General features: G+C 39.6%; 2 protein-coding genes, 1 non-coding gene and 1 pseudogene across 3 annotated transcripts; 1 reads left to right on the plus strand and 3 right to left on the minus strand.

Annotated features, from left to right (window-relative positions):
* Window positions 1-4474: 4474 nt before the first annotated feature.
* Window positions 4475-5407, minus strand: LOC114384028 (probable F-box protein At4g22030). Its single transcript, XM_028343711.1, has one exon. The coding sequence runs from the start codon at window positions 5405-5407 to the stop codon at window positions 4475-4477; it is 933 nt and encodes a 310-aa protein (XP_028199512.1).
* A 6143-nt stretch (window positions 5408-11550) lies between these two features.
* Window positions 11551-47324, minus strand: LOC114384029 (annotated as a pseudogene).
* Window positions 36133-36239, minus strand: LOC114385538. The gene has a single exon (XR_003660908.1). It is a non-coding gene; the product is annotated as a small nucleolar RNA R71 (small nucleolar RNA).
* Window positions 47325-62492: 15168 nt separating the features above from the next.
* On the plus strand, window positions 62493-63119 carry LOC114384030 (uncharacterized protein Mb2253c-like). Its single transcript, XM_028343713.1, has one exon. It carries the CDS (start codon window positions 62493-62495, stop codon window positions 63117-63119), a length of 627 nt encoding a protein of 208 aa, XP_028199514.1.
* The last annotated feature ends 8970 nt before the right edge of the window (window positions 63120-72089 follow it).

Here is a 72089-nt window from a genome sequence, read left to right on the forward strand (position 1 = left end):
ATATAAGCTTGAGTCTTAGCATAACTGTCTCATGCGCTTGCTAATTGTTTATTATGAAATTGATGTGTTATTATGTCTTGATCAGAGCGTGTGATTCTTGTGTAATGTGATTGATAATTGAAAAGTGTGATTGATGGATGAAAAGTGAACTTTGAATGACAAAGTTGTGGAATTACGTGAATTACGTGTAAGTAAGTTTTATTTGGTTTATATGATATATATATCTAGTTGTCTTGTTTCTCTATTAGTTAGGAATGTGATAACTCACTCCCTGTGTATTGTTTGTGTTTGGATCCTATGTTGATCTTGAACTTTGTGTTCGGGGGAGCAGATGACTAGGTGAATTGTTTTAAGGAACCTTGTGTTGAAGGACGTCGAGACACAACACTCTGATAGGATGTGGCATTGGGGTATAGGGTTTTATATTAATTGTATGAAGACTTAGACGGCCTTGTTTGAACCGAGATGACTTTATTATTTATTTGGACAAGTTTGAATATGATGTAGAAGAAAGTGAATGTGAGTCTTTTATCCCTTTGAAAGGCTTGTATTTAAAAATGTAAAAAAATACTTTTAATTAATATTTGAATTTTTATTCCTTTGTTAGTATATATGTGAGGGGTAGAGGGTGTCACACAGTGGACCCAGAAAAGGCCAACAAGGCACTAGGTTTTCCTGCTTTAATTATAGGTCTCTGCCAGTTCTATGGAGTACTGGTCACACCAACAAAACACATCTGACCTCCAATTAACAGATCATTATTGACAAATATTGTATGCCAAGGTAGGTACAGCAACCAGAGCAGGTTCAACAACCTTGGCCAGCAGCAGATGCCCCATCACCACCTCCACAACAATCGCCATCATTCGAGTTCATCTCAGCACACTTGCAGAGGATGGAGCTCCAGATGCACACATACATGTGTCATTTGGCTGACCAGTAGGTAGCAAATCATAAGGGCGAAATGCAGTTGAATGATAACTTCTACCACTACACATTGCACCAGCATCGCCAAGACCCTAACCCTTACCCTTGACCTACTCCCGAGCAGTTTAGAGCCACTGTTGCGAGGCCTAGAGACAAGCCTATTTTTCAGGAGGAAGCAAGTCCTACAAATGCTCAAAGAGCTACCCAAGGAGATGGAGGACGAGTAGAGGAAGATGAAGACATGGCGGGTCTTGTTGATTATTTTATGGGAGGAAATGGATCTTCCTAGCCATGATCTTACAAAATTTGTGACTTGTCGTTATTTTCATTGATCGCTTTCACTACCTTAGTTACTATTTTGGATTTTTGTCTACAAACTTACGCTTCTTTATTTTGAATAATTTATGCATGGTTTGATATTCTGTTAGTATAGTTATAGATTATAACTCTTTTTGGGACTTAAGCAGAAAATTTTTCTTGAACATAACATGCTTTGGAAAGAATCAAACAACCAATATTTTTGAAACTTATTTTTTGGATTAGAACACAACAAACAAATTCTTTTGAAAACATTGAGAATGAAAAACAATGAAGGACTTTCCCAAAATCCAAATGAATTCAGATGTTTTTGCATGGACTTGATAAAAGAACAACTTTCAAAACACTGATTTAATTTGAATATGGAAATAGGCCTTAAGCTTTAGTAACTGTGTACAACCACAAATTTTACATTTAGTGTCCTTATTGATATGTTCTACAGTTGGTTTTGCATGAATTTCTAATTGTCATAACATATGATTCATGGATATGATCTAGGCATTCTTTCTTTCTTTAACTATCCTAATGTATATTATTTTACCATTTGCAAGCCCTTTGAGCCAAACACTTGATATTTTGTTGGAACACTAACCTAGGATAAAAGTTTCCTACCTTACCTTAGGTTAGGAGAGCAAGGGTGTTTTGATGGGGATTTTCTATCATTTGGCGACTAATGTTATGTAAATACTTTGTTTTTGTGGGTATTAAAGGACCTATTGATCCATGATGATTATGCACATTATCTTTGATTTGATGGGAAATGACTTGCAAAATTGATTTATGACATATCAGTGATCGGAATTGAGATGAAACACTTGTCTGTGTGAGAATTATTCACCTTTGAGAGGTTATCCTCTGCTCGAATGCATCCAGTGTTTCCTCTGATTTCTTTAGAAACAAAATGTGAATTGATCTTAATCTCATTTTTGGTTCTATGAATCCCAGCAGCCACACCAAGAAACTTGTTAGACTATTGGCAAGCGTACCAATTGTTGTTGCAGGTTACACGTTTATAAAAGAGTTCGTCTCCATAGAGACTTGAGTTACTTAATTCATTCTGATAAAGGTTATCAGTTCAATAGTTATGTACAGATTTAATCAAATGTCATTGGTTTTGGTTTAAATAACTAAAGATAACTGAAAGTAAAAGAATAGTGAAAATAACGGATTTACGAAAATAAAAAAAATTACGAGAATAATGGAAATACCGAAAATATGGCAATAACAGAAATAATGGAATTTAGTGCATCAGAAATACGTAAAATTACGGAAACAATAATAACAACTAAAATTAATTCAAGAAAATATAGGATTGGATTTCATTGTTCATACCCTTAGTATCCTAATAAGATTAACATATATGAATCATTTTCTAACATTACTGATGCACACATTAAATTATCCCAAGTCGATCCCTCGCACTTGGAACTTCTCTTGCATACTAGCCTTAGGGGGTTTCTTTTCTATTGTCTTCCCCTTATCATCTTTGGGCTTTGAAGGTGCAGCCCCCAAAAGTCCTTAGGCTTGGTTCTTCCATGGATAAGAGTGAAAGCCATAAGATTTTGAAGAAGGCTTTCTTTTAAGTTGCTACTCCACTCTTATACAAAGTTGGACTAGCTCATCTTGGTCCCTATATGGAAGGAGTTCAACCTTGTCCCTCACTTCCACATTAATCCCACTAAGGAACCTAGCTATGCTTGTTTTTTCCTCCTCCCTAAGTCCAGCTCTTAAAAGGAGTAGTTCCATTTGTTGTCTATATTCTTCAACACTCATACTCCCTTGTCTAAGCCTTTGGAGCTTGTCCATAAGCTATCTTTCATAGTAGGAGGGAATGTGCCTATTCCTAAGGGCACTCTTAAGATCATTCCAATACTCTACTGGAGGATCCCTATGAATCCTTCACTACTAAAAAAAAGGCTTTCTACATCGGTTATTGCAAAAACCGATGTTAACGAAAGCGCGGCGGCATTTTTGTAAATAAATGGAGTTACTTAACATCGGTTTTATAAAAACCGATGTTAACTACTTAATGTTAACATCGGTTATTTAAATAACCGATGTTAACATGAGGTTAAGATGAATATGTTAACATCGGTTTTGTAAAAACCGATGTTAACTTCATAGTGTTAACATCGGTTTTGACAAAACCGATGTTAAGGAGTTGAACTGAACATCGGTTTTTTGAGAAACCGATGTTACCTTGTTGAAGTTAACATCGATTTTTAGAAAACCGATGTTAACAGATTCATCCTAACATTTTTTATCCTTAAAAAACTGATGTTGATGTTGTTATGTTAATAAGTTAAAACGTGTTGAAATTTCACAACTCGCGCGCTCGAAAACCCTGCTGCACTCTCTCTTCTCTTTCTCCTCCCACCTGAAATCTGCCAGAAACTGCTCGGTCGACACCCACATTGCCCCACATTCATTTCGATACTGTTGGAAACTGCTGGCTGGAACCCACAGAACCTCCTATCAAAGAAAAGTCGAAGAAAACCCTACACTGCTGTTGGAACTGTGTGGGTCGAAAAAACCCTACACTGCTCTTGGAACAGTCATGGGTGCTCAAAGCTCAAAGCTTTCTACGCTGCCAGTTAACAAGGTATGAGCTCTACCTTAGTTTGTTGCTCTTCTTAGTAAGTTCTTAATCAGTGCGGTGGCATTGTCCGAAGGTTCTTATCAAATTATTGGGTCATTTTGTCCACTTGGCTAACCATATAAAAGTATCAATAAGAATGGTAATGTGGGGTTTCATTTTGTTGTGGCAGTTGATTGTGCTTTTTCTGGTTTTCAAGCTTGACGAGAGTTACACGCCGAGCAAAGTTTCCATCCGTGCCGGTGATGGTTTTCACAACTTGAAGGTAAATTTTTATTTTATTGGTTTGTGTTTGATTGGGATGATTATGCTTAATTATTTGGTGTTGACTTTGGGAACATTTTTAGGAGATTAAGACCGTGGAACTCGTGAAGGCAACTGGGTGGGCTTATCTATCCTTGTCTGGAGCTGATCCTAGATAACTACAGTGTTCTTTCTGTATCCAGTTTTTGTTGGTTTAAGTTTGTATCCAGTTTTTGTTGGTTTAAGTTTGTATCCAGTTTTTATTGTTTGGAGGCCTGGATTTTTGTTTTCAACGAAATTTTGTGTGCATGTTTTGGTAGATTTCTAGCATAGAGTAAAAATTAAAAGAATGGTAAGTAAGGAATTAAACAACAAAAACAAATATTGATCTTAGAAGAGTTTGCTGGCGAATTCATGTATCTCCCTCCCTTCAATACGACATGAAGCAGATTTTGTGGCAAGTTCTCTCAGCTGTGACACACTTCTTCCCAATTGCAAAGCCATCTTCATTTCAAATAGCTCTCCATTTTCTCTTTTGTCCAAGTCTTTCTCTTCAATTTCGGTTTCAATTGTCTCCTCCAACAGCTGAAAAAATCCACCACAGGTTCTGTACATTTCAAACACCATGCCAACTTGCCCTCCATGCTCAAAAGCATTAACCACCGTGGCCAACGCCCCAGCAAGGGCAGGAACTAATCCATCTCCTGAAAACACAGATCCTAGTGCAGCAATTCCTGTGAGCAAAGGTGCTGAAACAGCAAAACCCTTGTTTTTCTTCAGTGCAATATTCCCTAACCTCTCATAGTCTTCCATGTCTTTTCTCTTCAACACTTCAATAACCTCCCTCATTTCCTCTTCCAACTCCACATTCCATCCATTATTATTGTTGTTCTTAATCTCCATTATCTTGTCTTCGTCGTTGCTTGATAATCTACTTTCCGGCCACCATCTAGCTGCTTCAAACTTTGCTGGAAACTTTTCGAGCATTGCACCACCCAACAAGGGGAGTGGATAAGCCTTGTCTAGAGCCAAAACCTTCTCTATTGCATCCCTCACATCTCCTTCACTTGGATTTCCAATGGCGATTTCTGTTTGGATCTGTGTCTGAAGCTGCTTAAACAGTCTTGCAGTGTTTCTTTGTTCCTCAGCAAGTTGTGAGGGTTGGATTTTGTTGGTAGCAAGTAGCATCCCCGTGGCTGCAGAAAACAAAAGTGCTGATGATAGTTTAAGAGCCAAAACTGGTGCACCATCATAACTACCTGCAACACCAGCCATGGTTGAAGCCGCGAGTGTTAGCATGTTGATCGAGTTTAGTAGGAGCATTTCTCACCCCTGCCTATCTTCCAGCAGAATTGTTTAGAGACAACAGTCATACTATGGTCTTGATTAAGTGCCTTTAGGTCAGCCCACCAGGTTGAGAAATGCTGTTTGTGAGGCCCCTGATCCAATCCTCTCCACCCCTTATATTTAGAGATCAAAATCCTATTCCACAGCTGGTGTGGTTGGTGAAACATGAACCATTTCCACTTGATTAGTAGAGAATTATTTAAAATTCTCAAATCTTTGACCCCCAAGCCTCCTACATCTCTAGAAGCACAACATTGTGTCCAAGATACCCATGCAATCTTCTTCTCTTCTAGTTTACCTCCCCACAAAAATTGTCTTTGAATGGAAGATAACCTATTAATGACTGTTTTAGGGGCCTTGAAAAAAGATAAGTAAAACAAAGGTAGTGCTATTAAGACAGCCTTAATAAGAGTGAGTCTGCCAGCCATGGATATGTTTCTCTTATTCCACCTATTCAGCCTATCTTCAAATTTCCTAATTACAGGATCCCACACCACCCTTCCTTTGGGATTGACAGCAATCGGAATTCCTAAATAACAGAAAGGAAATTGAAGCAAAGCACAGTTAAGATAGTTTGCAGCATGAAGACACCACTCCTCAGATTGACCAACAGCTCCAAATTTGCTCTTAGCAAAATTAATTCTCAATCCAAAAACCAGCTCAAAAATCCTGAGAATAACCTTCATAGTTTTGACATTTGCCATAGATGCTTCTCCGAAAAATATCGTATCATCAGCATATTGGAGAACATCAACATGCACCTTATTGCTCCCCACCAAAATGCTTGTAAAGCATTGATTTGACACTACTTCCCTCATGAGACCTGTCAATCCTTCAACCACTAGATCAAATAAAAGAGGAGCCAAAGGATCCCCTTGTCTCAACCCTCTTTGAGGTTTGAATTCAGCAGTAGGACTGCCATTCACAAGGACAGACATAGAAGCTGAAGTGAGGAAACCCCTGATCCACCTAATCCACCTCTCATGAAATCCCATTCTTCTGAGCATATATAGAAGAAAATGCCAAGAAACAGAATTGTAGGCCTTCTCAAAGTCCACTTTGAAAATCATGCAGGGTCTCTTAGATCTCCTAGCCTCCTCAACCACTTCATTAGCCACCAAGACTCCATGTAGCAGCTGTCTCCCTTTAATAAATGCTGACTGCCTTTCATCAATAATCTGAGGCATGATCTTTCTCATCCTATTAGCCAGCAATTTAGTAATAACTTTATAAATGCAGCCTATGAGGGAAATAGGCCTGAAATCACTAATAACCTGGGGATCCTTTATCCTAGGTATCAGAGCAATAAAGGAAGAATTGCTTCCTCTAGGGAAAGAAGCATTAACATAAAACTATGATATAAACCTAAGAAATTCAGGTTTTAATTCCTCCCAAAAGTGTTTAATAAACCTGAAATTGAAGCCATCTAGCCCCAGGCTTTTGTCATTCCCACAACTCCACACAGCACATCACACCTCCTCTTCTTTAAAAGGTTCAACCAATGTATCCCTCTGAGTATGGGTTAAAACATTGAAAGAAACTCCATCCAAGGTATTTTGAGGGGGAACCAAGGTATGGATACAAAATGCATATGAATTTACATGTATAGATCTCATAACTATGCAATCCCCTACTGATACATAAAACTTTGTGGTAAATTGCTTGACCAGTGATTGAAATGCAATGTGAAATCCTTCTCAAAACTCCTAAGCCAAGACCATAGAAGGAACATGGCTTCTTCAAACAGCTTATTAGCATCAAAATTCGCATTAGAGAAGACCAGACTATTTCTAAGTTTCCAAATGGACCAGGTTAAAGCTAGCCACCAACATTGCCATCTATTATTTCTTACACCAGCAGGTTGAACACCCAAATGAAGAAGGAAGTGCTGCTTTGGGCTTAATGGAAAAACACCCTTAACTTGCATCCATGACATGGTTTCCCACCATATGGGTTGAACTTTGCTGCAGTGAAAGAAAAGATGGGATGCATCCTCTTGTTGGGTTCTGCAGAGAGGACAAAGTGAATCTGTGAGCTGTATCTATCTTCTCTGCAAGTTTTGTCTTGTCGGCAACCTATCTCTTAATAATCTCCATGCAAACACTAGAAACCTAGCTGGAACCTTTATCCTCCAAAGCTTCTCAAAACATTCTTCCTCACTGTTGTTTCTTGCTTCTTCTCCTATCAGATCATAGGCACTGCGAGTTGAATATTGTCCTTCTAGATCTGCAGACCACTCTCAAGTATTTGAACCCTGTTGCTGGATTTTATTTTCTGCAATATCTCTGAGAAAGTTAGCCGCTGAGGTGATCTCATTGTCAAACAAGGCTCTTCTCCAAGCAAAGTTCCATTCCCACCCCACGCCTTGATACACTCCCACGGATCTAATGAGTTGATGCTGCTGCAATAAGACTGAATAAAGTCTAGGGTACTTCTCTGCCATTGGCCAAGATTGAAATGGATGTAGAATTGAGGCACCCCTCAATCCATTTGATCCACTTAGAGCTGAAGCCTGTTCTTTGAAGCATATACTTAGAGCTGAAATGTCATATGGATCTGCCCTTCTTTGAGATAAGCTGATTCTTTCCTCTGAACATCTAATGCTATTGAAGTCCCCAAGAAAACATTGCAAAAACTGAAAAAAAACGTGATAACACCATGTCTTGTTGAAATTAGTGCTTCAACAAAGTTGCTCATTTAGGCACAGATGCACCTAACTAGACTTTCGGCAAAAGTTAATAACCTATCTTTAAATTCATGATTGCCAAAATTTGAAACTATTTGACATGCCCATAGTTTTTTACTCCATACTTTAGGATAAATTTCTTCCTAAATTCTTATTAAGAAAAGAAAATAAGAAGTTAAAATCAATTGAGGGTGTATTTGGATTATAATTCTGTTGAACATAATCAATGGTTTTTTATTTCAGTAGTGTTGTTCTTTTTTGGTTATGTGCTTTGGAAAGTGTGAACTAATGTTTGGAGCTTCAGAAATGATACAGTAAACGCAGTCGTTATAATCTGTTTGAGTGGTTGAGAAGGAGGGTTTAAGGGGGAAGGAATAAGGAAAAGAAAATTGGTGAATTCGAATTTCCATGGGCTTCATAAAAAAAAAACTTATAACCTGTTTGGTTCAGCATTTGAGGCAAAAGATCCCCGTCGATTGACAAGCTAAAAAGTCTAGCTTCTCTGCCTTTTGAAATTCTTGATGCAAAAATCATAGGATACACACGTCTTAGACGAGTAAACAAGCATACACTTATACACTTCAACTTTTAAAGAAATTAGATGAGAACACTTATATAAGCATAAGTCCTTAAGTTATTTCTTTATTTTCTTCTGTTAAGAATAAATTTATTCAAACAGGTCTAAATCTATAATAAAAAAATGTAGAATTTTTTAACCAGCTTTGTAGTAATCCAACATCCTCAGCACCAGATTTGTTTACATAAAACATTTTTAAAAAAATGGTTAAGATTAATAGATCCAAATTAAGAGAAGGGTACCATATTGTTTCCTCCAGTGTTCAAAATAGGGGAAGAGGGTTGTAGTGTAGTCATGTGCTAGAAACTGATCAGAATGGTTGGAGTTGCAAGTGGAAGCAGCTTTGGCCTAAGATTGAATTCTTTGCATATCAGGCAGATTCCCATGTAGAAAAGAAGGTGGAGGCCCTTTTATACCTTGCATTTGTAGCCTCTTCCTCACCCTTTGAGACTCATGCCACAAATTACCATACACAGAAAGAATCCAGCTTAGAATCCCCACAACAGCAACTGAAAAAACCAGTTTCATTGCCAGAAAAAACTCCTCCATATCTCTCCCTTCCTTTCTTCTGCCTCTTGCTTACACTCTTGTAATCTAAGTGCTACACAACACATAAAAACTATAACTAATGTGTCAGGGAGCAAAAAAGCTGATTATTTTAGTCACCAGCAGCCTGCACAGAAGGAACACAATCCCACTGAGTAGTCGAGTCCCCCCAAATGGCCTGACAAATGCTCTTATTAAAATTCTCCCTTTTGGTTTCTTGGATACAGACAAGGTCTACATTGACCACGTTAAATTCAGCTATAAGATTAGTGTCTGGATTACAAAGAGTGCTTCCCACTCTTTCAGCTGGGTGTCTGATGCAGTTGAAGTCCCCTACAAGGCACCAACACTGAACCTGGGACAAATTCTTCATTAAATATAGCCTCTGCCATAACTGTCTTTTGCTTTCTAGCTCACCAAAAGCATAGATATTAGCCACCACTACCCTCTGACTTTCTACCAGCCATACCCCCTCCAACATGATGAAACCCCTTCAAGCTATTTTAATATCAACCTGGAAGTTATTGTTATTCCAGACACAGAGAAGCCCCCCAGCTGTATTATCCGCAGGAAACCATTCCCAATCAAAGTCTGAGTGACCCCACAGAGCCTGACAAAGTGCCCTGTCAATGGAATCCCTCTTTGTTTCTTGCAAACAAAGAAGATCTATCTTATGCTTCCCAACCAAATTCCTGATAGAGGCCCACTTAATACCTCTACCCAATTGAGATTGAAGCTTCCTTGTACTCAAAGACTGCCATAGCTGTCTTTTACCTTCTAAATCACAAGGGGCATAAATATTAGCCACAAGCAAGAGTGAATATAGAAGAAATTAACATGACTAAGCATAATCACAAGCTCCCACAAATGCAAGAGTGAATATAGAAGAAAGTCAGCAAGTAATTTGAGTATAAGACTCCAAACTAGATAGAGGGAAGGAAATGGATGCAGGACAAAATCAAATATATTATTTATAATGTCATTTTGCCTTATTTTATTTAATTTGCTAAACACTAAATTCTGCTGCCATACTATTTTCAGATTCCATTAGGAGCGATTTTAGCCATTGTTGATCCTGTGGTCATTGCTGTTTGAAAATTCAAACTGGTCCTGCGGTCATTGCTAGAAAGTCAATTATGCTGAAGCCTCAAACTCAGGTATTTATATCTTTGATTCAAAAACTAATTTGAAATTGTTGTTGTATGCATTACTGGTATATTTGTAACTTATGCTATGCCTGTCTACATGACCTTTCTTTCATTGGACTGATATGTTCATGCCTGTCTACATGACCTTTCTTTCATTGGACTGATATCTTTGAAGTATTTACTGTGATTTTAACTCTCAGAACTTGTTCATTGTTAGTGTTGAATGTTTTTGTAATTTTATCTACTGCCCTTCTCTATATATATGTTGTGATTGCCACTGCCCTTCTCTCTCTCTTGTATTATCTATATATTTGTTTTTTTTATTGAACTTTTGGTAGAGAAGATCCCATTACATGCAGCTCCCCACACCCAAGTATCCTTAAACCTATAAAACATGGAAATCAGTGTTAGGGACTTATCAGCAGAAACTGAACTCTTGTTCTTCTTTACCGATTCAACAATAGCTCAGCAGTGGTAGTACCCATGAGCCTACAGAATTTGCACATAGCTACTGCAGAATCCTTTCCATTCAAGGCAGCAAGCAGAAGTTTCAACGAAAGTCTCCTCTCCCACATAGCTACTACCTTCTCAACACTATTGGAATCAACATCATCTGAATAATTCCCTTTTTTCTTTCTCTTTCTCTCACACACCTCCATGATGTCAAAAGTGGTTATTTTCTCTTTATTCCTATCATCAGTCCCGACCATGTCTTAATATTTCTTTCTATCTTTCTTCTTTTTTTAACCTTTTGGAAGATTTCGGTTTAACCTTCCCCTTCACGATTCTCTCTTTTCATTCCCTATTTTGCTTCGCGGCACAGTCATTAGAATAAGGAACACAATGGAAGACATTCACACACACACACACAGACAGCCACACACAAACACACACACAGAAACACACACACACACAGAAACACACACACACAGAAACAAACACACACACACACACACACAGAAACACACACACAGAAACAAACACACACACACAGAAACACACACACACACACACACACACACACACACACACACACACACACACAACCACACACAGAAAATACTAGTACTACAGAAACGTTAAGGCAGTTTCCCTTTAGCACAAGATTAACGAACAAGATATCTAAGCAGCAACTTTTCGCTTTCTTCCTTCCCTTCCCTACTTAATCTCCACTGCCTAATTCTCCTAATTAACTCAATAAACGACTAAGGGCCAAGGAAACTTTTACCATTCTCCCTGGCTAGTTCAGCTTCCATCACCAGCAGCTTTAAGGTAATTAAGTGTCTCACCACCATCACCAGAGTGGCCATTAGAGTTTCCTCCTCTGCCTTCACCAGAGATTCCAATATCTTGCTTGCCACTACCGATGCGTACAAAGTCCGGAAACCCTCCTCCGGCTCCTATGGTTGCATTGCCTCCAACATTAGTGGCTTCACTTTGCAGCATATGGAGGCCTTGACGTCCAATGGAGCTTATGCCAAGTTGGTTGTGCATGCCTGGCTGCTGTTGAAGCATTGAGAAAGGCTGTTGCAGTGATATCCCCAACAGTATGATGTACCTGACCAGCCAATGGAGATGGTTGTGGTTGAGAATCAGCTATTGCAGCTAGGTACATGAGATTTCTCTGCAGCCTTGATAGGTTCCTGAAATAAGGAGAAGAGGATCATTATGATGTTTTAGGACCACAACAAAAGGAACAGAAGGGGAGCCAGAATCCGATGCTAAGATGTTAAGGGCAAAATCCAATAATTGTGGAGGCTTTCTATCTCAAGGCAAGCAAGGAGAATTTTGATTTGTAGAAGAAACTTTTTCGGTTTATCTAATTAAGCAACACCTCCTTAATGAATTTTTCCAAGTTCATGAATGAACAACCACTGGGTGTTGTGGCTTCCCCTGCCTTCTTCTTCAACTCCATGATCTTTTGTCTCATATACACAACATTGGTACTCATGATACACACAGACCCTCATGATACACACACACACACACATATACCCAACTACAATAATAAAACATAAACACCCATGAAACCCAGCATTTAAAATTAGTTACATAAACAACTGCTGATGTCTATATTTGTCTATAATTGAATTTTACCTTTTGTATGTTCTTGTATGTGATCAGTGTAATTTGCTATATAAACAACTGTTGTTCATGGTGAGTGAACCTTAGATTCCCGTTTGAGACTGAATGCAATGACTCTTGCGGACAGTTTGCATTAGTCATTGTATTTAGTCTTGAATTGTCCATTTGGACAGTTTGGGGAGACTGGTATTTTTATGTTAGATTCATTCGTGAAGGTAATTATTATTTTCATTAATTTGATTAAATTTCGGTTCAATGCATTTCAAGTTGTTCTCCGAGTGCATACTTGATTATCGGGAAATTCATTTGACCGATGTCATGTCGTGTACTTGGAGACCAATGCGAAATGCTGCCGAAATTTAGTCAAATTTTTGTAAATAATGGTAACCCTGACGTTTGAAGCTAACATAAAAGACAATTTTCCTAAATGGGATAGGGCCACACCTATAAATAAAAAAGTGAGATTTTCATGCATGGAATTGCTTAGATGGATCGAAGTTGGATGAATGAAAGTCGCATGAGTCCAGAATATGAGGATGGTGTCGAACAGTTCTTGCAATTTGCTTCAGAAAGAGGTCAACCGAATGAAGAAGGAAAATATTATTGTCCTTGCATCAACTGTTTGAATGGAAGACGACAATTACTAGATGACATACGGGACCATCTATTGTGTGATGGGATTAAGAAGAATTACACGACGTGGATATGGCATGGTGAAGTCACAGACATGTAGAGTGGGTCCCAAACTAAACCGTTTGATGTAGAAATGGGAGATCGGTTAGAGGACATGATTCGTGACCTTGGACAAGAGTCTTTCCAGCAAGCACACGCCCCTGTGTATGAAGGATTGTAGAGTGATTCTAAGAAGCCTTTGTATGCAGGGTGTAAGAATTCCTTAACCCTGTTGTCTGCTGTGTTAAGTCTGGTTAATGTAAAGGCTAGGTATGGGTGGAGTGACAAAAGTTTCACCTCACTACTTGAGGTAGTGCACAATCTGCTTCCAGAGGACAACACATTGCCTAAAAGTTACTATATGGCGAAAAAGATATTGTGTCCGATGGGTATGGAGTATCAGAAGATTCATGCTTGCCCCAATGATTGCATACTGTACAGGCATGAATTCCAAGAAATGTCCAAATGCCCTATCTATGGGACTTCACGGTACAAAGTGAAGGATGAAGAAGAAAGTAGTTCTGATGACAACTCCAACAAGGGCCCCCCAGTGAAGGTTTTGTGGTATCTTCCAATCAGACCTTACATGGCATGCAAATGGAAGGATTTCTGATGGAATGGTCCGTCATCCGGCTGATTGCTCGTAGTGGAAGAAGATTGATGGTTTGTATCCGGATTTCGGGAGTGAGCCAAGAAATCTTAGACTTGGACTAGACAGTGATGGAATGAATCCATATGGCACCTTAAGCACTCAACACAGTTCATGGCCATTTCTGCTAGTAATTTACAATTTGCCTCCTTGGTTGTGCATGAAGCGAAAATACATGATGTTGTCTATGATGATATTGGGCCCAAGACAGCCAGGAAATGACATTGATGTTTATCTAAGTCCGTTGGTTGAAGATCTGAGAAAGTTGTGGGACGAGGGGGTTGTAGTATTTGATGCGTTTTGCAAGGAGACCTTTGAAATGCGTGCAATGCTTTTTTGTACCATTAATGACTTTCCAGCATATGGGAATCTCAGCGGTTACAGTGTTAAGGGTCATCATGCATGCCCCATTTGTGAAGAAAATACAAGTTACATACAACTTAAACATGGGAGAAAAACAGTCTACAGTAGGCATCGCCGCTTTCTAACACCCAATCATCCTTACAGACAACTGAAAAAAGCTTTTAATGGAAGTCAAGAGCACGATATTGCACCGATACCGTTGACTGGTGAGCGGGTATATCAGCGGGTTCAACACTTGAATACTGTATTTAGGAAGACCCAAAAGAAGGATAAAAGTCATAGTTGCATATGGAAGAAGATGTCCATTTTCTTTGATCTTCCGTACTGGTGTGATCTTGACGTTAGACATTATATTGATGTTATACATGAGGAGAAATATGTTTGTGACAGTGTGATTGGGACGCTCCTTAACATTCAAGGAAAGACGAAGGATGGCTTGAATTCCCGTCAAGATCTAGCTGATATGGGTATACGATCACAGTTGCATCCAAGGTCTGATGGGAAGAAAATTTACTTGCCCCCAGCCCGCCATACTTTTTCCAAGAAGGAGAAGATAAGTTTTTGTCAGTGTCTTCGTCAGGTGAAGGTCCCACAAGGACACTCTTCAAATATTAAGAGCCTTGTGCAGTTGAAGGAGCTTAAGCTTGTAGGGTTAAAGTCTCACGATTGTCACGTGCTCATGCAATAATTGTTAGTCGTGGCTATACGAGACATCTTGCCAAACAAAGTCAGGTTAGCGATAACTCGCCTGTGCTTTTTCTTCCATGCTATATGTAGCAAAGTCATTGATCCAGTCATGTTTGATGAGTTGGAAAATGAGGCCGCAATTATACTGTGCCAGTTGGAGATGTATTTTCCCCCTGCTTTCTTTGACAACATGATTCACTTGATTATGCATCTGGTCAGAGAAATCAAATGTTGTGGTCCTGTTTATCTACGGTGGATGTACCCGATTGAGCGATACATGAAGATCTTAAAAGGGTATACAAAGAATCTATATCGTCCAGAAGCATCTATTGTTGAGAGGTACATTGCAGAAGAAGCCATTGAATTTTGTTCAGAATACTTAGAGAAGGCTAAACCTGTTGGGCTTCCTGAGTCTCAGCATGATGACAAAGTGGGTGGTAAGGGTTCAAGAGGACTGCATGTGATCACTCCAAGTGCAGAAGATTTTTTACAAGCTCACTTGTATGTCTTGAGCAATAGTAATGAAGTTTTGCCATACATAGTTAAGCATGAAGCTTTAGTCAAACAGAATAATCCGAAAATGTCAAAGAATTGGGTGTTGAAAAAGCATAACAAGACTTTTTGTGATTGGTTTAAAGATACAATCTTTGCAGATGAGAATGATTCAGAAACATTAAGAAAGCTAGCAGATGGGCCTAAAAGAAATGTTATAACCTGGCAAGGATACGACATAAACAAGTATTCATTTTACACAAAAGCACAAGATGACAAAAGTACAATGCAGAACAGCGGGGTCACCCTAAGGCCTGAATCTCAACACTTTGCAAGTGTCAATGACGCCAATCCCTGTGTAGCTTCCATCCCTTACTTTGGGTTCATTGATGAAATTTGGGAGCTTAACTATGTGAAATTTACGGTATGTGTTTTCAAATGTAAAAGGGTTGACAGCAACACCGGTGTGCGCACCGATGATATAGGATTTATGTTGGTAGACCTAAAGATACTTGGTTACCACAATGACCCTTTCATCATGGCAGAACAAGCTAGACAAGTATTTTACGTGCAAGACCCTTGTGATGAAAGGTGGTGCGTGGTTCTACAGGGCAAAACAATTGGTGTTAATGCAGAAGATGATGATTCATACATGGACACTGTCGCAACCTACCCTTCGGCGGGAGGGTGACGCGTGACTCGCGGGATGCGTGTTCCACGAAAGGAATACGCGCGAAGTCGCCACCAACGTTTATTTGAGGAAAACGTCGGAAAAACCGGAAAAGACGCAATCTACGAACTTTTAAGTGAATGGCTCGGGAGTTGTATTTACGCGCGGGGAAGGTATTAGCACCCCACACGTCCGTCACAAGAGACGACAGCCTTTAATCGAATGTGCAAACATGACTTTGATTTTTATGTTCCCTTTTATGTCCTTATATCCTTTATACCCTTTTTATATTTTTTCTCTTTTTGTGGTCGACAAGGGTGTTTCCCTTTGCTCCTACGTATTCCTCAATTGGGATGAAAAAATCAGACCTACGTAGTTCTTTCTTATGCGTGAATCAAGTGATTCTTTTTACTTGAAAGGTGATCATTTTAAGGCGTTGGACCTTAAAAATGACTCATTTTACTTAATAAGAAATTGAAGTGATAAACTTTCAAAAACCAATTTTTGTGGACGAGCTTGACTAGGCGAGTTGATTTTAGCCTTAGTTTTACCTTAGTTATTAGTCAATTCAATCAAGAATGAGAAATCCCAAAGAGAAAACGTCCGATTGATTTTCCGCTTTATTTTACTAAAAGACATTTTTTTTATTATTATATTATTATTTTACCTCTTTTTTGATTTCCAACGTGGTTACGGCACGACCGAATGGTCGGAATTCATTTTAACCGAAGTTAACGGATAATACAATTCAAACGATCGGTGGAAATTTATTTTATTTTTAGGTTAAGCGAGAAATGACTTAAATAAAATGGCTTAAGCACGTCAAAAGGGGGTATAAAAAGTGAATGAAATGAGAATAAAAATACATGAAACCAAGTGTGGACCACCACGGGTACATAGAATGAATTGAAAAGCTTGGTTTGAGGTAGTTACCCGTTGAAGACCGAAGAACGATGAAGAACGAATGAAGAACGTCAAAGAACGGTCGAAAACCTTCGCGAAATCACTCACGGAAACGTTACGGAAGCGCCTCGGCTTGGATTTTCTTCACGGAAACAATTTTTCTAAGCAAATTTGAAAGAGAGAGAAGTGCCTAAGGGGCTGAACCCTTTTCTACTTCACTTCTCCCCCTATTTATAGAAAATTGGGGGAGAAGCTTGCCACCCAGCTCGCCCAGGCAAGCAGGGTTGCTTCCTCCAGAAGCAACAGCCTTCTGGAGGAATCTTCTGGAGGGCCCAATTGGGCCTGGTTTCTATTTGCACCCCCATTTTTGCTAAGTACACCCCTGCCTTTTTTTGGTGATTCTTTTTCGTAAAGTTACGGAAACTTACGAATTTCGTAACGATACTTGTTTTCTTTCCGTAATGTTACGGAACCTTGCGGATTACATAATCATCCCCTTTTTGACTTACGGAATGTTACGGAACCTCACTAATTGTGCAACGATGCTTCCATTTGATTTCCGGTGTGTCACGGAACCTTACGGATTGTGCATCAATATTTTCTTTTGATTTCCGGCACGTCACGGAATTTCACAAATTGCCTAATGATGGGTGCCAAGCACCTCAAAATGACCAAACACAAGTTGGGGTCCGCCGCCTTTGGATGACAAAAGGGCGCAGAATGACCATAATTTGTCTCCGCTCATCAATCACACTTGGGGTCACTGAATGACAAGGTGCGGATAACCGTAAGGCGTCTCCGCGGGCTACCAGCCTTTGGGTCATGGTAACAAAAAGCGGTGCGGTCGACAAAAGCGAGGCTCCTGCTCCTACGTATCCTCCAATGAGGAACTCAGACCTACGTAGTTCTAGAGCGCTTGTGAGACTTGAAAAAGTCTCGGTGTTTTCTCCACTAAAATGCAAACATGCTTTAGCAAAGAGACAAATATTCCAACTGATTAGAGCAGCATATGCTTTTTTGAGTGAAAAACAATGCGTCTACCAGGGAAGGAGAGTATGCTGATGAAATTTTCTCATAACCATAAATGAGATTTTGGATGTTTAGCATTTCGTTTCTAAATGACCATTTAGAGGAAACACTGGGTTCGACAAAAATAGAAGAAATCCACTCAAAGTGTATCAATCTCGCACAGGTAAGTGTTTGATCCTAATTCCGAACCATAGATATGTCATGACTTGATTTTACAAATCATTTCCTATCAAATCAAAGATTACATGCGTGATCATGGATCAATAGGACTTCCCTTGGAAACGGGTTCTTTTGGTGGGTTTTTCGGCTTTTGATTTTTTTTTGGCTTTTTTCCTTTTCTGTTTTTGTTTAGTGCGGGGCGAAAAAGTCGCTAGCGCACAAGATTTTGGTTGGCAATTAAAGGGAGAAGACCACTTTAGGTCGTGGTTTCCTTTCCTTCTTTTTGTTCATTTGGTGACAATTCTGTATTCTTCAGATATTGTCCGGTCCAAAGACCTTTCTGCACATTTCTTCTGTTTTCTTTCGATCCTTGATCAGGAGCTTTCTTTCCTTCTTCTTCTTTTTTTTTTCTTTTTTTTACTTTCTCCCACTCTTTGATTGGGAATTTCCTTCTTTTCTTTTTGCTTTCTCTTTGATTGGAAATTTTCCTTCTTTTCTTTTTTGCTTCCGAGGGTAAGGATTGGCATTCTCACCCTGGGTCAAGGTTTATGGTGAGTTAGGATTTTGGCTCAAGGCTTGTAGAATGACTAGACATGATACATGTCAGGGTTTGGTTTGGTTCAAGGATAAAAAGGGATGCCCCACATTATTTCCATGACACAAATACAAAAAAGATGATTTGGAAATTTTATGCAAAACTGGTCATGCATGCACCTATGCGGACACTCAAGTGTCAAATTTTTATGGTCATGTGATGCTAGGGCTCAGGATTCATTTCCTCTATTTTAGATCAACCCAATGATTCCAAAATATGTTCTTTTATCAATTTGTGCATTCATCCGAGTTCATTTTGGGCGTCGGGAAAATTTTCACAGCATTCACCCTTCAGGTGTATACACATTTTTTTTCCAAAAACTAGCTATGATCAACGAATTTTTCTTTAAAGAAAAGTTGGAAGTCATCTCTTTTCACAAGCATGTTGGTTTTTCAGCTAGACAACTTTTTTTTCTTTTTTTTCTTCCTTTTTTTTTTATCATTATCATTGGTTTATTTCTTTTTCTTGTTTGTTTTTTTTGTTTGTTTTTTTTTCATGAGGTATTTTGCTACCTAAACATGTGTATATTTTTGTGAGGTATTTTTGCTATATACACGCATATCCAAGGTATCTTGCTACCTAAACATACATATATATGTTTTGTAAGGTATTTTTGCTATATACATGCATATCCAAGGTATCTTTCTACCTAAACATACATATATATTTTGTGAAGTATTTTTTGTTTACATACATGCATATCTAAGGTATCTTTCTACCTAAACATACATATATATATTTTGTGAAGTGTTTTTTTGTTTACATACATGCATATATAAGGTATTTTCACTACCTAAACATACATATATATATTTTGTGAGGTATGACTACCTTCGGAGCTTGCGCTTGTTTTATTTAAATTCCCAGGATCATGAGCAACTAGGTGCGTCCTACTATAAAAAGTGATCAAATAACAAGCATAGATTCAAAAGGTACTAGGTTGCCTCCTAGTAGCGCTTCTTTAACGTCTTGAGCTGGACGCCTTATGACTTGTCGGTCACTGACCTAGTACTTTGCTTACCTTTGGCTTTGGACTTGGTCGCCTATTGGTCGGCCATGTGGTGTAGGCAATACTCAAACCTTTTTGTGGATGAGCAGAGGTGAACTCTAGAGGTGATGGCGGTGCGTCTGTTGCCCGCTGCCGGCCATCCCCAGGCTGCTGTGGTATTTCGCCCTGCGCTTGCCTGGAGACGCAGTACTTCTTGATGAAAGCTCGATTAGTAGGGGGCCTGATGCCCTTGCTGGAGGTGACAGGTACTCCGTAGAACTGACAGAGACCCGTAATTAGAGCTTGACAACTCCAAGACCTTGTTGGACTTCTTCGGGTCCACTGGGTTTCTTGCAGGTGCGATCCCTGCAAACAATAGATGAAATCAGAAATCAATTGAGCGATGTGCATACTTACCTATGATGACGTGACTTTGCCGGGGGGGTACGGGCACCCTTTAGGACTGATAGAGGCTCGTAACCAGAGCTGGAAACCCCAGGGCCCTGCTGGACTTTTCCGGGTCCACTGGGTGTCTTTGTGGGTGTGATCCCTGCAAATAATAGATGGCATCAGAAATCAATTGAACCATATGCATACTTACCTATGTCGGAACGACACAGACCAACTGATACTTCCACAGGGGGAGATCGGCATTGCGGTCGTTGGGCAGAATGTTGCTAAGTGGCAACGTCATCTATATCTATGTAAGAGTGGTCATGTTGGTGCGCATGATCCGCACTCGTCTCTTTGCAGCGGCACGGGTGAAATCTTTCCCCAATATGCATAGTAGCTGTGTGATAGCCTCCCTCTCTGGTTGTGCTCGCACAGTTGGCCCTCCTCCAATATCAGGGGGTGGCCCAGAAACTGATAAAAGGAATTTACTGGCCCCTTAACCGGGAGCGCGAGTCTCGGTTAAGCATTTAAGGGTAGAGGACCTTAAATTATCTTAAGGTGTGGACATGGAGCCCACTGAAAGTGAGGACGCGTAGCCCTCTAAAGGCGAGGGCGCGTAGCCCTCTGAAGTTCAGGACGTGTCGCCTTTTGAAGGCGAGGATGCGCAATCCTCTAAAGGTGAGGGCATGTCCTCTCAAGGTGAGGGCGTGCAGCCCTCTGTTGGCGAGGACGTGTAGTCCTCTAAAGGTGAGGGCGTGTAGCCCTACGAATGTGAGGACATGCAGTCCTCTGATGGCGAGGGCGTGTAGCCCTCTGAAGGTGAGGACATGCAGTCCTCTGATGGCGAGGGCGTGTAGCCCTCTGAAGGTGAGGACGTGTGGTCCTCTAAAGGTGAGGGCGTGTAGCCCTACGAAGGTGAGGACATGCAGTCCTCTGATGGCGAGGGCGTGTAGCCCTCTGAAGGTGAGGACATGCAGTCCTCTGATGGCGAGGGCATGTAGCCCTCTGAAGGTGAGGACGTGTGGTCCTCTAAAGGTGAGGGCGTGTAGCCCTCTGAAGGTGAGGACATGCAGTCCTCTGATGGCGAGGGCGTGTAGCCCTCTGAAGGTGAGGACATGCAGTCCTCTGATGGCGAGGGCGTGTAGTGTGAATGTATGTATACATGATTTTGATGATGTCAAAGAAGAATCTAACAAGGCTGCTTCAAATGATAAGCATTTGCTTCAAGAATAATTCAAGATTGCTTCAACAAACAAAGCCTTGTTTCAAGATTCACTAAAGACCAAGCCTTGCCTTAAAACAAAGTGCTTTCAAGACATGCAAGGCTCTGGTAATCGATTACCAGGAAGTATAATCGATTACCAGAAGACAGGGTTGAGAAATAGCTGTTGAAAAATGTTTTGAATTTGAATTTTCAACATGTAATCGATTACCATATGTCTGTAATCGATTACCAGCAACGAAACTTTGGAAATTCAAATTCAAAAGTCATAACCCTTCAAATTATAACTGTGTAATCGATTACACAAACATTGTAATCGATTACCAGTGGAAAGTTTTCAGAAAATCTGCCAACAGTCACATCTTTTCATTAGATTTGTGAATGGCCATCAAAGGCCTATAAATAGGTGACTTGGGCACGAATTTTAAGATGAGAGAGTTTTGTTGGTCCAAAATGTCTTATCCTCTCAAAAGAAAATGAGAGAGATTCCAAGAGAACTTCATTGTCAAATGCTCTCTCAAAGAACTCTTGGGCAAACACTTGCACATCCATTAAGAGTTCATCCATGGATCTTCATTGTAATATTCTTCTCTTGAAGAGAGAATTCTTCTTCCATTCTTCTTATTCAATGAGATTGGTTAAGAGACTGTGAGTCTCTTGTTGTAAAGGATTCCTGAACACAAGGGATGGGTTGTCCCTGTGTGGTTCAGACTTTGTAATGGATTTTACAAAGATAGTGGAAATCTCAAGTGGGTTGCTTGAGTACTGGACGTAGGCACGGGTTGTGGCCGAACCAGTATAAAACTGTGTTTGCATTCTCTCTTCCCTTATCTCATTTATGTTATTGCAATCAATTTTGCCTTGCATGTTTATAGAACATTATTAAATTGATTGTTGTTGCTTCTTCTGCATTCTAAGCCTATCCCTCTTAAGATTATTGAGGCCACAAGGTCTAACAAGTGGTATCAGAGCAGGATTCTTGTATAAAGTTTAAAAACTTCAAGAATAGATATGGCCTCAACCAAATTTCCATTTTCTGAGGAAAATTCTATCAATAGGCTCTTATGTTCAATGGTGAGGGTTATCATTATTGGAAAATCCGAATGCAGATCTTTATAGAAGCCATAGATCTAAAGATATGGGAAGCCATTGAATTTGATTCATTCATTCCTACAATGGTTGAGAGAAATGCAACTACATAAAAAAAAACTAGAGAAGAAAGAAGATGATGATGAAAGAAGAAAGAAGAAGGTTCCTCTTTAGCCCCAAAATGCTGAGTGCGATCAACTTGGGCACATGAGATTCAATTGTCCTGTGTTTAAAAGAAGAATGGAAAAATCCGACAAGATGAATTTCAAAGAGAAGAAAGAAAAGAAAGGATATATCACTTGGGAAGATAATGTCATAAATTATTCAAGTGATTCAGAGAAGAAAATCATAAGTCTGGGTATCATGATGAAAGACTATGAAAATGGAGAAGAGCAAAGTCGATACATTGATAGCAATTTCTCCAAACACATGGCATGCATCAAAGTTTATTCATATTTTTCTCCAAGATAAATGAATATGTGATTTATGAAGACAACAAACGAAGGCCACATTTCTCCCCAAGAAAAGTGAATATGCGATTTATGGAGACAACAAACAAAGGCCACTTGATCAACAACCCCAACAAGTAATATCAAATGATACCAACAGGTCACTTGTCTTTGATTGATTACTTTTGATGCTTGTTTTCTACTTGAGTTTAGACAGTTCTTGACGATTGTGATTGAATTTGTGTTTGATGATTGATTGATTGTATTTTTTATTGTGTGTTTGATTGTCTTTGATGTTTGTTCCTGATTGAGTTTTTTGATTGTTTTTAAAGAATCTATTAAACTTTTCAAATTAGTTTCATGTTTTAAGAAAACTATTTGAAATTTAGAAAAGGAAATTTTGAAATTGAAAATTGAAATTTGAAAAGTTAAATTTGAAAATTGAAAATTAAAATTTGAAATTTGAAATTAAAATTTGGAAGTTGGAAGTTGGAAGTAGTTATTGGAAGTTGAAAGTTAAAAATGGAAGTTGAAAGTTGGAAGTGGAAGTTACTGGAAGTTGGAAGTTGGAAATGAAAGTTATTGGAAGTTGAAAGTTGAAAATGGAGGTTGGAAGTTGGAAGGGGAAGTTACTAAAAGTTGAAATTGGAAATTGGAATTTAAAATTTAAAATTTAAATTTTAAAATTTGAAATTTGAAATTTGAAATTTGAAATTTGAAATTTGAAATTTGAATTTTTTTTAATAATAGAAATTATTGTGTATAGTTAGTTGATTGTTAATTTAATTAATTTGATTTGAAATATTTGATGATTGATTGTGTTTGATTGTGTTTGATTGATGTGTTATTGTACTTGTTTTTGCTTGATTAATATTGAATGATTGTTTTAATGCCTTTTGGTATCACTTGATTCTCATACATTGCAACAAGTGGTAACATCTTTCTCCTTTCTATTCATGATTTGTTTTTGATGTTGACAAAGGGGGAGAGAAAGATAAAAGATAAAATAGTAAGAAAAATTATCTATTGTTTTATGAGACAACTTTTTATATATGAAAAATATGAAATCTTCAATTGTCTCATATAAGCAATCATTGTAAAACCAAGGGGGAGTAAACTATATGCAAATAGATATTTTCTTTGTTGTTGCTCCTAACCTACAGGTGGTTGTCATCATCAAAAAGGGGGAGAATGTAAATCATGAAGATTTTGATGATATCAAGAAGAATTTTCTTGAGAAAGGGGGAGATGTAAATCATGCAAGCTTTGATGGTGTCAAGAAGAAATCACATGTTTGTCATCATCAAAAAGGGGGAGAATGTGAATGTATGTATACATGATTTTGATGATGTCAAAGAAGAATCTAACAAGGCTGCTTCAAATGATAAGCATTTGCTTCAAGAATAATTCAAGATTGCTTCAACAAACAAAGCCTTGTTTCAAGATTCACTAAAGACCAAGCCTTGCCTTAAAACAAAGTGCTTTCAAGACATGCAAGGCTCTGGTAATCGATTACCAGGAAGTATAATCGATTACCAGAAGACAGGGTTGAGAAATAGCTGTTGAAAAATGTTTTGAATTTGAATTTTCAACATGTAATCGATTACCATATGTCTGTAATCGATTACCAGCAACGAAACTTTGGAAATTCAAATTCAAAAGTCATAACCCTTCAAATTATAACTGTGTAATCGATTACACAAACATTGTAATCGATTACCAGTGGAAAGTTTTCAGAAAATCTGCCAACAGTCACATCTTTTCATTAGATTTGTGAATGGCCATCAAAGGCCTATAAATAGGTGACTTGGGCACGAATTTTAAGATGAGAGAGTTTTGTTGGTCCAAAATGTCTTATCCTCTCAAAAGAAAATGAGAGAGATTCCAAGAGAACTTCATTGTCAAATGCTCTCTCAAAGAACTCTTGGGCAAACACTTGCACATCCATTAAGAGTTCATCCATGGATCTTCATTGTAATATTCTTCTCTTGAAGAGAGAATTCTTCTTCCATTCTTCTTATTCAATGAGATTGGTTAAGAGACTGTGAGTCTCTTGTTGTAAAGGATTCCTGAACACAAGGGATGGGTTGTCCCTGTGTGGTTCAGACTTTGTAATGGATTTTACAAAGATAGTGGAAATCTCAAGTGGGTTGCTTGAGTACTGGACGTAGGCACGGGTTGTGGCCGAACCAGTATAAAACTGTGTTTGCATTCTCTCTTCCCTTATCTCATTTATGTTATTGCAATCAATTTTGCCTTGCATGTTTATAGAACATTATTAAATTGATTGTTGTTGCTTCTTCTGCATTCTAAGCCTATCCCTCTTAAGATTATTGAGGCCACAAGGTCTAACATGTAGCCCTCTGAAGGTGAGGACGTGTGGTCCTCTGAAGGTGAGGACGTGTAGTCCTCTAAAGGTGAGGACGTGAAGTCCTCTGAAGGAGAGGACGTGTAGTCCTCTGAAGGCGAGGACATGTAGTCCTCTAGAGGTGAGGGTACTAGTACCCAAGGGTTCACCCTTATGAGAAAGCAAGAGATCGACTCATCGAGAGGGTCGGTCATCCCAAATCCACACGACTGGATATTAGATGTAGGAAATCTATGCAGTTAACATGATTTTTAGGGATGCAGATGCATGCAACCTTTGTCTTGAAATGCGGTAAATGCAGACTTCATATGAAACAATGCAATGTAATGGAAAGTTGTACAACGTTCATGACATTCTTTCCCTATTTTGTGATTTTGATTTTGATTTAATTTTTTGGAAACACAGATTGACTATCCTTTTGAAAGAGGTGATAATTCATGCAATCTCATCCTATCCTTTTGCAAATCTCTCCGAGAACTCCCTCAGAGTGTATGTTCTTTTTGATTTAGTCACTTGACCATTTTGGAGTGACGGCAATTGAGCCATTTGATGTTTAACCAATCCATTGAAATTCCAGGGTTTGTCCCCCCTTTTTATTTTATTATTATTTTTTTTGTTTTTAAAAAAAACATCGATGGGTGAGAACTTTTGATTTGTCCCTAGGTTCACTTGAGGCTCATGCACGATGCCCCTCATTGCCCCAGTGTAAGGCTTTGAGGTACCAATTGTTATCTTTCGTCATGACCTTGTAGCAAGGGAGAATGAAAGAAGCAGTTGAGTTTTGCAAAAAGAATTTTCCAAGGACGAGAAATAGTTGAAGAATTTTTTTCAATTGATGGATTAAGTCAAATGACTCCTATGTAGAAGCAAGATGTTTTGATGTTTTGATGATGCCGAAGGATCAAGTGCTTCTAAGTTTTATTCGAGACAAGAATCCAAGAAAATCAAGATATATGATCAAGTTGATCTCTAGAATCTTAGGAAGAAGTTTCCAAATTGAAAAACAAAAGGTTTGACCAAAGAATTCTATCATTTCAAATTGAGATTTGCTCTCTGGTAATCGATTACCAGCAGCTGAAAATGTTTATAACAGTCACTAGAAATTTGAATTCAAAATTTATAATGTGTAATCGATTACACATGGATGGTAATTGATTACCAACAGTTTTTTGAACGTTTTAATTCAAATTTCAAAACTTGTAATCGTTTACACAAGTCTTGTAATCGATTACCAGAGGGGATTTTCGGAAAATAATTTCCAAGAGTCACATCTATTCAAATGGTTTATGAATGGCCATCAAAGGTGGCTTGGAAGCACGAATTTAAAGAGAGTTTTCATTGCCCACAAAGTTTATCCTCTCAAAAGATTAAGAGTTTTTCTGAACTGAACTGTCTTATCCTCTCAAAAAGATTCCTTGGTCAACCACTTGCATATTCAATAAGGAATTTCGATTGGTCTTCATTGTACAATCTATCCTTTTTTAAGAGAGATTTCTTCTTCTCTTCTTATTACTTCTGAAAAGGGATTAAGAGACTGAGAGTCTCTTATTGTAGAGGATTCTTGAACACAAGGGAAGGGTTGTCCCTGTGTGGTTCAGACTTTGTAAAAGGAGTTTTACAAAGAGAGTGGAAAATCTCAAGTGGGTTGCTTGAGGACTGGACGTAGGCGCGGGAAGTGGCCGAACCAGTATAAATCAAGTTTGCATTCCTCTCTTCCTTTAAACTTCTTTTATTTATTGCTATTTATCTTTTGCTTTAAAGAAGTTTATTTTGAATTGTCTTTTGAGTAATTCATGTTAAGGGTGCATTGCTAATCCAAAAAGAAAGAGTGATAGTTCAATTGGGGAATAGTCTTTGCATCTTAATTCAACCCCCCTTTTTCTTAAGGTAACTGAGGCCATTTGTCCAACATCCTATTCTTGATAACTCACTCCTCTCTAAAAAGACAAAATGAGGTCACATGAACGTCTATATTTTTACTTGAAAACACAGTCAATCAAATGCCTTTTTATTTTTTATTTTGAAACTTATTTTTTATTTTGAAATTTATTTGTTTTGAACTTTACTCGTTGTTTTACGGCACCCCCACCAACGTGCAAGATGAGTAATCTCTGATTGAACGGTCTTGGAAGTCAACACTCAGGAGCACAGGTTGCTTGAGCAAACAGACCAATGTCTTACACTCACATTTCGGTGGAAGTTGAATAAGCAAAGATGTGTTCGCGAGAGGATGTCCATTTTATCCATATCATTTAGCATTGTAACTGTGGTTTATGGCATAAACTTGAAAATCCTGATGAGTCATAACAACAGCTTCCAGAATTGCCCCATGTATGGTGTTGCTTGTCAATGTTAGGATTCAACAAGCGATTCTCCTCAAATTTCAGCCAGCCCGTATCAATTAGACTTCACACTTTATGCTTCGGGGTCATACAATGCTCAATGGAATGCCCCGGGGCTCCTCCATGATAAGCACACGTTGCATTCGAGTTGTATCCTCAGAAAAATGGAGGTTGAGGAACCTTGGTTGGGGTTATGGCTACCATTGAATTATTGAGTGGATATGGGATCAAGTTTAGCATATGACAACGGAATTTGGGGTGAACCCTACAGGCTTTTTGCTGCAAAATTCCTTTTTGTTGGTGTTTTTTGGTTTTTGCTAAAGGTGGTCTTCGTCATTGTAAGTGCGGTAGACAGGCTTTGTGTTTGATTTAGGGATGGCCTTTGTGGATAACTGGGCGGTGGGTAAGGAGGAGGTTTGTTATTGGCTGAGTAATGACATTGTTGGGTTAGTGGGAAACTTGGCCGTATAGGAATGGCAGTCACAACATGGGTTTCTCCCTCTTTCTCACCCTCTTCATTTGCCCCAGTTTTCTCATTCGTCCAAGCAGGATGACTAAATTTGCCTTTTTTCAGACCCACATCGATCCTTTCACTGGCAAAGACCAAATCCTCAAAGCTTTGAAGGTGCGTAGCCCACCATTTTCCATAGTAGAATACTGGTAATGTGTCTACTATCATTGTCATCGTTTTTTCGTCATTGAGGTGCCACTTTGAGCTGCCAAGTTCTCTACCTTTGGGCGCATTCTTTGAAAGATTTGTGCCCCCTTTTTGCACATGTTCTATAGTTGCATCCTATCCGAAGACATTATATTGACACTGCCTAACGAAGGCAACCACTAGGTCCTTCCAAGAATGGACTCGGGAAGGTTCCAAGTTAGTGTACTAGGTAACAGCTACCCAGTAAGACTTTCTTGGAAGGAATGTATCAGTAATTCCTTATCTTTTGCGCATGCCCCCATCTTCCGATAATACATCTTTAAATGGTTCTTGGGGCAAGTAGTCCCCTCGTACTTGCCAAAGTCCAGCACCTTGAACTTGGGAGGGGTGATGATATTGGGTTCTAGGAACAACTCTTTTAGGTTAGCGAAGGCATAATCTTCACCTCCTTCAATGGCCCTGAGCCTTTCCTCTAAATGATCCAACTTTTCCATTTCTGCCATAGCACGAGGGTTTTTACTTGTCGTGGAATGCAAGAGGTGTAGCTGGGGGTGATACTGAGGGCCTTCCGAAGTGTTTTCAAGGGGTATACCACCAACTGCTTGCCCTTCAGTGGCATATCCGAGCCAAGGCTCGAAGTCGGCTAGATTGTGGTGGGGAATTTCATGTGTCTCTTCCACGGTTTAAGAGACATGTGCATGATCAGTTTGGGGTTGCTGGCTCTCAATGGGTATAGGAGTGGAGTTATTGACATTCTTATTGGGAGTGTACGCCACATTGGGTGGCGTATAGTTGAGAGGCAAGCCATATGGCGGGAAGGCGTGCTCGTTTTGAATTTGCACATCATGGGGGCCGCCCGTACTTCCCAAATCTTTGCCTACCATATCTGAGGTTGGATGATTCATTTGGTTGATGCCGGATGGGGACGTCGGGTTCACCTTAGCAACAATGCTGGTAGCGGCAATTGCAACCGCATTGGCTTCCATTATCTTCTTCACGGTCATCATGGCCTCCATCATTGTGGCCATTTTCTCTTTAATGGCCTCCATGTCGGCCTTCATCTTCTCTTGTATCTCCTCTACTTCACCCATTACTCTAGCTCTAGCACAAGTTCGGTGAGGGCACCGTAAAACATGTGTTTTTTTTTCTTTTTTATAACAATGATTAAGTTCTCTTTTTTTTCAAGGAAAGAATGTAATGAGCAATGCAACCAATGAAAAGTATGGATGTATGCGAATGATGCATAGTTGAAGTATTGTGAATTTTTACGCAGGACATGGGGTTGAATCAATTTAAATTTTCAACATGGTCCATGACATCTTTGTCAAGGTGAAGCTGGAAGTAACAAGGATATCAACAATCCTAAACGTGTTTGGCAGTAGACGAAGCAATGATGTAACACGATCCATCTTTTGCCCCAATTTTTGCAAGATGGTCACTTCCATGCTTCAACTTGACTCGATGAACCTTTTTGTAAAAGCGGGAGCTTGGTTCAACCCCATAACCCAGGGAATGGCAATTTTGATTGCCAATACTTCAACAACATTTCATAGGGATGAAAGACTCGGGAATACGCATACTATGCATGGAGAATGTAATTATCAAATTGAGATGCCCGAAGAAACATCCTTTCTTAGTTAACCATGCATTAGGTACCATGTTCAGTTATTTTGTTTTGTTGTTGTTTGTGTGTTTTTTTTTTTTTTTAGAAATGGGTTTATGATCCCAACATGGTTGGCTCATGGTACCGAATATATGCAACCAAGAATGCATCATGAATTTTCATGCTTCCTTTTTTGTTTTTGTTTTGTAGAGGAAAATGCAAGGCTCATGCATGAGCAAACATGAAAACAAAAGGTATGCAGTTTGTAGAACAAAAAGTATGTTGAACGCATATGCATGATGATGCAATGACTAATGCAAAATGTGAGGCTGGAATATGATAACAGACAAATGCAGGAACGATATGTTCATTATGATGTTATGAAGAGATGCTTATGTGATGCATGATATGAATGCATTTTACGGACACGAGAGCCCGGAAAATTATCTCTTCTTACTTGCGCATTTGGGGGCGCAGTGCCCCATGTGTACAATTAAGAAGGTGATATGGACCTTCCGGCTTCCCGTGACAAAGGACGAGACCAACATACAATGCATGCTAGAGATAAAATGCGGGAGTGACTTGATTCACACTGATTTTTGGAGTAAAAACGTGGGATAAACTCATTTTATTCAGAAAGTTTATAACTAGTCAAGATCTGAGTGACAATACAAACTTCCTAGCGGTTTCTAATCATATGGTCCATTAAGTCTATCATATGCTGACAATAGCTGAGAAGTCTGTGGATCTCCTCGGGGGCGGAGTAGGTGTCCGCCATTGCTTTGGCCTTGGCTAGCAATCGGGGAAGTTCTTGACTCCTGTTCAAAGTAAGAGTAAATCGGTCCATCCACATTGTTGCCTCTTGGTGCAGTGAATCAATTACCCTTTCCCTTGCTTCCCTTTCTGCTGATATCTTGGCGTACTCATCCTCTAGCCTTTGCTCGTGAGTCGCCGCTAGATTTAGCTTCTCTTTGTACTCATCGATGATGGCCCACATATTCCCTTCAGTCTCGCTTAACTGTTGGGACAAATTTCTTTTCGACCTAAGGCAAGCCTTTAGCTCGTCCTTCAAGATCATGCCTTTGACCCGTGATGATTCCTTTCACCTCTTCGGAGCTTGAGCTCACTATTGCTACCCTATAAAGCCCCTCAAAACTTTGCTTTGGTCGTGTTCTTCCTTTCAGGCCTTCTTGGTTTCTCGTTCCAAGGCTTCAGCGGTGGCCATATTGACGTCCCTTAGTTCATCATACTCTTTTCAGACTTTGATGGCTATGGACTTGAACTTCTCTTCGACTACCCGGGCTTTTTCAAGCTCTGCCTTTAGGGCTTGTACCTTATCACTTTCTTCCGAAGCTTTAACCTCATCATCTCTCATAGTCTTTAGATTTGGGAGCCAATCCAATCCTTGTGTCCGGACTCTCAGCCACTTATGATAGCCGCCGATGCTCCCATTACTGCTTCCCCTAAGCTCTCTGTCCTTTCTTCACACCGCATCACATGCCTTGTGAACTCCTTAGAGTACCCTCGCATTGGGGTCACTGAAACCCCGTGCGATGAAAGGCGTGATGCTTTCGTCTGATGGCACTCCTCTCATGGGGTAGCCAAGCTGTCTTATGGCGAGGACGGGATTATAATTAATACAACTCCTTGTTCCATCAAGGGAACATTTGGACATCCTTCGCATGAAGATAGAATCCTGATTCTTCCTTCCTTCTAGCGAGGGAACAAATTAACAGACGCCCCTCCATGCTAGCCAAGAGTTGGTCCCAATTCGCCTTTCCTTTTTCGACGCACGAGCGGTGACCTTGTAGCGGATAGACGGGCCTACCTTCTTGGAGAAAAAGGTGTGAAACCAGCCACACATAGAGAGCCAGTGCATAACAAACAATTCTTGTGCCACTCTTTTCACATCCCCGGTCGAACGTGTCATACATGGCCAAAATGGCGACGACCGGGCTTTCCTTGCCATGATGAAAGGTGAGGAAAGCGTCAATCACTGCTAGGTCCACTAACCCTTCCATATTCGGAAAGAGGACAACTCCAAAGATCAAAAGCGCCAAGATGTCAATAAAGGAAAGCCCATTTGCCTTGATTTTCCAAGGCTTTTGCCTTTTCCTCCAAACACTTCCTTGGTACTCCGACTACTCCATTTCTGTTTTGCTTTACACGGTCCAACTCTTGTGCTGAGATTTTCACTACCTTGGCAACTCTTGTCGTGGAGGGATAGAACCCAAAGAAAAGATATGGCTTCCTTCCTCCCAGTGGGCATCCCAGAATTTCCTCAAACTCTTCCACAGTCGGCACTAGCTGGAAGTCCTCAAATGTGAAGCACCTTAGGGGCTGGTCATAATACTGGGCAAGGGATGCAATTGGTTCCATGGAGACTTCTACCCTAGCTAGGTCCCAAATGCCTACCATATGCTTTGCGGAAGGCTTGCCGTTGAAGTTGACCCATTAATTGCCCCAACTTTCGTAAACTGGTGACCTCTAAGCTCTTGATTTTGACTTGATAAAACCTCTTTTTAAGCGAAGGCTTTTGACTTGATCCCATGTTTTACTAAAGTGAAACAAGATCTAGTGCGAATCAAAACTCCGACATCTATCATGGGTGGAATGGATGAATGCACGAAGGAATGCATATGACACGGATGCAATTTATGAATACGGGAGCCCGGGAAATTGTCTCCTTCTTAGATACAACGTCTTGGGGTAGCAAAGTGCCCAACGTATGTATTTAAGAAGGTGACACGGACCCTCCGTTGGTTTGCCCAAGAGAGGGGATTAAGACGGAACCCGCACATGATGCATATGCGAAAGGTAAAATACGGGGATGTACATAGTACGACAATATTCACAAAATATAAGCAAAAGGGTACATGATAATTATGTATGGGAGTGTGAAAAATGGCACGCAGCGTGTCCGCTCCGTGCCCCTATTCAAGGGACCTATATGAGAGGGAGCTAACAAGGCTTTTAGTGGTAATTCCCAAGGTGGTCATATCTCTCTTGAAGGTCTCTAGAGGTATCATCCCCTTCGAAGAACATATTGCAGCAGTAGGGACTACTAGCAACGATATATTTTCAAAGAGGAAAACTCTAGATGAGGGTTCACTGTAATCAAGCAAGTCGGAGACCTAGCATGATCACAGATTCACCTCCACTCCTTATGTTCCCATGAACCCGAGTATAAGGCCCTTTTTCAACTCACAGTGTGTGCAAATAGTGTTGGTGTTTGTATGCATCAAATGAATAAATATTTACCTCAAGCATACAAAAAAATGCACTAAAAGCATCAAAGAGTTATGTATACAAGAACATAATGAAGGGAAACCAACAAAGGAGTAAGTCATGGCAAAACTTTGCACAAGATTAAATGGCCTAACTCTCTAAAAACAGTCCCCAGTGGAGTCGCCAACTGTCGCAACCTACCCTTCGGCGGGAGGGCGACGCGTGACTCGCGGGATGCGTGTTCCACGAAAGGAATACGCGCGGAGTCGCCACCAACGTTTATTTGAGGAAAACGTCGGAAAAACCGGAAAAGACGCGATCTACGAACTTTTAAGTGAAAGGCTCGGGAGTTGTATTTACGCGCGGGGAAGGTATTAGCACCCCACACGTCCGTCACAAGAGACGGCAGCCTTTAATCGAATGTGCAAACATGACTTTGATTTTTACGTTCCCTTTTATGTCCTTATATCCTTTATACCCTTTGATGTGCCATCATTTTCTTCTATTTTCTAAACCCTTTTTGCACCATTTTAATTATTGATTGGTCTTAATTGTCAATTAATTAGGCAGTTTTATTATTTGGGCTCATTTAGCTAATTTGATGTTTTTAATCTAATTTCAGGAATTAATGAAACATTGGGCTTAATCCGGATTTTGGTTGTGGACTTGAAGAGGGCAAATAAAGCAGCGCTTACCTTAGTTAATTTCTAATTAGGAAATTTCACAATTTTATTTTATGTTGTTAAGTGTTTATTTCGTTTTGGGCCAGAGTATTGTAATAGGGCCCAGTGACTCTGAGTGACTCTTTTTAAATAGCTGCCTTGGGATTCGTGCAGGGCATTCTATTCTGCTATGCTATTTTCATTATTCAGAGCTTTGGTTTTAGGTTTTCACGTTTTTCTGTGCCCTTGTTACAGTTTTCGTTCTTAATGCAAATTTCCGTTTTCTGCTTCTAATTACGAGTTCATTCTTGCTTCTTCTTCTACTTTCATTTACGTTTCTGTTCATTTACGTTCTTGTTCATTTACGTTTCTGCTTCATGTTCCATTTGCGTTTTCTGTTTGAATCCATGGAAGGCTAGATTTTCTGGTGTTGTTTCCTTTTGAGGACGAAGCCCAACTCTCTTTGAGGTTTCGTTTGTAATGTGGTTTCCTGGCAGTTTTCCCTTCACCAGTTATCCCAATTTCGAGAATATTAATTAGTGCACGCTTCGTGTTCGATTAATTGCCTCTGAGCCTAACTTGCGTTCATGCTTAATGGACGAAGGGCTAACTGGTGTATGTGGTGCCTAATCACGTATTGAAAACCCTAAGTTGATTTTCGCTTAGTAAATTGAAATAGGGTTGGATTAAGTGGTTGACTGTTAGGGACGAATTCTCCATAACCCAGGATAAGAGAGTGGCTTCTGAATCAGAGGAAACAACCCGTTTTTAATATTAGTAGTTTCGTATTCCATTTTATTTGTCTGCTCTTTAATTACCAAACAACCAACCCCCCCCCCCCCCCATCGTTACTGTTACTGCAAGTATATTATGAACATTTGGCTTGTCACTGCTCGTTGGGAAACGACCTAGGATCACTTCCTAGTTACTGCATTTTCATGTTTATTTGATTCGGGTACGGCCTCGATCAAATTTGGCGCCGTTGCCGGGGAGCAGTGTCCAAAGGTTCATAATAGCTAGCTAGTGCTGTGTGTTTAATCCTTTCGTGTTTTACGTTTAATTGTTAGTATTGTGTTAGTATGTGTGTTAGTGTTGATTAGTGCCCTGGTATTTTGTTTAATGTGTGTTCTGTTTCAGTTTTACCATTAAGCGTTTCCCCTGTTTCAGTCTTGGGTGTTTTGCTGTGAAGATTGTGCTTGAAAACAGAGTAGTAGTAGAAATCAACTTGCGAAAAAACAGAGTAGTAGTAGAAATCAATTAGAGACGGATTTTAGCGACCACCCATGCTGAATTAATTGGGATTTTTTGTTTTAGTAGCTAGGGTTGTTATTTTTGGATGAATTTTTTTGTGGTAACTTCTTTTAATCCATATTTTGTGGGAAACATAGCTAGAGCCTTTAGTTTGGTCAGATTTGAAAGTTCCAAAAAACTAGCAAATTTTGTGTTTGTCAAAACTTCAAACGGCCATAACTTTTGCTCCGGTTATCAGAATCGCAATTATTATATATGCATTTGGGGTAGAAAAAAATTTCCTACACCGTGGCAATCTGCCGTAGGCCGGCTGAGGTCTCCATCGTCCAAAAAAAGCGATCCTGTCAAAAGTTTTTTATTTTTCAAGTTTTATTCACTTATTTTTCTTAACCTACCAATTTTAGCTTTCATAGTTAGACTTTGAATTTTTGTCTGAAATTTTTTGTGCTATCTTCTCATCGTTTTATAAGGTTGCTCACAAAATTTCAAGTCATTTGGATATCATTTGAGGGTAGCTGTAGTTCAAACCTACACCTTTATTTACATGACAAGGCAACTAGTTGTGTGCATGCTGAATGTAGTGTATGACTAGTGGCAATCCATTTGACTTACAACCCTTTGATCCTGAGATAGATAGGACATTTCATAGATTAGTTAGGCATCATTTTATACCTTTTGATCATTATGAGCATTCCATAACTGGTGAATCTGTGCATTCTGTTATTGGTGATTTTGAACATCCTGATCTTGAGCATTATAATTTTGAGCATTCTGATTCTGAGCATTCTGATTTTGCACATTCTGAGAACATGGCACAACCTCCACCTCGTGAGAGGACTCTAAGGGAAATGGCTGCACCTAATTTCACCTATGAAAGCTTGTGCATCCAATACCCTGATGAGGATGTCCCATATGTTCTTAAGACTTGACTGATTCATTTGCTTCCAAAGTTTCATGGCCTTGCAGGTGAAGACCCGCACAAACATTTGAAAGAATTTCACATCATCTGCTCCACCATGAAACCCCCAGATGTCCAAGAGGATCACATATTTCTGAAGGCTTTTCCTCATTCATTAGAGGGAGTGGCAAAGGACTGGCTGTATTACCTTGCTCCAAGGTCCATCACGAGCTGGGATGACCTTAAGAGAGTATTCTTAGAAAAAATTTTCCCTGCTTCCAGGACCACAGCCATCAGGAAGGATATCTCAGGTATTAGACAACTCAGTGGAGAGAGCCTGCATGAGTACTGGGAGAGATTTAAGAAACTATGTGCCAGTTGCCCCCACCATCAGATTTCAGAATAGCTTCTTCTCCAATATATTTATGAAGGACTCAGTAATATGGAGAGAAGTATGATAGATGCTGCCAGTGGTGGAGCCCTTGGAGACATGACTCCTGTTGAAGCCAGAAATTTAATTGAGAAGATGGCCTCCAACTCCCAACAGTTTAGCGCCAGAAATGATGCCATAGTCATTAGAGGAGTGCATGAGGTAGCTACAAACCCATCTGCATCATCTGAAACTAAGAAGCTTGAAGGCAAACTGGATGCGTTGGTCAACTTGGTAACCCAGCTGGCCTTGAATCAGAAATCTGTACCTGTCGCAAAGTTTTGTGGTTTGTGCTCCTCTGCTGACCACCATACAGACCTTTGCCCTTCCATGCAGCAACCTGGAGCAATTGAGCAGCCTGAAGCTTATGCTGCAAATATTTACAATAGACCTCCTCAACCTCAGCAGCAAAATCAACCACAGCAGAGCAATTATGACCTTTCCAGCAATAGATACAACCCTGGATGGAGGAATCACCCTAACCTCAGATGGTCCAGCCCTCAGCAACAACAACAGCAGCCTGCTCCTTCCTTCCAAAATGCTGCTGGCCCAAGCAGACCATACATTCCTCCACCAAACCAATCAACCAAACCCCCCCCCCCCCATCGTTACTGTTACTGCAAGTATATTATGAACATTTGGCTTGTCACTGCTCGTTGGGAAACGACCTAGGATCACTTCCTAGTTACTGCATTTTCATGTTTATTTGATTCGGGTACGGCCTCGATCACCCTTTTTATATTTTTTCTCTTTTTGTGGTCGACAAGGGTGTTTCCCTTTGCTCCTACGTATTCCTCAATTGGGATGAGAAAATCAGACCTACATAGTTCTTTCTTATGCGTGAATCAAGTGATTCTTTTTACTTGAAAGGTGATCATTTTAAGGCGTTGGACCTTAAAAATGACCCATTTTACTTAATAAGAAATTGAAGTGATAAACTTTCAAAAACCTATTTTTGTGGACGAGCTTGACTAGGCGAGTTGATTTTAGCCTTAGTTTTACCTTAGTTATTAGTCAATTCAATCAAGAATGAGAAATCCCAAAGAGAAAACGTCCGATTGATTTTCCGCTTTATTTTACTAAAAGACATTTTTTTTATTATTATATTATTATTTTACCTCTTTTTTGATTTCCAACGTGGTTACGGCACGACCGAACGGTCGGAATTCATTTTAACCGAAGTTAACGGATAATACAATTCAAACGATCGGTGGAAATTTATTTTATTTTTAGGTTAAGCGAGAAATGACTTAAATAAAATGGCTTAAGCACGTCAAAAGGGGGTATAAAAAGTGAATGAAACGAGAATAAAAATACATGAAACCAAGTGTGGACCACCACGGGTACATAGAATGAATTGAAAAGCTTGGTTTGAGGTACTTACCCGTTGAAGACCGAAGAACGATGAAGAACGAATGAAGAACGTCAAAGAACGATCGAAAACCTTCGCGAAATCACTCACGGAAACGTTACGGAAACGTTACGGAAGCGCCTCGGCTTGGATTTTCTTCACGGAAACAATTTTTCTAAGTAAATTCGAAAGAGAGAGAAGTGCCTAAGGGGCTGAACCCTTTTCTACTTCACTTCTCCCCCTATTTATAGAAAATTGGGGGAGAAGCTTGCCACCCAGCTCGCCCAGGCAAGCAGGGTTGCTTCCTCCAGAAGCAACAACCTTCTGGAGGAATCTTCTGGAGGGCCCAATTGGGCCTGGTTGCTATTTGCACCCCCATTTTTGCTAAGTACACCCCTTGCCTTTTTTTGGTGATTCTTTTTCGTAAAGTTACGGAAACTTACGAATTTCGTAACGATACTTGTTTTCTTTCCGTAATGTTACGGAACCTTGCGGATTACATAATCATCCCCTTTTTGACTTACATAATGTTACGGAACCTCACTAATTGTGCAACGATGCTTCCATTTGATTTCCGGTGTGTCACGGAACCTTACAGATTGTGCATCAATATTTTCTTTTGATTTCTGGCACGTCACGGAATTTCACAAATTGCCTAATGATGGGTGCGAAGCACCTCAAAATGACCAAACACAAGTTGCATGCCACCAAGCAAAGGTCCCCGGACGAAATTAGGGTATGACAGACACCTATGTTAGTCCTTTGACCGCTCAAATCACTTCTAACATTGTCGGAGAGGAAGAAGCTGACGACATTCATGCTAATCGAAATGATCATGATGAAGGAGAATTGATTAACATCGTGTAATGTAATTTTCTGCAGAGACAGAGGTCACCAAAGCAAGTAAGTGACAGCTACATTTTTCTCTGATTGAGGCATCGGTATTTTCTTTTAGATGGTATCCTTAGGACTTCATACAGCTCATGTTTGTCGCCAGTTTCATCATCCACCACCCTTTTCTTCTCTGCCTTCTCACGTTTGTTGTTGTTAAACCCATATTTATGCCTTCTTCCCTTCATGTCTTGTTTTATCACAACTTTAGCCGAATTTCCTATCTTCAGCACAGTTGAATCTCTTGTCTTATTCTCCAATGACACACTTTGATGGCCTGTATCACTTTTATTCGTATGTTCTAGTGGTTCAGCTTCAGAATGCATGGAGCAATCTGAATTTTCCAGTGATCACCAAAGGCTTCTGCATCAGCATTGACACTCTCCACCCTCTTTGGTTTATGCTTTTGTGCTGCATTCCGTGCTTCCTCCTTTTAAATCTCACATTTATAAGAGGTTGCACTAGAACGATCAACACCAATATGTGCTTCTTCCTCGTCTACCAACTCAATATCTTTCCTTTCAACTTTTGTTTTGTAAATTACAGTGTAGTTTACAAAAGCAAAGGTGAAACGGAAGATATTGAGCTGGTAGAGGAGGAACAGGCACGGATTGGTGCTGATTCTTCTAGTGAGACCTCCAATAAATCTGAGAATTATAAGGAGGAAGCACGGAATGCAACACATAAGCATAAACCAAAGAGGGTAGAGAGTGTCAATGCTGATGCAGAAGCCTTTGGTGATCACTGGAAAATTCAGATTTGTCCATGCATTCTGAAGCTGAACCACTAGAACATACGAAGAAAAGAGATACAGGCCATCAAAGTGTGTCATTGGAGAATAAGACAGGAGATTCAACTGTGCTGAAGATAGGAAATTCGGCTAAAGTTGTGATAAAACAAGACATGAAGGGAAGAAGGCATAAATATGGGTTTAACAACAACAAACGTGAGAAGGCAGAGAAGAAAAGGGTGGTAGATGATGAAACTGGCGACAAACATCAGCTGGATGAAGTCCTAAGGATGCCATGTACATGTGTATTTCTCAAGATATAGTATTTATATTCCATCAAGCATACATTGACTGTTGATTACATGTAATAGACTTTTTATAACATGGTTGCCCCAAATCACAATTAAAAAGCACAACTACCAATCTTTCAGAGTCCTTTGGTTAATTTGTCTTGTCTCCTTCTGTGGTGGGGTTTTGTTGGGTTTTATGTTTTTGGAAGTTGGCACCTTGGGTGTCTTGTATCTGATCTCCTAAGTACCTCTGGTCCAGTTATGTTTTATTAATAATATTATACTTTTGCCTTCCAAAAAAAACTTATGACTGATCCTCTTTTGATTGATCCTATTTTGTATGTTGTTGTATGTTATTGTATAAAAGATCATGGGTTCTCCACCTGCCTCCACTCCTCCTCCTCCTCCTTCTCCTCCTTCGGATGCATCGGCTTCACCGTCTGCCGTGAAGCGGACACGCAAAGCCTCACGTCTACGATCGTTGTCCACTAGACCACCTGGTGCTGAGAGACCAGTGGTGCATGTTGATCCTGCTACCAGGAAGGCCAACGGCCCCCACAGGAAGAAATTAAGAACATATTTGGGGATTGTGGCGCGTGATAAGGTGGACGTCACCTACGAGAACTGGAAGGAGGTCCCTACTGCTCAGAAGGACCTGATTTGGGAGGAAATTCAGGTATTTTTATTTTCTTATTTGATTTTGTTTAATTAATAGCCAAAAAATACATTATTGTAAAAAATAAACTTTATTTGATGTTGTCAAGCAGAATTTAATATCCCAGAGGCTTCTGACAGTAGGACGAAAAGGAAGTTACTGCAGACTGTGGGGGAGAGATGGAGGCAGTTTAAATCAGACCTCACGAGGAAATAGGCCCTTGCAGCCAATCAGGACGGTGTCGAGGAGACTGTCTGTGAGAAATACGGCATCAGCAAGGAAAAGTGGGCCCAGTTTTTCCAGACTCGCAGAGACCCTTCTTGGGAGGTATGTTCCTTGCCATTTAAGTTGTTTTTAAAAAAAACATGATGTTGTTATACTTCATTCTACCAATTTCAAACATTATTGTTTAATTTTTTCAGGATGTGCGCAAGAAGGCACAGGCCATCCAGAAGCAGAATACTGCCCCCCATGTTTTGTCTCGTGGGGGTTATGATTATTTGGAGTAGAAGCTCCTGGCTGAGAAGACGAAGAAGAAGCTGGAGGAAGCTACACAGTCAGGAAGCGTTGATGGCGTCATCGACCCTCCATAGCCGGTCAGACACCACGTAAAGTGGAAGATGACCCGCACGAAGAAAACAGGGGAGAAGACGACTGAGGCCGCAAAGGAAATCGCTGAGAAGATTGTAAGTCATTTTCAAGTAACCATTACAATTATATTTCAATATTTTGAGAATGCCATGTACCACTATGTGTTTTCTATGTAGGATTCCTTTGAGGAGCAGACCACACAGGGATCCTTCGTCCCCCATGGACGTCAGGATGTTCTCGTCGCTGCCATTGGACGTCCAGAGCACCCTGGACGTGTCCGTACTGCTGGAGCCGGTGTCACCATCAAGCAATACTTTGGATCGGCTCCACGGACGTCCCGCAGCGCTTCCTCCCTGCCTCCTGACAAATTGTAGCAGCTGACCCAGCAAATCAGGGACCAGCTAGAGGAGTCCATCACAGAGAAAGTGACGAGGCAGGTCATGGCATCCTTCAGCCACATGCAGTTCCAGCTTCAGTCGCAGATGCAATCTCAGGGACTTGCAGTGCCTCCTGAGCCTCTAGTTGGTCCCTCCGGTCCTCGAGTGAGCATAAAGGGGAGTTGTGTTGATCCCTCAGGAAATGATCCTGAGACCGGTGACTCTAATAGGTGCGACTTGTACATAGAAGCAGATCCTGCCCGCCTGGTTGCCATGGGGAGAGTTTATGAGGGATACACTATTGTTCATAACACTCCTTTGTTGCCTGGCCAAGTAAAGGTGAGTGTGGAGGAGGTTACAGATGCAGATGCTCCAGTTCCTGTACCCACTGATGAGGTTTCCTTAGTGGGGTAGGCACTTCACACCTTCCTTGCTTGGGCGACACATCTGGTCAAGTCTTTATCACAACAAGTACTTATTGTCCTTACTATATGTTTCTTCTTTTTAAATTAATTCATTAAGCGTGCCCCAAATTAGGCTATTTAACTTTGTTTCATGAACAGGTAGTTGTGTCTCTGGCAAAACCACCTCCGAAGCCCGATCCGGAGGTCGATGATCCGCTTTATCTGATGACATTGACCATCCCAAAGCTTTTCTTGAGGCCTTATCAGGTTAGATGGGATGCCACCGTGTTCGGGGTCTTTAATCCAGATTTCCCCCTCTACATAAAGCACGAAGACCTCTCCGAAATCGCACACGGTGGTCAATGTCTCAGCATATCAGTGTTACAGTTGTGGATTCTGTAAGTCATTTTATATTACTTTTAATTACCTAAGTTATTGCTTTCAATTCATAAATATTTAACTTTCACTTAACATAAACAAACATCTCACAGAAACATGTATGCGAGTGGGGAATTCTGATATCTATGGATTCCTCGAGCCACAGTCCATTCAGAGGTCTGGGCAATTGCAGTTTGAGTCTGAAAGTTACATAAAGAGTTGGATGCAGAGTTCACAACGCGATGTCTATCTTGGAGCCTACCTAAATGGGTAAGTCACAAAATAACTAAATTTAATTAATGTTTAATAATGTACTAACCCATTTTAGGTTCCACTGCAGCGGACACTGGCAAATGGTGGTCATCCTGCCCAAGGAACACCTAGTTGTTTGGTTTTGTTCATTGCATAACAGGCCAGACAACTACCTTAAGGGGATTATTAATAGGTTAGTGTTCTTTTCAATACATTTGCATTGTAATACCTCAACGTACAACACCAGTTTTTAATTGTTACTCATATGGAATAGTGCTATCAAAGGTCTTGATGATGCTCCACAGCCTAAATCAAAGGCTTCTGCTAGGTGGATTGTCGTCAAGGTACGTCACTTACATAAAACATCCACTTATATATATTTCTTTATGTGTCTGTATACTAGTTGTTTAATTAATATCCAAATTTCATTATGTATTTAGTGTAATAGACAAAAAGGAAGTACTGAGTGCGGCTACTATGTGATGCACTGGATGTCCACCATCATTTTAGGAACTTTTAGGAATAATTGGGAAGCGGTAAGTTTATTTCAAACAAAATCGATTTATTTCTAATTTGTATTACATTATTAAGTTATTATGATTTATTTCATCATGCAATATTTTAACGATCCTAGACCATTGGAGCCAGAGAGATTAAAGGCATTGCGGATCTAGTGGGCATAGTTTCATCTCCGAGTTAGAGATCAGGCCTAGGATTTAGGGACATTATCTTTAGCTTTAGTTTACTTTGGTTTCACATTTTTGACATTTTCTATGTAACATGAACATTGAATTCATTTGATGATTGTTCTTTATGATAAATCAATTATTTGATGTTTATTATCATTAAAACTTCTTGAAAGCAGAATAAAATGTTTATTTGTTGTGAATTGGGTCTGAAATTGCATTTGACAGGTACAATTTTAGGTTTACTGTAAAAACAGAAAGTATATATAAAAAAATACTTGAAAACAACATCGATTATTAACAAAAACCGATGTTAATATCATAAACAACATCGGTTATTTGTGTATAACCGATGTCAGCGTTTGTATTTTAGCATCGGTCATCTGTAGATAACCGATGTCAACTCTTGTACATTAACATCGGTTACCTATAAATAACCGATGCGAACATTTGAATATTAACATCGGTTACGTACACATAACCAATGTTATACACAAAGAACTACACCAAATAAGTGTATGCATCATCAACATTGACATTGGTTTTCTAGCAAAACCGATGTTAATGGAATATATTAGCATCGGTTATTGTAGGAAACCGATGTTAATATATTACATTAACATCGGTTTTTCTAAAAAACCGATGTTAATATAACATATTAACATCAGTTTTACTGCAAAACCGATGTCAACATTCATCATGCGTACACTTTTTTTGCTGTTGTTCATTGTGTTTAACATCGGGTATTTAGAGAACCGATGTTGTCATATATATGTTAACATCGGTTCTACAAAACCGATGTTAACATTGATACATTCAACATCGGCACTTTCAACATCGGTTTTATAACCGATGTTGAATGTTCTAAATAACCGATGTTGAAAGTGTATTTTCTAATAGTGCTTCGTTCCCTAACAAGGGAAGTCCACCAATAGAGGGCATACCCTTGAAAGCTAAGGGTAGCCAATGGAACTTTTCTCTCTTCGCTGATATGATGGCAAGCAAAGAGTTGTTCAACCTTCATTTTCCAATCTAAGTAGGCCTCAACATTATCTTTTCCATAGAAATATGGGAGGCTAATGTTAGCCTCTTGAAGCCTTCTATCCTTTTATCTTCTTTGGGAATGATGTTTAGTATGTGAACTATGGCGCCCTCTATAATAGTCGCTAAGTTCTTCACTTAAAATCTTGCAAGAGTCATGACTACTATAGGAGACATGTTTTTCTCTTTTCATTTCTTTCATTATTTTGCTTCTTTCTTCCTTTCTTATTTGTTATCTCTCATATTGATTTACTTCTACCATCTCTTTCCCTTTTTCTTTTCCTTCTAGTTTTTCTTTCCATAACTTGAGGGAACTTAACTCATCTAAAATTCTAGATAGAGGATCCTTATGACTAGTACCCTCACCAATAACACTAGATGAATGATGACTCATGTTGGTTCCTAAGTTGTGGTTCTTTCTTGTTGGGGGTTTAAAAAAAAGGTAAAAGCTAGGGTTCAAAAGAACTCAAGATAAGAGTGATAAGCAAGAAGAAAGTATTATGCAATACCAAGATAAACTGGGTGTGAATATTAAAGAAAATAAGCTATGAAAGTAAGCAAGAAATTAAAGTGAAAGAAATGAAAACTAGAGAAATCCTAGGAGTGTATGGATGACCACATTTAAGGTTCCCAACAAAACACTCACTATCCTAAGGGAAAATTGCCTAAAATTATTACACACAAATGGAAGTTTGGTAACCTATTGGAGGCTCCCAACACACTTCCAATGAAAGGCCTTTTTGTTACAAAACTCGAAAGCAACGAGGGTAAGTAAATTGCCAATTACAAAATTACAAAACGATCCTCAATTTTAGTGGTTGCTCTCTCTTTGGTGATTCACTGAATTTGGAGTGCTTCTTAGTCCAATAACTCTTAAGTTGGTTGGCCCCTTGCTTCTTGACTCAAATTCTTCAAGGGATGGCACCAATCCTCCTTTCCAATTCCCTATATGGCAACTCACAAACAAGGAAACAAAGAGACAATCAATAACCAAAGATCAAAAAATGAAATGAAAGATAAACCAAAAGAGTTTTAAGAATACAAAATTTAAAGGATTATTCAACAATTAAAGCAATGAAAAACACATAAAAGCAAGCTAGGACTCAAAGAGAAACCTAGAATGACTCTAAAGTAGAGTAAAAAAACTAAAAAAATAAGACTCAAGAAACCTCTAGTTTTGGTAGTTGTTTTCACACTCATTTTCAATTGAAATTTCAGAACTAAGATTGGTATAAAATAGGCACCACTAATAGAATAAATTTCAAGCCAAAACAACTAGCACACTTCCCTTTCACTTTTTTTTCCTAGATAGTGATTTTTCAGCCAACTTGTGTGATTTTTCGTATTTTTTCTTTTTATCCAAATCACTTGGTTCATTTTTTTATAATTTTTTTCCAGATGTCTAAAAAATTCAGTAAAACTTTTAGCTCAAAATTTGTTGTGACCAATTCCCAGTAATTTATACACGTTCGTATGTTCAAGCTGCCAACACCAGCGATTTCAACCTAGAAATCAAGAATAGTGTTTTGGTTGCTTAAGGCTTAGATAGTTACAATTTGTGTTTGCCTATGCTCAATTATCTTGAATAAAAAAATTTAACAGATCTTAAGACTTATTTTGATTCACAAATCCAGCCACGACTCAGCACCACAACTCAACTTCTTCATAGGCATCATGTAGGAAACTTAGAAAACAAAAAAAAAGTTCAACAACAAGACTACTTCTAGGAATTGATTTAAAACATGTTATGAAGTAAATAACTTGCATGAATTAGACTCAAAATTAAAAATATAGGCTAATAATGACAAGAATACATGAACAAATGTATCTAGAATTCAATCAACAAAATAAAAATTCAACACAAACTTAGAACAAAATGTGACAATTATTATGACTAAACATGACTCTAAGACGACATGGATTAAGGGATTTACACTTAGATTTTTGTGTTTTTTTTTCTAAGCAATATTTTGGAAGAAAATTTAGAACTAAAGGTTCAGCACAAGAAGATTATTACTGAAAAATAATAGAACCTAAAATCACCACAAAAACATGATTCGAGAGTAGATCAATAAAATTTGAACCATTGAAATGCAAGAACAAGTGTAGATCTATGATTTAATCGGTTTATTTTTTTTGAATCTACTCTAAATAGCACCAAACCACAAGATAATGGAGGATATACATGGAGAATAAGATGAAGAACAAGGAATTAAAGTGAATTGGCCGAACAAAAAGATAGAGGAAGCAAAAGAACATCACCTAGATGAAGATGCTCTTGTTACCACATGATGTACCTCCATGTGGAGCTTGTAGGCCTTGGATCTTCTTCATCAATGGAAGCAGAATGGAGATGGAAGAAAGATGATTGGAGATGCCAATTCAAGGAGAAGATGAGTCAAGAAGAAGCTCACCACCATAGGAAGCCATGGATAAGAGCTTGAAGGTAGGAGAAGATGAGTGGAGGGAGTGGGAGAGAAGGAGCACGAAATTTGGTGCCTCAAATGAGGTCTAAACTTTGAAGTGCAATTCTCAAATGATCAAAGTTGAAAAATGCAAACACATGACCTCTATTTATAGCCTAAGTGTTACACAAAATTGGAGGGAAATTTGAATTTCTATTAAGATTTCACTTGAATTTGTGGAGCCAAATTTTGGGGCCAAAATTTCACTAATTATGATTAGGAAATTTTAGCTATGGTTCAGCCTACTAATCCAAGATCAAGTCCAAGATTCTCCACTAAGTGTTCTTAGGTGTCATGAGGTGTATAAAGCATGAAGGACATGCACAAAGTGTGACTATATGATGTGATAATGGGGTGTAGCAAGTAAATGCTCACCTCCCCCTCTAAAATTTAATTGGATTGGGCTTCTCCCAATTCAATTAAATTTATTTCCCAACACACACATCAAATATTCACTTAATGCATATGAAATTACAAAACTACCCCTAATACAAAAACTAGTCTAGGTGCCTTAAAATACAAGGGATGAAAAATCCTACATTTCTAGGGTACCCTACCTACATTATGGAGCCCTAAATACAAGGCCCAAAAATAATGAAATCTTAATCTAATATGTACTAAGATAAGTGAGCTCATACTTAGCCCATGGGCCTGAAATCTACTGTAAGGCTCGTGAGAACCCTAGGGCGTTTTCTTGCATCTCTAGCCCAATCTTCTTGGAGTCTTCTATCCAATTCCATTGGGGGGGTAGGATTGCATCAGAATGGTTGTCACAACAAGTGTTCAAATTTCCTAGTCTTCTAAAAGCAGAAGGACTGTCAAAGCTGGTGCAGAAGAAAATAACTTTTTATCCAGAGCTAGTCAAGGTTTTCTACACTCGTGCACGTGCTGACCTTGAAGGTAACCTCTTCTCTACTATTAACAGAGTTGATATGGTCATTGATGTTGTTGTGTGAAAGGAAGTAGCCGATCTGGACATTGGTGGAGTCCACAAGTTTGATGAAGCGCCTGATGGGTACAACAAGATGCAGACCTATATGGGAATGCTTCTTGACCCGGTTAGGAACTTGAGGAATCGCTTAGGAGTTGGTGGACTGACTGAAAAGGAAAAAATGTTAGTATACCTCATTACCTACATTCTCACACCTAGGTCAAGCAATCATGGTCATGCAACGGATGATGATTTACAGATAGTTTATGGTTTGAAATCAGGTATCAAGATGAATTGGGTATTGTTGATTGAAGATATTATGTTGAAGTGTCATCTTCTTTTGGATTATGAATTTCCTTATGTTGTGCTTGCCTCAAGATTCATTGACTATTTCAAGGTTGATATCTCTTGTGAGATTGTGAACTTTACTAAAGCCTTTAGTGAGATTACCGAAGGGCATCTCAAGAAGCTTGGAATGAGGTTTATTGATCATGAATGGATAATGGTTGGAGAGCCTGAAGCTAGAAACATTGACGAGATGGAAGAAGATGTTGAAGTTAAAGCTCCACAAAAGCTTGTACATCAATGGAGTCCTTTTGAGTTTCTTATGATTCCAAAGATGGATGCTATGCTTCCCCTCCATCAAGAGCACTCAGCTAAATTTCATAGTTCTGCAGACAATATAATTACCCGACTGGAAAACTTTGAGACTAGGCTGACCCTTAGCAACCTTCTTAATCCTAATAAGGATGAAACTTAATTGTGTTTTAAGTGACTGTTTTCTATTGTTTGGTTGTCCTTTCTGATTATGTTTAATTTTGTTTTTCTGTCTTTGATGACTTGTTATGCGATGTTTGATTAAATAGCTATGTTTTCTCATAATGGTTAGAGATAAGGGGAGAAACATTAAGATTAAGCTTTGGAGATTGAAGAAATTGTCTTTTTACATGCCCAACTCTTTGAAGTGGCATTTGTATTGATTGTTGCATCTTAGTCTCTATCTTTCAATATGTACATCATGCATAATCATGTAGAGGTAGGAAGATTGTTTCTAAAGTTAGAAACTTCTTTAGTGCATAAAAATCTTTGTTTTAATCGATTATCGGGCTGTTCGTAATCAACTACACAAGTTGTTTGTAGCTTGCAGAGAGATTCTAGTTTCAATTTAATCAATTACCAGTTATCTGTAATCGATTACATCATTCAATTGAGACCATGTTTGGTTTTTCATGAGTCTCTGCTTTAATCGGTTACCAATTTATCATAATCAATTACTTTATTCTTGAAAGTGTTCCCAGAAGTGACTGAGAATACTTTAATTGATTACATCAGGAATATAATTCATTACATTATTCTTGAAAGCTTTCCAGATGTTGCGAAGAATAGTTTAATCTATTAAAATGATAATCTAATCGATTACTTCTTCAAAATAATCAATTACATTGGTGATTTAATCAATTATAGGTGGTTATAACTATTTTCTCTATAAATAACCTGCTTGTGTTCTCACTTTTAAGAGAGTAGAATAAGTGCTTAGAATAAGTTTGTGCAACCCACCTTCTAGACTTCGTTTTCTGAAGTATTCATGGTAAAAACTGAGTTCTTAAAATCTTGTGAGATCAAGAAGAGGTCCATTCAATCAAGTAAAGGTTCTTGAATGTGAATGACCAGATTGTGTCTCTCCTTGACTCGATTTTTCGTGTTTTTTACATGTTGTTAGCATATGCATGAATTTCTGAAGGCATGCTAGAATATGGTTTTCTAGTTTGGGCTAAGGGTAGGTGTCTCTTAGGATCTTATTCACAAAGGACCCTAGGGTTGGGTACCTTAGTCTCTTTTTCTGGGTAGGAATTGAGATTGATTGTGATTACTTGTAAGAATTCAAAGTGCACAGTGAAAATCTAATTCATATTGAGTTAGATAATTGGAGTAGCTTCGCTAGAGATAGAGAGTGAACCAATATAAAAATTGGTATACTTCTTCTCTTGATCTTATCTCTCTATCTCTCTCTCATTGTATTTTTTATCAATTTGTTGAGTTTAAAGAAAATTTCATTTTGAAAAAGAACTTTAACAAAAGGATTTTGTGTAAGGGTGATTGATTAGATGTTGGTTTTAACTAAAGTTTGTGATACGATCCTTGGAAAAGAAAGTTTTTCAAAACTCTATTTTTTAAGTTTGATTTGATTTAGAAACCAATTCACCGCCCTCTTGGTTTGTGAGTTCCATCATCTTTTTCTTTGGATCCTCCCCTGATTATATGTTTGTTGAAGTTGCAGAAACAAAGCTACAAAACACAATCAAAGTAAGGCTGAATACAAACAAAATTACAAGCACAAGAGAAAAATAAATTCCACGAACTTGGGAGACTAAGTTTCAGTTATACATATGAAGTATTTAAGTTAATGCAATAAGTAGCAGTCCATAACACAATCAAATTGTTGAGGAAAAAAACTAAAATATGCATCTAACACAAAAAAGCACTAAAAGGTACTCTTGTTCCTCTTTATCTTGATTCATTTGCCTTCACTCACACCATAATATGAGTATCCCTTGAAACTGTTTCTGTTGATTCTTTCCAGGTATGGTAAAGTTGAGCACGACATTCTTCAAAAGGAAAAGGCTCAAATAATCTAACATACTCTTCCATTGATTCAAATCATCAAAGAACACATTGTAGCTCACTCTCCTTTGAATCACAAGATCCTTAATTAGTTACCAATAAGAATAAATTAACTTCTAAAAGAAACTAAAGGATATTACCCTATTGGCATAGTATTTCGAGGGAAAAATGACCTAAGAAGTAATCATCAATTCATTTGCTAGAAGCAAATGCATTTAAGCTTACATCTCTTGGCACATACTACATATAAAGCCTTGACCAAATAATATTAGGAACCAGCTACATGAAACCGTGATAAATATTAGATTTTTCAAATGGATTGTTTTCACGATGGATACACATCCAGCAACCATTTACAAAAAATTTTGTGGCTTGAGGAATCATTGCAGAAGAGATTTACTATGTGGAAGGAGAATAAACAAACTTAAACAAGCAATTATATATATAGAGAGAAACAAATTAACTTTATGCAAGAAAGCCATTAACCTCAAAATTGTTTGTGCCCCATTCTTCCAAAAACTCTAGAATAGGATATGTTGTTGAACCAACTATTATATAGACCATCAATGCCAGATTCTTCACCAGTCCATAGGCATATATAATAGCCCAATCAAACTCATAAATACCTGAGAGAAAGATGAGTTCCTCATAACAGGTAGTAATACATAAGTATGCTTGGAAAGCAAAATACACACTTGTCCTTCAGGTGTTTTTTCTTGACATCTCCATTGTTATTTATGCATTTGTCTTGGTTTGACCAACTTCCCTAGGATAAAAAGGGAAAGGAATAAAACAATAAAAATTACAACTTAGGCAAACAAGCAATAGTGCAATAGTTCATAATCGAAAGAAATAACTGAGAATGCATTACCATATTGCATTAATGCTATTAATTTATGCAAGCAATGTACAGTTGGGGAGGGAAATAGTGAAGGCTGGATCATGCTTGGATAGGCAAGATTAGTGATTATAGCTATCTTACAGGATAAATAAATAGTACATTGAATATTTGAAAAGTTTTCACTCCTAATCTCATATCACTAATTTTAGTGTTTCTTTTGTCTAAATTTCACAAGATATCATATCATAGCATGTTCTGGGATGGAATCTAAAGAAAAGACATGTAGAATGAAGGAGGGAAAAGGGCCTTTTGAAAAGCTTGTCACTTCCTTCAACAAAAATCCTATACCACTCTGCATTTCTTGAACACACATTCCTGCAACTCAGTCACAAGCAATGGCTCAAAATCATCTCCTTCTAAATTCATACCATCCCAAATTCATCAAAATTGAGAGAAAAATAACACACCATGACAAACTAAACAACGAAAATGACGAGAAAAAATAGAATAATGGAAATGAAGATACTTACACGCTTGAGTTTGGAGACTTCCTTATTGATCTTGTTAAATTATTTGCGGAGATTCTACAACTCGAATTAACCTGAAAAGGAATGTATAATAATAGATAGCATTAATGTGAGATTCAATTGGTGACATTGTTAGAGAGAGAGAGTACGCTTTTTCCATTCTTTGTCGAGATTGATGACCTCATCGACCACTTGGACGCTAGCGAAACAACAACATTGGAATTTGCAGATGAGTTCAAGGTTGTGGCCCTTCTCCTCTCTAAATAGGCTGATGTCCAACATGCTTCTCATGCCGCCTTCAACCTCTCTCGCTTGTGCAATGGCTGAAAGTAAGAGTGAGGAGTCATAAGAGGGTTACGCAACTTAAAAATGACAAGAGTGTGGTGTTGGGTTTTCTAGTAGTACGTGTTGAGCTTTGGGACCAATTATGGGGTATAAGACAAAATATTAATATCCCTTGCATCCTTGTTTGGGATTTTAATGACACGATGTTCCCTTTAAAACAAGTGAAGTTTTTTACCACACCAATGCTCTCACCTTCATGAATAATGTTGATGACTGTAATTTGATGAATATGGATGAAAAACTTGGACAAGGCATTGTGTGATGTGAGTTGGAGAATAAAGTTCCCGAAGACAATGGTGGAGATTCTTCCTAGAGCTCATTCTGATCATAATCATTTGTTAGTGAGGTGTGGAGGGTTCCCTCAACTGAGAAGGGGGTGACCTTTCCATTTTCTTGTTGCTTGGTGCACCCATAAGGACTATGGTATTGTGGTGCATAATGATTAGGGGAGATATGCTAATGATCTTCAAACTTTTCTAAATAATGTGAAAGTGGAATCTCTTTTTCTTAACAAAGAGGAATCTCCACCACTGACTTGCATGATGACAGTGAAACCTCATCTAGAGTTTTTCTCTTTGATGATACGTTGTCGCTGGTAGTCCCTACCGCCACAATGTTTGATATCAAAGGGAATGATATCTCTAGAAACCTTTGAAAGCTAGGTGCAACCACCTTGGGAATTATCACTAAATAGCGAGCTTTTAGTTCTCCTCATTAGGTTCCTGAAATAGGGGCATGGAGCAAACACGCTACGTGACATTGCCATGCATATCTTTATAAATGTCATGTTTGTGTGCGTCTCTCTTATGCTTGTTGTGTTGTTTGATGGCATTACCATGCTTGTTTGTCTAGAATGTTTCTTTTCGTATTATCGACCACGTGCCCTCACGCATGTGTACTCGTATTGTGTCATCACTCATATATTGCATTTGTTTCATCATTTTGTCATGGGAAGTCGAGAGGTCCACATCACCTTCTTAAATGCATGCATGGGGCACCATGGTAATGACTATAAATGAACCATGATGCTCAATGCTTTGCAAATAAGAAGAGATGATCGTCCGGGCTCTCATGTCTGTAAAATGCATTTGTGCCATGCGTAGCATAAGCACTTCTTCATGTATTCATCATATTTTCTCCATGATAGGGTGTCGAAGTATTGATCAAATAGAATTTTTCATTCTAGAAAACATGGGATTGAATCAAGCTCCCTTGCTTAAGAAAAGGTTCTAACACATCAAAATTAAAAGCTTAGAGGTTTCTAGTTTGCAAGAATTAGGGAAATTGATGGATCAACTCCAATGCCAAGCTTTCCGCAAAAACATATTGAAAGATTTGGGATCTAGCTATGATAGAAGTCTCTAATGAAGCCATAGCATCCCTCACTCAGTATTACAATCAGCCGCTAAGATGCTTCACGTTTGGGGACTTTCAGCTAGTACCAACCATAGAAGAGTTTAAAAGATCTTGGGATGTTCGCTAAGAGGAAGAAAGCCATATCTGTTCTCTGGGTTCTATCCCTCCAGGGTGAGAATAGCCAAGGTAGTCAAAATCTCAGTGCAAGAATTGGACCGAGTAAAGCAAAATAGAAATGGGGTAGTCGGAATACCGAGGAAGCACTTGGAGGAGAAAGCGAAGGCTTTGGCGAATCAAGGTGAATGGGCTTTGTTCTTTGATTTCTTGGCACTATTGGTATTTGGAGTTGTCCTCTTTCCAAGTGTGGATGGGCTGGTGGATCTAGTGGTGATCGACGCCTTCCTTGCTTATCACCATAGCAAAGAAAGCCTGGTCGTTGCTATTTTGGCTGATGCCTATGACACATTTGACCGAAGGTGCGAGAAGAGCTGTGCAAGGATTGCCTGTTGCACTCCCACTCTTTATGTATGGTTGGTCTCGCACCTCTTTCAACATGAAAGTAAACCTGCCTGTCCCTTGCAAGGTCACCACATATGCGCTGAGAAAGGGAAGGCAAATTGGGAGCAGCTCTTGGCTAGTATGATAAGGGCATCAATTAATTGGTTCCCTCGATGAAAGGAAGGAAGAGTCAGGGTTTTGTCCTCATGTGAGGGGTTCTCCAACGTCCCCTTGATGGGAACGAGGGGTTGTATCAATTATAATCTCATCCTTGCCATAAGACAACTTGGCTACCCCATGAGAGGAGCGTCGTCGGAAGAAAGTATCATGCCCTTCATCGCACGGGGTTTCAGTGACCCTAATGCAAGGATATTTCCAAGGGTCCAAAGGCATGGAGCGCGGTGCAAAGAAAAGATTAGGAGCTTAGGGGAAGCAACAATGGGATCGGCGGCAGCTATCTCAAGTGGCTGAAAGCTCGGACACAAGAGTTAGTTTGGCTCCCGAAGCTAAAGGCATCAAGTGCGGAAGAGGCGAAAACCTCTGAGGAGAGTGAAGAGGTGCAAGCCTTGAAGGCAGAACTTGAAAGGGTGCAAGCAGTCAAGGAAAAGTTCAAGACGACAGCTATCAAGGTCCAGAAAGAATGTGACAAACTGAGAGGCGTCAATGTGGCCACCACCAAAGCATTGGAACAGGAAACAAAGAGGGCCCGGAAGGAAGAACGGGGCCAAAACAAGTTCTGAGGGGCGTTGTGGGCAGCAACAGTGAGCTTAAGCTTCGAAGAGCTGAGAGAGACCAATCGAGAGTCGAAGGCATGATATTAGAAGACAAGCTAAAGGCTTGTCAAAGGTCAAAGAGGAGTTTGTCCGAACAATTGAGTAGGACAGAAGGAAACATGTGGGCCATCATTGACCAATAGAAAGAGAAGGAAACATGTGGGCCATCAATGACGTGGATGGATAGGTTCGCTTTCACCTTGAATGGGAGTCAAGAGCTTCCAAGACTACTAGCCAAAGCCAAGGAAATGGCGGACGTGTACTCGGCTCCCGAGGAAGTTCATGGGCTCCTCAATTATTGTCAGCACATGATCGATTTGATGGCCCACATAATTAGGAATCGCTAAGGCATTTGTATTTTTGCTTTAATTTTGACAAGATGAACATTTTTGTTCCTTAATAAAAATGAGTTGGGTTCAATCCTTTGTCTTTGCTCAAAGTTTTGCGCGAGTCCAATACTTCGACAAACTATCTTTAGCATGCATTCATGTTTAGTTCTTTGGCGCATTACTCACTCCATATTTTGTTCTTTTAGTAGTAAACACCATAACTAAACACGCTTTAAGGCACCCCTATCGAATCCATTCTAAAACTAGAGTCATGGGTGACATAGAAGAGGTGCAGGCCATGTTAAGCATGAAGCGATTGATAGAAAGCAATGCAGCCGCTGAGGCGGATTTGACCCATCCATTTGCCATAAACCAAGCAAACCAACCCATCCCGGACATGTTGGGTCAAGGAGGAGAGGTGTTGGGCAGCACCGGTGGTCCACATGTGGGGCATAATAGGAATGCTTACCCCCCCAATTATACGCCACCTACCATGCACATGCCCAACAAGAACGCTAATCACGTCGTTCCCGTTACCTTTGAAGGTCAGAAACCCCAGCCTGTTGGACATGTGGCCTTAGAAATCTTAAGAATGGAGGGTTGAATTAAGATTTTACAAACTATTCCCCAATTAAAATTTCTATACAGATTTTAACCCAAGTCCCTAGATTCCTTTTAAAATGAATTTCTAAATAATAATTCAAATTAAACTTACTAAATAGAAATAATAAGCAACAATAAATAAAAGAGTTTGAGGGCAGAGAGAATGCAAACTCAGTTTTATACTGGTTTGGCAAAGTCCGTTGCCTACGTCCAGTCCCCAAGAAACCCACTTGGGAATTCCACTATCTTGTAAATCCTTTACAACCTCTGAAACACACAAGGACATCCCTTCCTTTGTGTTCAGATGCCTTACAATAAGAGACTCTCAGTCTCTTAGCCCTGTGATTAGAAAGAGAGGAAAAAAAAGATAATCTCTCTTGAAAGAGATAGATGTTTACAATGAAGCACTCAATTCCTTATTGAATCTCACAAGTTTTTGGCCAAGGAATGTTTGAAGATAAGATGACTTGTATTTGAGAGGATAAGAACTTTGAACTCAGTTAAAAACTCTTTTAATCATTTGAGAGGATAAGACTTTTTAGGCAATCAAAAACTATCTTAATTTTTGAGAGGATAAGGCATTTTGGGCAATGAAAAACTCTCATCATCTTTTGAGAGGATAAGACATTTTGCACAAGCAAAACTCTCATAATCTTTTGAGAGGATAAAACATTTTGGACAAGAAAAACTCTCAACCAATTTCGTTCCCAAGTCACTAATTTATAGGCCTTTGATAGCCTTTCAAAATTCAAATGAAAAGTTGTGACTGTTGGGAATATTTTTTGTAACTACTCACTAGTAATCGATTAAAATCTTGGTGTAATTGATTACACAATTATTTTTCTTGAACATTTGTGACTCTTAATTTAAAATTTTAATTTCCAACATTCAGAGTCTCTGGTAATCGATTACAATATTTTGGTAATCGATTACGCATTCTGAAAACCTTTGAAAAATGTTTGAAATGATTTTCAGAAAGCTTTTGTGCTTCTGGTAATCGATTACAGTCTTTGTTAATCGATTACCAGAGAGAAAACTTTAAAATCATTTGTTTTGAAAGAAAAAAAAACTTGGTCAAATCTTTGTGCTTTCAAATCTAACTTATAAATCTAACTTAAGAATCTATCTAGTCAATCTAACTTGAATATCTTGGATTGCTTGATGTTTACTTGAATTATCCATGAAGACAAATCTTTCTTGAAATCAAAATCTTCTTGAGTTGGTCTTGGATATGCTTGACTATTGGCATCATCAAAATCTTCTTGAAGCCATGCTTCTACACAGCCTATAGGGGGCGTCTGTGAAGATCCTCGGGAGCATGCTTAAGGTGACTTCGACCCATACCCCACTTTCACCATCGAGGGACTGGCATTTAATGCTATGCGTCGACCCAATACCGCGGGAGCTCCTCAACCCCACCCTCTGCAATCGCTGCATTTCTCAGTAGGGGGTCGCCTCCGGCAGTGGAAGGGAGAAAGAAACTTGATCTCATCAAAGAGAGATTAAGGGTTGTCGAAGGGTTTGGTGATTACCCTTTCGCTGACATGGCAGAATTGTGTTTGGTACCTGATGTTGTCATCCCCCCAAAATTCAAGGTAACAGATTTTGATAAATACAAGGGGACCACTTTCCCCAAGAATCACCTTAAGATGTACTGCCGAAAAATTGGGGCATACTCTAGGGATGAGAAACTATTGATGCATTTTTTCCAAGAAAGTTTGGCCGGGGCGGCGGTCAACTGGTATACTAATTTGGAGTCTTCTCGTATCTGCACATGGAAGGACTTGATTACTGCCTTCATTAGGCAGTACCAATACAATACTGACATGGCTCCCGACAGAACCCAACTACAAAATATGAGCAAGTGGGAGCATGAGTCCTTTAAGGAGTACGCCCAATGGTGGAGGGACTTGGCAGCACAAGTGGCACCACCCATGGTAGAAAGAGAGATGATCACTATGATAGTGGACACGTTGCCAGTGTTCTACTATGAAAAGTTGGAGTGCATGCCCTCTAGCTTCGTAGATTTAGTATTTGTGGGCGAGAGGATCGAAGTAGGCTTGAAAAGAGGGAAGTTCGATTATGCCCTCTAGCCCACGCCGTGACTTTAGCTCCTACTTGGCCGAAGCCCCAAAAAACCCCTCACAACACTTACCAATATGCCCAATATCAACCAAGCTTTTCGGCCTGTGTCGGAAACCCCTCCAGTCCAGCGCCCTTCCAGCAAAGGGCACCCGGTCAAACACAAAGGGCCCCCACTCAAAACTTGGCTCCTACACAACCTCGCCCCGCCAGCAACTCCATTCCGGGCATAAGCTCCAATCCAGGAAGGAATTTTCTAGTAAAGAAACTTGCGAAATTCACTCCCATCCCGATGTCATACGCAGACTTGCTACCATCTTTGATCGCCAACCAAATGGCAGTGGTGACCCCTGGGAATTTTCCAGTTTCCTTTCCCTTAATGGTACAACCCCAACGTGACCTGCACTTATCATGGGGGTGTCCCGGGGCACTCGATAGAACAATGTGTGGCTTTCAAACATAAGGTCCAAAGTTTGATTGACACAGGTTAGCTAACATTCCAAGAGGATGGTCCAAACGTAAAGACAAACCCTCTTACCAGTCATGGGGGACTAGCGGTTATTACGGTGGAGGAGTGCGGACCTCAGAGGCTGAAGCAGATGAAAGATGTGGTAACCTCTAGGAGGTTTATATTGAAGGTGTTGCACAAGGCAGGCATCATTTGCTTTGACGGGGACGAGGGGGATACCTACTTGATACACACAGGGACGGCGCATGATGTAGAGGTATACCCTGTGGCAGAGGATTTGCTGCAAAGGATAATGGATCAAGGCCGGTTTGAAGTTAGTGGTGCAAGAAAGTGGGAGCAACATGTGTGCATGCAATCGGCTGACAAAAGCCCGAGCAAGCCTAAACCATTGGTGATCCACTTCACCGAAGATGCTGCCACCCAAAAGCCCTGAGGCTTCTAGCCTATCCCGGGTAAGAAGCGTGTCCCTTTCCCTTACAGGAATGACAAGGCGGTCCCATGGAGGTACGCCGCTCAAAAGCCTGATAGAAGGAAGGACAAGTCCATCAGAGATGACCTATCCTCTGCCAAGGTTACTAACATCTCTGGCACGAGTGGTATGCCCGTAGTGGGCGAATCTTCGTGGCACCTGACCCGTTAGTGCGGTCCAAGGACACGAAAGGAAAGGCGAAGGTGGGCACGGAAGAAAGCGACAAGGCAAGCTCGATTCTGGATGAGGAGATCCCGACTGGGAGATTTGCTAAGGGAGAAGAAGGCTTCAGTAGAAAGAAAATATCCGCTAAAGAAGTAAATAAGTTCCTTCGGATCATCCAACAATGTGAGTTCAAAGTAATTGAACAGCTCAATAAAACCCCAGCTAGGGGCTCCCTATTGAAACTACTCATGAATTCTGAGCCTCATCGGTCACTTCTGGTCAAGATCTTGAATAAGGCCGACGTCGCCCTAGACATATCCATGGAGGGCTTCGAGGGCACCATCAATAATATTACCACAAAAAATTACCTCACCTTCGTCGATGAGGAGATACCTGTCGAGTGTTAGGGACATAATAAGGCATTGCAAGTGTCCGTCCAGTGCTTGGACCATATCGTGGCTTAGGTGCTCATTGACAATGGATCGTCACTCAATTTCATGCCCAAGGCTACCTTGGACAAATTGCCTTTCAAAGCGTCACACCTGAGGCCGAGCTCCGTGGTGGTGTGAGCTTTTGACGACAGCCGCCGGGACGTAAGGGGAGAGATTGATCTTCCAATTCAGATTGGACCTCACATCTGTCAGATCGCTTTCTAAGTAATGGATATCAACCCGGCCTATAGCTGCCTTTTATGCCGACCTTGGATTCACTCAGTTGGGGTAGTCCCTTCAACGCTCCACCAAAGGTTGAAGTTTGTGGTGGAAGTACAGTTAGTCATAGTCTCAGGGGAGGAAGACATCCTGGTAAGTGGTCCTTCTTCTACACCATATGTAGAAGCCACGAAGGAGTCCTTGGAGATGGCTTTTCAAGCATAGGAGGTGGTGAGCAACGCTTATGTCGAGTCTCCCCCAGTGCAACCCCGTTCATCCAATGCTGCATTGATGGTAGCCCGTGTAATGTTAGGACATGGGTACAAGCCCGGAATGGGTTTGGGTTGGAATGGTAATGGTGTGGTGAGCTTGGTGGAGTTCATGGAGAACCACGGAAGGTTCGGGCTAGGATATAAGCCTACACACGCCGACGTGAGGAGAAGTACCCTAGAAAGAAGGAGTAGAAGCATGGGCCAGCCGCAAGGACTGCAAGTGAAAGGGATTCCCTTATGTCACATCAATAAAAGCTTCATTAGCCCAGTGATCGAGGCCGTACCCGAATCAAATAAATATTAAAAATGCAGTATCTTGGAAGTGATCCTAGGTCCTCTCCTAACGAGCAATGGTCAACCAACGTTCATAATAGATACTGATAGAACAGTAACAAATTGGGGGGGGGGGGGGTTGTTTGTTTTTGTAATTTAAACAACAAGCAAATTTTAATTAGAAAATAAGATAATTAAAACATGTTGTTTCCCCTTGATTCACAAGTAAGTCTCTTATCCTAGGTTACGAGGATTTATCCCTAACCAGTTCAACCACTTAATCCAACCCTAAATTAAATTACTAAGCGAAAATTAACATAAGGTTGTCATTATGTGATTAAGCAACACATAAACCAATTAATCATGAATGAAACTGATCATTAAGCATGAACGTAAATTAAGCGCAAAGACAATTAATCAAGCACTAAGCATGCATGGATTAATAGCAACAAATACAGACTAATTGGTGAAGAGGAAAAACTGATCAGAATTCAATAGTAATAACAAAACCTCAAAGAGAGTTGTGCTTGATCCTTAAGAGAAAACAACGCTGGAGACTTAGCCTTCCATTAATTAGTAGAAACGAAATTGTAGATTGAAGCAGAAATGAAATTGCAGAAAACGAATTTTATTCTACGTGAACAGTGCACATGAACAGTAAAAACTGGAATTCTAAAACCCTAGAATTATTCTCCTCTCCGAAAAAACTCCCTAAACTAAAACCCTGGTGCTGTTATATAGGTCCTCAGTCCCAAAGCTTACAAATCTATTTTAAGTCCAAGCCCATAAACGAAATAAAATAAAATCTAGACAAGATAAGATAAGATTGGATAAAATAAAATCTGGACAAAATAAAATCTAGATGAAATAAAATTTGGATAAGATAAGATTTGATAAAATAAAATTGTCTGCTCTCTTCAAGTCCAAGCCCAATTCCGGATTCAAGCCCAATTGCTTATAATTCTCCTGAAATTAAATTAAAAACACAAAATTAGTCAAGTAGGCCCAAATGATAAAATTGCATAATTAAGGCTAATCTATAATTAAAATGGTGATAAAAAGGGTTAAGAAATAGGAGAAAATAATGGCATATCACGCAGGTTGGATGTGTGAAGGGCAGGTTACCATGATCCATGATGAAGTCCCTCAAGAGCAATCAATCTGGGTGTGGCCATGCCCTCCTTAGTTCGAGTTGGGAAACTGGCAGATTATCGAACAACCAAAATTTCTGTGGCAAACATAATGTAATTTGTTAGTACTAACCCTATAGCTGGGCCTAGGCTTTATGGTTTTCTCCCTGTTTAGGCTTGTCTTTTGCTATCGAATATATATAAATAAAACCTTTCTTCATTTGTTCTTGCACTTTCATTCATTCTCATTTGTCTGCATGTTTATTTTTGTTGCAATTAAACGGTACAAATCCGACGATGAGTCCTGTGAAGGTACTAATACCAAGGACCCAGATGTCGATTTTGAGCAACTAGTAAACCAAGCTAAGGATGAAGAAGTTGAGGATTGGGGGCTTCCCCCAGAACTAAGAAGAATGGTCGAACAGGAAGACCGAGAAATGAAGTCACACCAAGAAGAGACGAAAATCGTAAACTTGGGTGTTGGCGAGGTAAAGAAAGAGGTAAAGGTTGGCACATGCATGACCACACATATCTGAGATGAATTGGTGGCTCTGCTACGAGACTACCAAGACATCTTCGCTTGGTCTTACCAAAATATGCCTGGATTGAACCCCCACATTGTGCAGCATAGGTTTCCTTTGAATCCCAGTTGCTCCCAGTGAAACAAAAACTAAGAAGGATGAAGCCCGAGATGTCCTTAAAGATAAAAAAAGATGTGAAAAAGCAATTTGATGTTGGCTTCTTGGCAGTGGTTCGATACCCGGAATGGGTTGCCAACATTGTGCCAGTCCACAAGAAAGATGGGAAAGTGTGAATGTGCATGGACTATCGGGATCTAAACCGAGCTAGTCCAAAGGATAACTTTCCTTTACCTCACATCGATGTCCTTGTAGATAACACAACCAATTTTGCTTTGTTTTCTTTCATGGACGGGTTCTCGGGCTACAACCAAATAAAGATGGCACCGGAGGACATGGAAAAGATGACCTTCGTCATCGTCACCCTGTCGGGAATGTTCTACAACACAGTGATGTCCTTTGGGCTTAAGAACACTAAGGCAACCTACCAATGGGCTATGGTAGCATTATTCCACGACATGATGAACAAAGAAATTGAAGTCTACGTGGATGATATGATTGCCAAGTCTAAAACCGAGGCGGAACACCTTGTCAACTTGCAGAAGTTTTTCGAGAGGCTGCATAAGTACCGACTAAGATTGAATCCCGTCAAGTGTACTTTTGGGGTCAAGTCGGGAAAATTGCTCGGTTTTATCGTAAGCCATAAAAGGATAGAGGTGGACCCGGACAAAGTAAAAGCCATCCTTGAAATGCTCGAGCCACGCACCGAGAAGCAAGTCTGAGGTTTCTTAGGACGCCTGAATTATATACCGAGGTTCATATTGCAGCTAACCACTACTTGTGAGCCTCTCTTCAAGTTATTGCACAAGAACCAGTCTGTCCAATGGAATGACGACTGCCAAGTGGCGTTTGGAAGGATCAAGTGATGCCTTATGAATCCTCCTGTACTTGTGCCACCTGTGCCTGGAAGACCCCTCATCCTATATATGATTGTGTTGGATGAGTTGATGGGGTGTATGTTGGGCAGCACGACGAGTCTAGGAAGGGGGAACAGGTCATCTATTACTTAAGCAAGAAGTTCATGACCTGTGAGATGAACTACTCTTTGCTTGAAAGGACATGCTATGCCTTGGTGTGGGCAGCCCATCGTCTAAGGCAGTACATGTTGAGCTACACCACTTGGTTGGTATCCAAGATGGACCCAGTCAAGTACATATTTGAAAAGCCCGCTCTCACCGAACAGATCGCTCGGTGGCAGGTTCTGCTATCAGAATTCGACATTGTTTATGTCACTCAAAAGGCGATAAAAGGAAGTGCCTTGGCAGATTACCTGGCTCAGCAACCCATCAATGACTACCAACCTATGCACCTAGAATTCCCAGATGAGGACATCATGGCCTTGTTCGAAGAGGAGGTGGAAGATGAGGATAGGGACAAATGGATAGTGTGGTTCGATGGCACGTCCAACGCACTAGGCCATGGAGTTGGGGTGGTTTTGCTTACTCCCAACGATCAATGCATACCCTTCACGGCAAGATTGGGCTTTGACTGCACGAACAACATGGCCAAGTATGAGGCATCTGCCCTTGGGATCCAAGTAGCAATTGACTTCAAGGTCAAATTGCTCAAAGTATATGGAGACTTAGCCTTGGTGATCCACCAAGTGAGAGGAGAATGGGAGACTAGGGATCATAAGTTGATACCCTACCGGGTTTACATCAAGAAACTGACAGAGTTCTTCGATGACATATCCTTCCGCCATATTCCCAGAGAGGAGAATCAAATGGCCGATGTGCTTGCCACTCTAGCATCTATGTTCTAGCTAACCCCGCATAGGAACTTGTCATACACTGAATTCATATGTCGCAGCAAGCCCATGCATTGCTGCTTAATAGAAGAGGAACAAGATGGTAAACCATGGTACTTCGATATCAAGCGATACATCGAAGACAAAGAGTACCCACAGGAGGCTTCTAACAATGGAAAGAGGATGTTGCGAAGATTGGCAGCTGGTTTCTTCTTGAGTGGAGATATCCTGTACAAAAGGAACCATGATATGATTTTGATCCGATGTGTGGACGCCAGGAAAGCTGAGCAGATGCTAGGGGAAGTTCATGAGGGGTCCTTTGGAACACACGCCAACGGACATGCCAAGGCCTGGAAGATTCTGAGGGTAGGGTATTACTACCTCACCATGGAAAATGATTGTTGTATCCATATGAGAAAGTGCCACAAGTGCCAGGCATTCGCCGACAATGTCAATGCTCCGCCCATGCCCTTGAACGTCTTGGCGGCACCTTGACCATTCTCTATGTGGGGAATAGATGTGATTGGAGCTATTCGGCCCAAGGCTTCAAAAGAACATCGCTTCATTTTGGTTGCGATCGACTACTTCACCAAATGGGTTGAAGCTACTTCATATGCCAGTGTGACAAGGAGTGTGGTGGTCATGTTCATCAAGAAGGAGATAATCTGTCGGTATGGGTTGGCCAGGAAGATTATCACTGACAATTCCATCAATCTGAACAACAAAATGATGAAGGAAATGTGTAAGGATTTCAAGATCCAACACCATAATTCCACGCCTTACAAGCCCAAGATGAATGGGGCAGTTGAGGCTGCTAATAAGAACATCAAGAAGATAGTTCAAAAAATGACTGTGTCATACAAGGATTGGCACGAGATGCTCCCTTTCGTGCTACATGATTATGGAACCTCGATGCGTACATCAACTTGGGCAACTCCATTCTCTTTGGTGTATGGGATGGAGGTTGTGCTTTCGTTTGAAGTAGAGGTTCCGTATTTGAGAATTCTAGCCGAGTCAGTGTTGGAAGAGTTGGAATGGGCCCAAGCACGCTTTGATCAGCTGAATCTTATATAAGGTAAGAGATTGGCCACCATGAGCCATGGACGATTATATCAAAGCTGGGTGAAGAACGCTTTCGATAAGAAGGTACGCCCACACAAGTTCAACAAAGGGGATCTCGTCTTGAAGAAAGTATCCCAAGCTCAGAAAGACCATAGGGGAAAATGGGCTCTGAATTACGAAGGACCTTTTGTCGTGAAGAAAGAATTTTCGGGAGGAGCATCGGTACTCGCCATCATGGACGATGAAGAATTGCATTCCCCCATGAATTTTGATATCATTAAATGATATTATGCTCAGTACTTGGGGCAACTAAAGGGTTCAATACAGGGTTGTTCTCCAAAGACTCATTGGGATCTCCCAAAGTCTTCCAAACCTTTGTATACCATGATTGCAACATTAATAAACATTGGATGGATGATTTGCGTTTTAATTTCCTGTGTTGTGTTTTTACTTGAGAACCTACACTTTCAATTTTGCCCATTGATCCGGAGCCATTTGGCTCTATCACAGGGGTGCCGTAAGCGTTTAAGTAAAATTGAACATAATAACATTTGTTTAATTATTGCACTTAAACTTCCTAATCATAAGCATGCATGCATTTGCATCTTGTCATCCTGCGGATCGGAGTATAAATGGAAATCCATTTTGAGTAGTGATCAATATCACACCAAAATCAAGACAAGAGTAAGTGAAAGGATAAGTATTTTGTGATGTTATTTCACATTTACTGTATGATTCCTTTTCCTTTATTCAAAAGCTTAAGGGGCATGTACGAGCAGGTGCTAGGCCAATGATTGATCAACCATCATCTCGCATCTGGCTCAAGACGTTAAAGAAGCGCTTCTAGGAGGCAGCCTAGTATCTCTAATCATGTTCTTTAAAATTCATGCTTTTATTTATCTATTTCCTTGAATTTTATTTGAATATGCCTAGTTTATTTGTGACCATAGGAGTTAATGAAACAATAAACATGGCTAGGAATAGCTTAAATTGTTGCAAAGGGGTTTCCCCAAAAAAAAAATAGAGTTAGCTCGCCCAGGCGAGCATGTCTGCACCAGAAGCATAAAATGGGGAGGGGTGAAGCCATTCTTCACCCCAAAATCTTCCCCAAGCTTTCAAAGACATAGGTGCTCAAGGAAATCATGAAACTAGCAGCCCTGAGCCACCATTTTTGAGTTTTAGCTTCCATTTGTTGTGTTTTTGTGCTTCCCTACAAGCAAGTATTGCTATTCTTCAAATTTTTGCTTCCCATTATGGTGCTTTAGTGCTTTAGTAGCTTGTTTCTTGCAAAATTCGTGAAGCAATTCATATAAGAATCCATGCTTTGATTTGTTGAATTGGGGGGCTATAGGGGATGACCATAGGCTTATCTTGAGTTTTAATATGAATGGGCATGTCGCATTGCCCCTGTTCCTCATTTTTTCATATTTAAACAGGCACCCACCAAGTGTTCAGTGAAATGCCTCAATGGCATTTGCGCGTGATTTTGTGAAACTTAGCTTGTGGAACGAATTGTGCACATATGGCTGCCATTGTGAATGTGTGGGCAGTTTTGTAGAAGCTAGAATAATTACCAACCAAATCTTTGTGTCCGCTCTTGCTCCGCGTCGAACCGAAGAGAAAAAAAAAATATAAAAGGAAAATGCCAAAGCACCCAAAAGCCAAAGTTCCCACTAAAATCCAGATTTCTAGAAAGTCCTATTGATCCATGATTACGCATATTATCTTTGATTTGATAGGAAATGACTTACAAAGTCAAAACATGACATGTTTGTGGTTCGGAATTAGGATGAAACACTTGCATGTGTGAGATTTTATACACAGTGAGCGGTTTTCCTCTATTTTCAATTGGACCCAATGCTTTCTTCTAATGTTCTTTTAGAGATGAAATGCAAATGTCCCAAGTCTCCTTTGTGGTTATTCTATCAGCATGTTTTCCTTCCCCGGTAGTCACATTATTTTTCTTCAAAAATATATGTTGCTCTGATCGGTTTGGAGGTTTGTTTCTTTGCTAAGCATGTTCGAGTTTTAGTGAAAGTTTGACAAAGACTATTAAAAGTCTTGTTTGCCTTACAGAGACAATCAAGTCCATTGGCACGCAAAGACAAATTATGGTCATCTACCCTCTTTTCGAAGACTTTAGTGCCTTTCGACAAAGACTATTAAAGTCTTCTTGCCTTCCAGAGATAATCAAGTCCGTTGGCACGCAGAGACAAATTATGGTCATCTGCCCCCTTTTCGAAGACTTCAATGTCTTTCGATCAAGACTATTAAAGTCTTCTTTGCCTTCCAAAGACAATCAAGTCCGTTGGCACGCAGAGACAAATTATGGTCATCTACCCCCTTTTCGAAGACTTCAATGTCTTTCGATAAAGACTATTACAATCTTCTTTGCCTTCCAGAGACAATCAAGTTCATTGGCATGCGGAGACCATCATGGTCATCCGCGTTTGTTGTTTTCAAGACTATTACAGTCTCCTTTGCCTTCTAGAGACAATCAAGTCCGTTGGCATGTGGAGACAATCATGGTCATTCGCTTTTGTTGTTTTCAAGACTATTACAATTTTCTTTGCCTTCCAAAGACAATAAATCCATTGACATGTAGGGACAATCATGGTCATCCGCTTTTTTTTTTGTTTTTAAGACTATTACAGTCTCCTTTGCCTTCTAGAGACAATCAAGTCCATTAGCATGTGGGGACAATCATGGTCATCCACTTTCATTATTTTCAAGACTATTATAGTCTTCTTTGCCTTCTAGAGACAATCAAGTCCATTGCCATGCGGAGACAATCATGTCTTTCGCTCTTTATCTTTTCAAAGGCTATCAGAGTCTTTCATCGAGACTTCGATGTCTCCCTTACTTTGCAAGACTTCAAGGTCTTGTGTTGATATACCTGATGCCTCTTATGCCCTTTCTTTTGACAGGTTTCGCTCATTTGGCTTTCGCTAGTGGTCGGTCGGAGGATGAGATTGCTGGAACGAAATTAGTGTCTTTATCTTTACTTGCCTTTTATCTCCAATAAAAGATAAGTAAAGAGGGACAACTGTCATACCCTAATTTTGTCAGGGAACGATTGTTTGCCAACATTTGGATTCTTGCCGACCGAATTGAGCTGCTTAACACTAATTTCTGCGCAATCCGTAGGGTTTTGTGATGTTTCAAAAGGAAATGTGCAAAATATTCAAAAGAAGGGAAAAATGGTCACTTTTGGGACAGTTTTTAGCCCCTGGACCCACTAGAAAGCTTAGGGATGAAGCAACCAGCTCGCCTGGGCGAGCTAGGTTGCTTCTGGAGAAAGCAAGCAGCTCGCCTAGGCGAGCTGCTGTGCAACCTCCACCCCTCATTTCCTATAAATAGGCGTGAGGGGGGCTGAAGGAAGGGACCAGCACCTGAAATCAACAAGATTTGAGTGAAATTAGTGAGAAGAAGGAGATTCCGTAATGCTTCTATGGTCGATTCCGTGATCGATTCCATGATCGTTCTTCGTTCGTCGATCGGTTAGTTCGAAGCCACTTAGGAATGACCTTTATTCTCTTAGGGTCCGTGAGAACCCCTTGATCACTATTTAAAAAATTAAGAAAAGTAATGCAATAAAACATACCTTTTTCTGTATTTTCATGTTGATTATTCCTACCAAAAAGTACGACAAACCTAAGGTGTCCCGTATGAGCACCTAAGTTTGTATTGAAACTATAAATAAGAACAAACCTACCTAATGAGTTCCTATGTATGTTAATCATGAAGGTGTTGGATGCATGGGTGCTTTTTCAAAAGAGAGTTGCACCACTCAACATGTTCATCATACCACCTATCATAGGGATTCGATGCCTCATAATACCTATTTTAGGCACCAACAAGGCACAAGGATTTAAGCTCTTATGAACCAAACCCTCATCCAAGAGGTGTGGCAGTGCTAACAAGTGTCTTTTTACAAAAGAGAAGATTTGGAGGTTGTTTAAAAGGGGATGTTTCTTTAATATTTGTCTTTATTTCAAAATGATTTTCCTTCTTAGCTAACCTCTTGGAGGAGTCACTTACCTCCTTACACTCCTCCTTACCCATTAATGGTTGTCTTTCTTCTTGGGGCTAGATTCCTTCACTAGATTCTTCCCCTTTTGCTTCTTCACTTTCACTAGAGGAAGGTGAAGTAGTAGCCTCATCTTGGCTACTATAAATGTCTTGGCCCCTCATAATCATGGTTTTCTTGGTGGGGCATTGAGAAGTAATGTGTCCTCTTCCAAGACATTTAAAGCACATTATAAAGCTAATCTTCTCTTGCATACTAGCCTTAAGGGGTTGCTTTTCTATTGTCTTCCCCTTATCATCTTTGGGCTTAGAAGGTGTCACCCCTAAGATGCCTTGACCTTGGTCTTTCTTTGGATAAGAGTGAGAGCCATAAGATTTTGAAGTAGACTTCCTTTTAAGTTGTTGCTATACACTTATTTCCCAATCTAAGTAAGTCTCTACATTGTCCTTCCCATGGAAGTATGGGAGGTTAATGTTAGCCTCTTGAGCCTTTCTTTCCTTTTTTCTCCTATGGGAGTGAGGTCTAAGATATGACCTATGCCTTCCTTCATAATAGTCACGAAGTTCTTCACTTAGGCTCTTGCAAGAGTTATGACTACTATAGGAGGCATGTTTTTCTTTTCTTAACTCTTTTAGTATTTTCATTCTTTCTTCTTTCCTTATTTGTTCCCTCTCATCTTGATTTATTTTTACCCTCTCTTTTCCTTTTTCTTTTCTTTCTAGCTTTTCTTTCCATAACTTGAGGGAACTCAACTCATCTAAGATTCTAGATAAAGGGTCTTTATGAATAGTACCCACGCCATTAACATTAGATGAATGATGACTCATGTTGGTCCCTAAGTTGTGGTTCATTCTTGTTGGGGGTTTGAAAAAAGGTAAAAGCTAGGGTTCCAAAAGAACTCAAGATAAGCGTGATAAGCAAGAAGAAAGTATTATGCAATAACAAGATAAGCTAGGTGTGACTAGTAAAGAAAATAAGATATGAAAGTAAGCAAGAAATTAAAGTGAATCAAATGTAAACTAGGCGGTTCCTAAGAGTGTATGGATGACCTCATCTAAGGTTTCCAACAAAATACTCATTATCCTAAGGAAATATTGCCTAAAATTATTACACACAAATGGAAGTAGCATGACTTATTGGAGGCTCCCAACTTACTTTCAATGAAAGGACTTTTTGGTGGTTGTTCTTTTTTTGGTGATTCACTCAATTTGGAGTGCTTCTTATTCCAATAGCTCTTAAGGTGGTTAGCCCCTTGCTTCTTGACTCAAATTCTAAAAGGGATGGCACCAATCCTCCTTTACAATTCCATATATGGCAACTCACAAACAAAGAAAGAAATAGACAAGCAATAACCAAAGACAAAAAAAAAATGAAATGAAAGCTAAACCAATAGAGTTTTATCAAGACAATTTTTCAAGGATTATTCAATAATTAAAGCAATGACAAGCACATAAAAGCAAGCTAGGACTCAAAGAGAAACCTAGAATGACTCTAGAGTATAGTAGAAAAACTAAAAAAAAAGACTCAAGAAACCTCTAGTTTTGGCAATTTTTTTCACACTAATTTTCAATTGAAATTTCAAAACTAAGATTGGTATAAAATAGGCACCAATAGTACAATAAATTTCTAGCCAAAACAACAAGCACACTTCCCTGTCACTTTTTTTTTTCTTGGACACTGATTCTTTTGCCAAATTGTGTGATTTTTCGTATTTTTTGCTTTTATCCAAATCACTTGGTTATTTTTTTTATAATTTTTGTCCATATGTCTAGAAAATTCAGTAAAACCTTCATATCAAAATTCGTAGTGACCAATTCCTAGTAATTTATACATGCTCGTATGTTCAAGCTGCCAACACCAGCGATTTCAACCTAGAAATCAAGAGTAGTGTTTATGTTGCTTAAGGCTTGGATAGTTACAATTTTTGTTTGCTTATGCTCAATTATCTTGATAAAACAATTTAAGAGAGCTTAAGACTTATTTTGATTCACAAATCCAGCCACAACTCAACTTCTTCATAGGCATCATGTAGGAAACTTAGAAAACAAAAAAAAAAGTTCAACAACAAGACTACTTCTAGGGATTGATTTAGAACATATTATGAACTAAATAACATGCATGAATTAGACTCAAAATTCAAAAGATAGAATAAGAATGACAAGAATATATGTAGAAATGTATCTAGAATTCAATCAATAAAATCAAAATTCAACACAAACTTAGAACATAATGTGACAACTATTATGACTAAACATGACTCTAAGACAACATGGATTAAGTGATTTACACTTAGATTTTTGTGTTTTTTTTTCTAATCAATATTTTGGAAGAAAATTTAGATCAAAAGTTCAGCACAACAAGATTATGACTGAAAAATGATAGAACCTAAAATCAACACAAAAACATGATTCAAGAGTAGATCTATAAAATTTGAACCATAAGAATGCAAGTACAAGTGTAGATCTAAGATTTAATCGGTTTATTTTTATGAATCTACTCTAAACAGCACCAAACCACAAGAAAATGGAGGATATACATGGAGAATAAGATGAAGAAAAAGGAATTAAAGTGAATTGACTGAACAAAAAGATGGAGGAAACAAAAGAACATCACCTAGATGAAGATGCTCTGATACCACATGACGTAGCTCCATGTGGAGCTTGTAGGCCTTGGATCTTCTATATCAATAGAGTCCTTTGATTCTTTAATATCAATGGCAGAAGAATGGAGAAGGAAGAAATATGATTGGAGACGCCACTTCCAGGAGAAGATGAGTGAAGAAGAAGCTCACCACCATAGAAAGCCATTGATAAGAGCTTGAAGGTAGGAGAAGATGAGTAGAGGGAGAAGGAGAGAAGGAGCACAAAATTTGGTGCTCAAAAGAGGTCTGAACTTTGAAGTGTAATTCTCAAATGATCAAAGTTGAAAAAATGCACACACATGGTCTCTATTTATAGCCTAAGTGTCAGACAAAATTAGAGGGAAATTTGAATTTCTATTTAAATTTCACTTGAATTTGAAATTGAATTTGTGGAGTCAAAATTTCACTAATTATGATTCGTGAATTTTAGCTATGGTTCAGCCCAATAATCCAAGATCAAGTCCAAGATTCTCCACTAAGTGTGCTTAGGTGTCATGAGACATGTAAAGCATGAAGGACATGCACAAAGTGTGACTATATGATGTGTCAATGAGGTGTAGCAAGCAAATGCTCATCTCCCCCTATAAAATTTAATTGGATTGGGCTTCTCCCAATTCAATTAAATTTATTTCCCAACACACACATCAAATATTCACTTAATGCATATGAAATTACAAAACTACCCCTAATACAAAAACTAGTCTAGGTGCCCTAAAATACAAGGGCTGAAAAATCCTACATTTTCTAGGGTACCCTACCTACATTATGGAGTCCTATATACAAGGCCAAAAAAAATGAAATCCTAATCTTACATGTACAAAGATAAGTGGGCTCATACTCTGCCCATGGGCCCAAAATCTACCCTAAGGCTCATGAGAACCCTAGGGCCTTCTCCTGCATCTCCGACCCAATCTTCTTGTAGTCTTCTATCCAATGCCCTTGGGAGGTATGATTGCATCACATACTTTTTGGCAGGAGTAATCAACATGAAAATATAGAAAAATGTATGTTTTATTGCATTACTTTCCTCAATTTTGTAAATAGTGATCAAGGGGTTCTCACGAACCCTAAGAGAATAAAAGTCCTTCCTGAGTGGCCCACTCCACCAAGTATAAGGGAAATTTGGGGGTTCCATGACTTAACAAACTTTTACAAAAGGTTTGTCCATATTTTTCTATAATTGTAGCACCACTCATTGAGATGGTGAGGAACCATGTTCCCTCACGGGAAGATGCCCAGGAAAGGGGTTTTC

Source organism: Glycine soja, chromosome 14 (genome assembly GCF_004193775.1).
Source record: "Glycine soja cultivar W05 chromosome 14, ASM419377v2, whole genome shotgun sequence".
NCBI lineage: Eukaryota > Viridiplantae > Streptophyta > Magnoliopsida > Fabales > Fabaceae > Glycine > Glycine soja.

Excerpts from the sequence above, each read along its gene's own strand:
- LOC114384028 (XM_028343711.1), bottom strand. The coding sequence starts at position 5,407 with ATGCTCCTACTAAACTCGATCAACATGCTAACACTCGCGGCTTCAACC.
- LOC114384030 (XM_028343713.1), top strand. The coding sequence starts at position 62,493 with ATGGACCCAGTCAAGTACATATTTGAAAAGCCCGCTCTCACCGAACAG.